General features: G+C 42.3%; 1 protein-coding gene across 3 annotated transcripts; it reads right to left on the minus strand.

Moving 5' to 3' along the window:
- Nucleotides 1-13,327: 13,327 nt before the first annotated feature.
- Nucleotides 13,328-58,065, minus strand: C23H12orf75 (chromosome 23 C12orf75 homolog). 3 transcript variants are annotated; one of them, XM_020908724.2, is made up of 6 exons: nucleotides 57,746-58,058; nucleotides 41,064-41,088; nucleotides 21,325-21,360; nucleotides 20,424-20,503; nucleotides 19,401-19,438; nucleotides 13,328-14,192 (listed from the first exon to the last, which is right to left on the minus strand). In XM_020908724.2, exons 1-5 carry the CDS (start codon nucleotides 57,789-57,791, stop codon nucleotides 19,434-19,436), a joined length of 192 nt encoding a protein of 63 aa, XP_020764383.1. In that variant the 5' UTR covers nucleotides 57,792-58,058; the 3' UTR covers nucleotides 13,328-14,192; nucleotides 19,401-19,433. The 3 variants fall into 3 exon arrangements, with proteins under 3 accessions (XP_020764383.1, XP_070310116.1, XP_070310117.1); XM_070454015.1 differs by lacking the exon at nucleotides 13,328-14,192 and adding an exon at nucleotides 14,199-15,986 and having other exon boundaries at nucleotides 57,746-58,061; XM_070454016.1 differs by lacking the exons at nucleotides 13,328-14,192; nucleotides 19,401-19,438 and adding an exon at nucleotides 19,892-19,904 and having other exon boundaries at nucleotides 57,746-58,065.
- Nucleotides 58,066-64,896: the final 6,831 nt, after the last annotated feature.

Below are 64,896 nucleotides of genomic sequence, written 5' to 3' on the forward strand. Positions count from 1 at the left end.
GTCATCTGCATATCTGAGGTTATTGATATTTCTCCCGGCAATCTTGATTCCAGCTTGTGCTTCCTCCAGCCCAGCGTTTCCCATGTTGCATCTAGTTGTATAAAAGGCTAAGCTTTATTAATGCTTTGCACGTTGTACCTCATCACTTCCCAGCTCATGCTTCTAGTCCCTGGAGAGAACTCCCTGTCCTTGGCTTCGACAAGATGCCCCATTATCCCTCCAAATAAATTCATTTGTACAACTGGCTTAAGTTGGTTTCTGCAGGTGGTAACCATTCGAGAGGCTGACGGCCTCCTAACTGAGCCTTCCTTCTCACAGTGAGAAATTTATATGTCCTTCCGTTTAAAAAGTAAAAATTAAAAAAAAAAAAACCTCTCCTCTCTGTCACACTGCCTCCTTCCCAATTCCATCTGGCTTCTCGCCTCCACCTGGAAGCATGCTGTTTGAAGTCAATTGGTTCCTTCTGCCGTTTCCGTCTTTCTGGGCCTCCCAGGGGACGTGATCAGTGCGAGCAGGAGCTGTCCTCTGAGGGCCACGAGGCGGTCTGCAAAGCCAGCTAAGAACGCACGTATTTGAAAACCAGACATCAAAGTATTTGGATGGGGTCCAGGGTTTCCTGCCTCTCCACGACCTCTTCCCAAAGAGAATCAAACTCTTAAGGAGAAGGGGGAAATCACCTCATCTAGACCTCTAATTCCCCAAACTGCTATTGGATTCCTTCCTACAGAAGGGGACTCCTGGCACCCAAAGCCGGGGCTCTGGGTCAACCTAGAGGGATCAGGTGGGGAGGGAGGTGGGATAGGGATTCAGGATGGGGGGGATACATGTACACCTATGGCCAATTCATGTTGATGTGTGGCAAAAACCATCACAATATTGTAATTATCCTCCAATTAAAATAAATACTTTTTTTAAAAAAGAAAGAAAGAAAGGTGCTCCTGAGAAGCTGACTTACTAAAATATTTTTCTGAAAATTGGTGAGATGGAGGGCAGCCCTAAAGCTAGACAAAGGGTACTAATGCCTGAGGCTTTCTCTCCTTGAGGTTTCCTCTTTCATTGTTCAGTTTTGCTTTTCAAATAGAAGCAATAGCTCCCATCTCCTGGGCATTTGCATGTGTAAGACTCACATAATTATATTCTTGAACTCTCTCCAAGGCCCCATAAGGTAGGTTCTCTCATTTCCACCCCCCTCAAGGGATTGCAATAGTCATAGATTCTTTTTTTTAATTAATTAATTAATTTTTAATTGGAGGATAATTGCTTTAAAATGCTGTATCAACTTTTGCCATATACCAACATAGGTTCTCTTATTATCCCCATTTTACATATGAGAAAACTGAGGCTCAAGGAGGTAAAATCAATTGCCCAAGTCAACACATTTAGAAAGTAACTGAGCACAGATTTGAACCCAGGATTAGTCTGACTCAACTCTGTGCTCTCAACCACTACTCCAAGAATCCTGAGCCAGAATGTCTGACAGTGCCAGGCGGGAGCAGAGAGGATGCTGTGGACCAGGGATGAGACATAGAGAGTGGCAGGCAGAATGTGGAGCCAGAGGGCCCCCATCAGAAGAAGACACCGCTTGGCAGTAACAGCCAGTCCTAGCCCTGTGGGAAAGTGGCCAGTGTGACCAGATTTTCCATTTTCTGAAAGACGCTTGAAATCTGGATTTTATATGAAATCTCCCAACTTTTATGGGAACTGATTCAAATATCTTTAGAAAAACATGATGCAGTCTGAAAATTGGCATCTACGCTGTCAGGCAGGAACTCTTATCCCCTACTCTTCATGTTTCCTGTTGGGGGAAGTTTAGCAAGACTACCCCCAACACCCGCCTCATTCTTCCCCTCTGATTGGTGAGTTTCCAGGAAGGAACTGGGCTTGCTCACCTAGTCTCCATCCTCCAAGGAGCCAGCCTGATCTGTGGAAAATCTTCAAAGAAAGGCTGGGGGGGAAAGTCCGTCTATTCAAGGATTTGTTGTTTAGTCACTAAGTCACATCCGACTCTTTTGTGACCCCATGGGGCACTCAGAAAGTGAGCAGAAAGCCATGTTCTCCAAACTGCTTTCGTGGTGTTTTCCTTTCCTGTGTCTGCCATAATGAAGTACCACAGACTGGTACTTACAACAACAGAAATGTACTCTCTCAGAGTCCTGGAGGCCAGAAGTCCAAAATCAAGCTGTCAGCAGGGCCTTACTTCCTCTGAAGTTTTCAGGGAAGGCTCTTTTCTTGCCCCTTCCAGCTTCTGGTGCCTCCTGGCAATCCTTGGGCTTCCATGACTCACGACTGCATCACTTCCATCTCTGCCTCTGTCTTCACATGACATGCTCCCTCTTCCTGCATCTGTTTTACCTTCTTATAAGGCATGAGACATACTGGATTTAGGGTTCATTTAATCTGGCATGGCCTCATCTAGACTAATTACACCTGCAAAAACCCTATTTCCAAGTCAGGTCACATTCTGAGGTGGAGTGAGCATGAATTTTGGAAGAGGATGTTACTCAACAGAATTTTTATTATTATTTATTTATTTGGCTACACCAGGTCTTAGTTGCAGCATGTGAGATCACTGATCTTTGTTGCAGCATGCAGGATCTTTGGTTGAGGCAAGCAAATTCAGTTGCAGCACATGGGATCCAGCTCCCTTACCAGGGATTGAACCCGGGGTGCCCACATTGACAGCACAACATCTTAGCCACTGGACCATCAGTGAAATCCCCAGAATTTTTTTAAGAGTGATATTTTCATCTCCATCTGTCTGATTCCTCTGTTTATCTCTACACTGGTTCCTGTTGGGAGAGTTTATCTCCTAGAAGTTCAACAGTTAATGCTGCCTGTTTGCAACCTCTAAATCTACTGGAATGAGATCATTTCTCTCCTGCATACTTTTTTCTTCTTCCCTGGCATTTCCTCTTCTCTCTCCTTTTGCTTTTTAACTACTCTTTGGTAAGTTAAGCCTCTGACAAATGTTGCCATGCTATCGTGGGAAGGCTTTGAGATTCTACAAACCTGGACTCAAGTCCCACCTTGGCATCGACCAGCCCTTAGGGCCTGACTCCTCACAGATGTGCAGTTAATGTGTGAATGGAATGCGCCACCAGAGAGGCTCAGACCGAGGCAAGTGCATGGCTCTGCTGTATCTCGGCTTCCCCATCAGAAACGCAGAAGTGATCATAAACATCACAGAGAAACCCTGTGTTCCAGGAAAGAGACACTTCACCATGAAATAAATGGTTCTGCCAGAGAAGAATCAAGGAAACAGCAACGTTCTTTGGTGAAGTTTTCTGAGAGTAAAGAGAGCTCATAGTACTCACCATAATAAGTCAAGCGGCCCTAGAGACCTTCCAGGCTGAGTCTAACACCAGGAGCCACTCCTGGAGCCCACGGCAGAGTCTCTCTCTCTCTCTCCTTTTCCATTGCACAGTTGGCAGGGCAGGAGTATGTCAGAACTTTCCTGATGTGATGGGGAGGAGGGAATCCAAAGGTTTGAGGAGATAGGAATGCTGGTGTGAATTTCTCAAGTGTGAGCTGCTCCCCACCACAGAGGAGACCCCCTTCCCCAAGGCACTGAGCAAATTGAGAAACACATAGTGAAGGGAGTGTCCAGGGGGGTCATTCTCGGTAATGTTGTGACAGTGGGAGATGCTGCCCTTGAGATGGGTCTCTGTTTCCTTGTGGGGGGCGGGGGGAGTGAGACCCCAGAGAAGCAGAGGTCAGGAACTCAACCACCCAATCAAGAAGGAGGGAATATCTGTATACAGTGAGGGCCTTCATGGTGGGGGGTGGGGGGCTCCAAAATCACTGCAGATGGTGACTGCGGCCATGAAATTAAAAGATCTTGCTCCTTAGAACAAAAGTTATGACCGACATAGATAGCATGTTAAAAAACAGAGACATTATTCTGCCAACAAAGGTCTGTCTAGTCAAGGCTATGGTTTTTCCAGTGGTCGTGTATGGATGTGAGAGTTGGACTATAAAGAAAACTGAGTGCCGAAGAAGTGATGCTTTTCAACTGTGGTGTTGGATAAGACTTGAGAGTCCTTTGGACAGCAAGGAGATCCAACCAGTCCATCCTAAAAAAAATGAGTCCTGAATATTCACTGGAAGGACTGATGCTGAAGCTGAAGCTCCAGTACTTTGGCCACTTGATGTGAAGAGCTGACTCACTGGAAAAGACCCTGATGCTGGGAAAGATTAAACACAGGAGAAGGGGGCGACAGAGGATGAGATGGTTGGATGGCATCACCGATTCGACGGACATGAGTTTGAGCAAGCTCTGGGAGTTGGTGAAGGACAGGGAAGCCTGGCGTGCTGCAGTTCTCGGGGTCACAAGGAGTCGGACACGACTGAGCAACTGCAGTGACTGACAGCTGATCCACGCTGACATGCGGCAGAAACTAACACAACCCTGTAAAGCATGTGCGCAGGCGTGCTCAGTCGCTCAGTCGTGTCTGACTCTGCAACCCCACGGACTGTAGCCAGCCAGGCTCCTCTGGAAAACACTTTAAAAAATTAACTTGCACAGATCACCAGCCTGGTGCACTGGGAAGACCCAGAGGGATTGGGTGGAGAGGGAGGTGGGAGGGGGGACCGGGATGGGGAATACATGTAAATCCATGGCTGATTCATTTCAATGTATGACAAAAACTACTGTAATGATGTAAAGTAATTAGCCTCCAACTAATAAAAATAAATGGAAAAAAAAAATTAACTTGCTATTAGAAGTTAATTCCACAAGAGGGCAGTAAATGCATGCATTACATAGGCATGCCCCTAGCCAATGGAGTTTGTCTTTTTTTTTCCCCAAAATGTTAAACACTCAAAGTTATTACAGACTTTATGCAGATTGTTAAGAAGTCAACTCAAACTAGTTTCCTATTACCTTAAAGTACAGAAGATTTCTGTGAGAGTTAAATATAATACAGTCAAGTGTCTGGTAAAACTCAAGATCTGGTAAACTGATGAAAGGACTTCCTTCATCAACACTCAATAAACCAGTTTTACTCACTCCTGTGAGCCTAACACTGCACTAATGCTCAGGGTCAGGGTGTATCAGGCTTGAAGGTCACTGAACAATGAGAGACAAGGACCCACTCCATCACTGCACCGCACCCCACTCACCTTTATTCTGTGTGTATACATATACACCCTTACACACATATACAAAAATATCTGGGATAATTCTGCATGTAAATTTAGATTTGCTTTCTGAAACATACTGTGCACATTTCCCCATTAAATTACATATTCATCAAAAGCATAATTTTTCTGACTATATAATATTCCCATATAGTTGACTCATAAAACATTCCTTTATTGTTGAATGCAGCAAAGGAAACAATCAAGTGAAGAGAAACACAAAAAGTGTTCAACATGACTAATCATCAGGAAAATGCAAATCAAAAAACCGCAGTGAAGTGTCACCTCACACCTATTAGAATGGCCATCATCAAAAAGACAAGCAGTTAAGTGCTGAGAGGATGAGGGGAAAAGGAGACACTTGTATTCTGTTGAGGGGAATGTAAATTGGCGCAGCTACTATGGAAAACAGTATGGAGGTTCCTCAAAAAGTTAGAAATAGAACTGCCACGTGCTAGTTGCCCAGTTGTGTCTGACTCTCTACGACCCCGTGGACTGTAGCCCGCCAGGCTCCTCTGTCCATCAGGATTCTCCAGGCAAGAATACTGGAGTGGGTAGCCATGCTCTCCTCCAGGGGATCTTCCCGACCCAGGAATCGAACCCAGGTCTCCCGCGTCGTGAGCGGATACTTTACTGTCTGAACCACCAGAAGTGCCATAGGCACGAGCATTTCCCCTTCTCAGTATGTAGCTGAAGGAAATGAAATCGCTGTCTCGAGAAAGATGTGGGGAAGAGGAAACCCTTTTACTCTGCTGGTGGGAATGGAAATTGGTGCAGCGACTATGGAAAACAGCATGGAAGTTCCGCAAAGAAAGATAGAACTACCATGGGATTCAGCAATCCTCCTTCTGGGTATATTGCTGAAGGAAGTAAAATCACTATCTCAAAGAGATATCTGCCCCCCACCCCACCATGCTCCCTGCAGTATTACTGACACTGGTCAAGACATGCAAGCAATCTTGGTTTCTGCTGATGTCTGTACAAATAGATAAAGAAAATGTGGTGTGTGTGTGTATATATATGCACAATGGAAGATTAATCAACCATAAAAGAAGGAAATCCTGTCATTTGAAAAATCATGGATGAACCTGGAGGACATTATTCCAAGTAAAATAAGACAAACTAAGAGAAATATTGTCTGATCACACTTGTGAGTAAGAATTTTTTATAAAGAAATGAATTCATAGAAACAGAGAGTAGAATAGTGGGTACCAGGGTTTGGGAGAGTGAGAGAAATGAGGACATGCTGGTCAGAGGGTAAAAAGTTGCAGTTATGTGGGATGAACAAGTCTAAAGAGCCAAGGCTCAGCATGATGGCTATAGTTAATAATACTGTATTGAATAACCAAAATATGCTAAGAAAGTAGATCTCAACTGAACTCATCACAGACACATATGGGAAATAATGTGTTGGTTTGACTCTAGTAATCATTTCACTATGTATATCAAGTCATGTTGAACACAATAAATATATACAGTTTTTATTTTAAAATACATGTTAAAGAATTATAAGTCTATAATGGTCCTGGTCTTTCTCCAAAATACCCCTCCCCAGCGACCTTCTAACCTCTCCAGCAACCCTCCCATTTGCCATATCCTTTTCCAACCACACTGAATATTTCACTCTTCTTTAAATATTCTAGACATACTTTTGCATGAGGCATTTTAGCTTGCCACTTCTTAAAATGTTCTGCTGGAACCCACATGGGTAGCTACTTCTCCTTCAGTTCTTTGCCTTCAAATGTCTTTTTAGTGAGTAATTCCCTGATCTTCCTATTCAAGATTAAAATTGCAAACCCACCTTCCCAACTAGCTCTCTATTCCCTCTTTTCTGGCTTAGTTTTCCCCATAGAACTTATTACTGTAACTACATATATAATATTTATTCACTTAGTGCATCTCCCCACTGTAAAACATAAACCTGATATCAAGGACTTTTGTCTGATTGGCTCACTGTTGCATCTCCAATGCCTAGAACAATGCCAGGCCTCCAGCTAGTGATTGCTCTTATCAAAAGGGCAGTGGGACTTCCCTGGTGGTACAGTGGTTAAGAATCTGCCTTCCAATGCAGGGGTTTGATCCCTGGTCAGGAAACTAAGATCCCACATGCTGTGGGGCAACAAAGCCCAAGCTCCACAACTAGAGAAAGCCCACACACTACAAGTCCCAGCATGGCCAGAAAAAAATTAATAAAAATTACAGAAATTCTAAAAAATAAAAATGTCCTAATGAATTAGATGAGATAGAGGTATCTTGGTAGCTCAGACAGTAAAGAGTCTGCCTGCAAATGTGGGAGACCCATGTTCTATCTCTGGATGGGGAAGATGCCCTCGAGAAGGAAATGGCAACCCACTCCAGTGTTCTTGCCTGGAAAATCCCATGGATGGAGGAGCCTGGCGGGCTACAGTCCATGGGGTCACAAAGAGTCAGACACAACTGAGTGGCTAACACTTTCACACTTTGAATAGGGACTTCCCTGGCAGTCCAGTGGTTATGAATCCATCTTCCAATTCAGGGGACACAGGTTCAATCCCCGGATGGGAAACTAAGATCCCACATGCCTTGGAGCAACTAAACCTGCTTGCTACAACTACAGAGTCCATGTGCTGTAACAAAAGATCCTGCTGGTCACAGTGAAGATCCCCAGTGTCACAACTAAGACCCAACACAGCCAAATACATTAATTTTTAAACATACACATCCACAGGATGAGTAAAAAGATAAAGTTTGCTACATTTTTTTAAAATAAATGCCAGACCTAGAGTAGACTTTCAGGAAATAATTGTTGGATGAATGAATCAGTGAATTAATGAATCCTTCTAATAACAATCTTAGAAGAAAACTAGAATAGGTTTTGTCCTATTTACTGAAATATTTCAAGGCACAGAAACAGCCAAACGCTTTACCAAAGGCCTTAAATCTGTCCCAAAGATACTACTGCTCTAGAGAAAACACACCCTGTCTGAGAGTCACAAATTCTCTTGCTTTCATATCAATACAAAGTCATTTTTTTCATATAGGTCCCTTAGACTCAATTCTAAGAAGAATGGAAAAGAAAATACAAGATGCCTGCTTTCTAGGGAGTCTGCAGCACTTTAACATTAAATATTTATGGAATAAGCAAAATAGATAAAAGATAAATTATTATGTAACATGTAGTTACAGACTCTGTTGTTGTTGTTAAGTTGCTAAGTTGTATTTGACACTTTGCAACCTCATGGACTGCAGCATGCCAGGTTTCCCTGTCCTTCACTATCTGCCAGAGTTTGCTCAAACTCATGTCCATCGAGTCGGTGATGCCACCTAACCATCTCATCCTCTGGTGTTACAGACTCTACTGGTGGCGAAAGAAGTTTGTCTTCATTTAATGAATCGCTTTAGTGGAAAGAGAAGGGGAGAGGGATGTGAAGTTACAGGATGGCCTCAATATTATCAAAAACCCAATTCCTAAGCAGCTGGTTACACTTGGTGCTGGGGGAGGGGTGGCCCTGCCCCCTGGAATGTTTCTGACCTTCCTAGTAGAAGGTCTTGGTTGGAACATACACTTTCGTTTCTTTTCCTTAGCTCTCTGTGTCAGTTTTTGTGCATTAAACAGCCAACCACCCCTCCTAGTCTTGAAGGAATGTCTTGTGTAGGAGATGGATGTTGTTTGTTTGTTTAACAAAGCTTTCCACAAATTGCACTGTGTCTAAGAACTCCAAGTCTTTTGTATCATCCATTAAATGGGAAAGGCCCATCATCACAAACTGGAACTGCAAGTATTAGTCATGCCTCTTATAAAGAGACTCACAAATCAGGGGTTGGAAGAGAACGACAAACGAAGCCTTCTGATGGCCCTTAGGTGACAGTGATTGGGGGGACCCAGCAGGTAAACCCCACAATTGCTTCCCCCGACAGTGGCTTCCCACAATCTTCAGGAGAAGCTTCACCTCACCCCATGAAGCTGTCGCCCTGCCCATCTCTTCCCCCCAATTCCCACCACCCCCACCAGCCAGGATGAACTCCCAGAAGTTCCCAAGACACGCTGGGGGTCTTCAGGGCTCTGGGTTTGGGGTTCTCTGCCCTTACTGGTCTTCTGCCCGTATTTGGCTGCCTGGTGCTCCCCCTTCTGGCTCAGCCGGGAACTGCACTCTGGGAAGTCTATGCTAAGCCAGAAGTCTGACGGTGCGCCTGCACTGTGTCAGGCTCCCCTGGGCGTTGCTTTGCGCTTGTTACAGGTTACCCAGCGCCCCCTCCCCCGCTACTCTAAAGAGCCCCGAATGCAGGGGTTTGGTCTTCCAGCAGTCTCCTCAGTGACTAGTGTCCCTGCGGGGCACAGCAAGAACTCAATTGGTGATGATCGATAAAACAACTAAGAATCAGAGTGGGGCATCAGAAACCAATCTATGGGAAAGCGCATCATTTTGTCCAGCTTGGAGTTATCATGTTCAGTAAGTAAAAGCAAGCTAAGAAAATGTAAACTATCTTCCTGACAATGAGTTCCTTACATAACTTTTCACTCCTGAAATCCTTCATAACTTTCGGCACAGATATGATAAGACTACATAAAGCTCCCATTTGCAAAATAGAACCTTCTTCTCTTCCTCTTCAAGCTCTCCCCAACAGGAAAGCCCAGTGAGATAACCTCCCAATTATACTAACTTGTGCTGTGCTAAGTCGCTTCAGTCGTGTCCGACTCTTTGTGACCCTATGGACTGTAGCCCACCAGGCTCCTCTGTCCATGGTGATTCTCCAGGCAAGTACTAACTTAGTCTCTTCTATCATTGTGTTCCTCTCCCTAGAGCCTCCTCCAGATCACTTCTGAGAATTCAGTTCAAGGCAGCTACTCTGTCATATAACCCCAGAAGTTAGTTGTACTTGCCAAAACCATATATCTACATTCCAGAGATTGAAACAGTTCTTCCAAAACTAACATCAAGCAGTCTCCTAAAACCAAGTCTAGAAATAAATGTTTCCTAGCATAGAAGGTTTCTTAAGAAATCTTTTCCAATCAAAATAATTTTATTAGTCAGAAATTCTCTGAAACTCATCTCTCCAGTATATGTTACATTTCAGTAAGTCTTACAAAAAACCAGAATACATTGTTGGAAAAGTTTTTAACTCTCAAATTTTGGGCACAGTCCTGAATATTCATTGGAAGGACTGATGCTAAAGCTGAAACCCCAATACTTTGGCCACCTGATGCAAAGAACTGACTCATTGGAAAAGACCCTGATGCTGGGAATGATTGAAGGTGGGAGGAGAAGGGGAAGACAGAGGATGAGATGGTTGGAAGGCATCACCGACTCAATGGATATGAGTTTGAGTAGGCTCCAGGAGTTGGTGATGGACAGGGAAGCCTGGCATACTGCAGTCCACGGGGTTGCAAAGAGTCAGACACAACTGAGCAACTGAACTGAACTGAACTGAAAGGTTTCTCCAATCTCTCACTTTAGAAAGCTCTTAAAAAGCTCTTAACATTAGTAATTACTCTTCTCTAAGACTTTCACTCAAGATCCTTGCAATACTTAATAAAAATGGTAATCATTAGACTTAAGACACAGGTAAGTGGGTGGTGTTATTAACGTGTAAGAATCACAAGGTTCTAAATTTAAATAATGTCTAGTTGAAGGAAAATGACAAGATTTGTCATAATATGGAAAATACTGTTCATTTATAATAAAATTTGATGGAGTTTTAGGAATGTGTTTAAACTAACTTTTGAATTGGATTTTTGTTCTTGCTTGCTAATAAAAGTCAACCTAAGAAGAACAAAGGATGGGGTTTTTCAAGAACTAACATGAAAAAACAACCAATGAGCAAAACTTGAACAACGTGAGCAATAAAATAAGTATCATTATAGTGCTAGACTATAACCTAAAGAAGAAAGTAGTATCCATGAGTCCTATGGATATAAATAAATGATTGAATAAAACATAAATGGGGATGCTCAGTCGCTTCCAACTCTTTGTGACCCCATGGACTGTAGCATGCCACGCGCTTCTGTCCTTGGGATTTCCCAGCAAGGATACTGGAGTGGATTGCCATTTCCTCCTCCGGGGGATCTTCCTGACCCAGGGATCAAACCCGAGTCTCCTGCCTCTCCTGCATTGCAGATGGATTCTTTAACCACTGAGGCACCTGGGAAGGCAAATGTGGGAGAAGAGACAAGTCTTCTTCAGAGAAGGATTCCAAGTAACACATGTGAAGGGACAAGGGAAGTAAAACATGAGCACTGGAACGCCACAGTATATGCTGCCAGCAAGATCCAGGGATGAATGCTAAAATTAGTGGGCAAACCTTTAAAAACGGGACATGTTCAGAGCCTCAAAGTGTCTCCCCTAAAATACTTAATAATTACTGTGGTTTTTCCCTTTTCTTTCCCCTTTGATTTATAATTGAAGTATACTCGACCTCTTTTGTAAACTCTGGTGCACAACATAATGACTTGATATGTCTATACATTTCAAAATGATCACCATGTAAGTCTAGTTACCATCTATCCATACAAAGATGCTACGTTATTATGGACTACATTCCCCACACTGTACATTTTATCCCCATGACTCATTTATTTTGTAACTGGAAGTTTATATCTCTTGATCTCCTTCACCTATTCATTCCGCCCCCCCACCACCCCCGGCAAACAGCTGTTTGCATGACTGTTTCTGTTAGTCATTCATTTGGTTTTTTAGATTCCACATATAAGTGAAATCATCAGTATTTGTTTTCCTCTGTCTGACTTATTTCACTTAACATAAATAAGTTCATCCATGTTGTCACAAATGGCAAGATTTCATTTTTTTATGGCAAGTAATACATAATGCTTCTTAAAAATTCCTTGACACTCTTTACTCCAGGAGGTTGAGCTTAATTCCCCTCTCCTTTGAGTGTTGTCAAACTTCCCTGGCGGCTCAGACCATAAAGCGTCTGCCTACAATGTGGGAGACCCGGGTTTGATCCCTGGGTCAGGAAGATCCTCTGGAGAAGGAAATGGCAAGCCACTCCAGCGTTCTTGCCTGGAAAATCCCATGGACGGAGGAGGCTGGTAGTCTACAGCTCGTGAGGTCGCAGAGAGTCAGACACGACTGAATGACTGAACTTTCACTTTCTTCTATTGAGTGTGGTCTAAACATCTGACTCACTTATAAGGAACAGAGGATGGAAACAGAACACAAGACACCTCACAGAGGAGGAACCTGACAGATGCTGCTATCCAGGTGATCATAGTTAATATCACCAATAACAAATTATGTTGGAATCATAAGATATTATGATATGATGTGATGAAGGGGGCTCTTCCCCTTAAACTTATAACCCTCATCTATAAGAAAACATCAGAGAAATCCATACTGAGGAAAAATACTATAAAATACATAGGTTTCAAAAGTCTCAAGTCATGAAAAATAAGGAAATTATGAGAAAACACCAGGAAGAGGAGACTCAGGATGACAAATACAACAGAATGCAGTAGAATTTCGGGACGTCCCTGGTGGTCTGGTGGCTAAGACTCCATGCTTCCAATGCAGGGGGCCTGGGTTCCATTCCTGGTCAGGGAACTAGATCCCACATGCTACAACCTAGACCTGGTGTGACCAAACAAAAAATTAAAAAAAAAAAAAAAGAATGCAGTGGAATTTCAGGTTGGATCCTGATCAGAAAAAGGATGCTAACAGAACAGCTAATGGAATCCAATGAGAGCCTGTAGTTTAGTTTATAGCATTACACCGATGTTTAATTTCTCAGTTTTGACAAATACACTATATTTATGTAAGATGTTAACATTAAGGAGAGCTGGAGAGCAGCATTTAAGAACTCTCTGTCCCATCCTTACACTCCTCTTTAAATATAAATTTATTTCAAAAGTAAAAGTTTTCAAAAGTTACTCTATCTGTTATCTCTATGGGATAAACATGACATTTCACCTAAATGCCATTAAGGATATATGGATATGGGACAGGAGTACATGTATCATAGTATTTCTCAGTGATTCTAATCTCCGGTTTGTTTGTTTTTTTCAAATCCATTTGAAGTCCCTATGATAGTTGTATGGAATACATAATGATTTTCTTCCTATGAAAGACTTTGTTCTTTTCATAGCAATCCATTTATACATTATTATTTTTATACTGATGTATTGACATATCACAACATGTGACTTTCACAACATGTGAAAGTGTTCTTCCGAAAAATAATGAAGAAATCCAGGTAAAGAGGGATAAAAATGTTTTAATTGTTCAAATACAATTGAGTGATTTACACTGCAGTACAAGGTCGTTATCAAATTAAGAACTTTCCAAATATCCCACTAACCCTCAGTGACAAGTCCTTGAAAATAGTACAGAATTAACATGATAAGATGCTATGATCACACACAGGTAGAATGGGAGACCTGATGGCTATGAAGTACTTGTAGTTACATAAGCCTTTAACTAAAGCAAAGAGGAAGTTAATCAAAATGTACGTACAGCATGCAATGCAAACCTCAGCAGCTGAAGTATTGCCATGTAATGCGTTGTTCCCAATAAAGAAACTCCTTTGACATTTAAATAAAGCTGAAAACCAATAGTAAAAAAGGGAAAGAGATAGCAGGAAGTATCAATTTAATCAATCTTACAGCTAAAAATCAACATGAAGTAGAAATAGTGAAAAATAACACACAAATATATTACTTTGGGTAACTCGTTGATAGTGCCTTATTATTTTAAGTTATAAATAGATGAAGTGTTTTGATTTATAAAAACTATCAAAAAAGCATCAGTGAAAAGACATGATCTTCATGAGCTGTGGGGATGTTCAGGTGAGACCCCAGCGGGGACATAGGACTGGCTGGGCAAGAAGCCTTCATAAGTCTGCCTTCTGCAGGCGGATCACAGAAAGCTCCATATCCAAGCATGTTGTTTAACCAATTCCTCTCTAGTACCACAACATTCAGTATGTACCCATGGTTTTAACTATCAACCAAGAATTTCAGGGGAGGCATGGAGACTGTTTAGAATTTCCTTGGAAATGTCTGTGCACGTTACAAAATCCCATGAAGAAGGAAAAATTTCATCCAGATCTTGATGAACAGGCTATGAGGGTGACAAAAAAGGGGAAAGAGTTATTAGGAAGTACGAAAGGCAACACTTGGATAAAATACATCAGCGTGAATCCTGCAAATTTTTTACTGATTTTCTTTTCAGTAAAACACACATTCAACATCCGTTTAACATCGATTTGAGAATGAAAATGCTGCAAGCGCTGGGTGAAGCACTGATGACATTTACATAAAGAGACAAAGGTGGATGGAGAAAGAGACTCTCAACTTATAATTAAACTATGGGTTGGTCAAAAAGTTCGTTTGAGTTTTTCCACAACATCTTATGAATTGAACTTTTTTGGCCAACCCAATGCACCAATGGGATGTTGCCCAAATCGAGCTACCCATCAACAGCACACAGATACAGATTGTTCAGCCACAACCCCACTCCTTCCCTGCTCAGTCAGACCTTCCTGGGAGGAGGCGAGCCATCCACATGATCTCCCTGGGGATCTGATGTAGCAAGCCCATCCACGGGCAGTTGAGAAGTATTACTGCACTGGCAGCACTCCATACATCTCAACAGGCAAAACTTCCACCCTTGGGTCATCTGTAGAAGAAACTACACATCTGGAGACATAGCCAATTTTAAGAGGTTCTGAAAGCGAAAGTGTCAGTCGCTCAGTTGTGTCCAAATCTGTTTTCAACCCCATTGACTGTAGCCCGCCAGGCTCCTGTGCTCTTGAAATTCTCTACGGAAGAATACTGGAGTGGGTTGGGTTGCCAGTTCCTTCTCCAGGGGATCTTCCCAACCGAGGGATTAAACCTGGGTCTCCTGCATTGCAGGCAAATTCATTACCATTTGAGCCAATAGCTTCAAAAAGTAACCAATTCAACCGTGAACTTGGGTCACTAAGATTTTACACATCTGTTGTTCAGTCACTCAGTTGTGTCCGTCTTTGGTGGTCACATGGTCTGCAGCACACCAGGCTTCCCTGTCCTTCACCATCTCCCAGAGCTTGCTCAAACTCACGGCCATTGAGTCGGTGATGCCATTCATCCATCTCATCCTCTGTCATCCCCTTCTCCTGCCTTCAATTTTTCCCAGCATCAGTCTTTTCCAATGAGTCAGCTCTTAACATCAGGTGGCCAAAGTATTGGAGTTTCAGCTTCAGCATTAGTCCTTCTAGTGAATAGTCAGGACTGATTTCATTTAGGATGGCCTGGTATGACTTCCTTGCAGTCCAAGGAACTCTAAAGAGTCTTCTCCAAAACCATAGTTCAAAAGCACCAATTCTTTGGTGCTCAGCTTTTTTTATAGTCCAAATCTCACATCCATACGTGACTACTGGCAAAACCATAGCTTTGATTATATGAACCTTTGTCAGCAAAATAATGTCTCTGCTTTTTAATATGCTGCCTAGTTTGGTCACAGCTTTTCTTCCAAAAGCACCTTTTAATTTTGTGGCTGCAGTCACCATCTGCAGTGATTTTGGACCCCCCAAAATAAAGCCTGTCACTGTTTCCATTGTTTCCCTATCTATTTGCCATGAAGTGATGAGACTGGATGCCATGATCGTTGTTTTTTGAACGCTGTTTTAAGCCAGCTTTTTCACTCTCCTCTTTCACTTTCATCAAGAGGTTCTTTAGTTCCTCTTCACTTTCTGCCATAAGGGTGGTGTCATCTGCATATCTGAGGTTATTGATATTTCTCCTGGCAATCTTGATTCCAGTGTGTGCTTCATCCAGCTCAGCGTTTCTCATGATGTACTCTGCATAGTAATGCTCAAAATTCTCCAAGCCAGGCTTCAACAGTATGTGAACTGTGAACTTCCAGATGTTCAAGCTGGTTTTAGAAAAGGCAGAGGAACCAGAGATCAAATTGCCAATATCCGCTGGATCATCAAAAATGCAAGAGAGGTCCAGAAAACATCTATTTCTGCTTTATTGACTATGCCAAAGCCTTTGACTATGTGGATCACAATAAACTGTGGAAAATTCTGAAAGAGATGGAAATACCAGACCATCTGACCTGTCTCCTGAGAAATCGGTATGCAGGTCAGAAAGCAACAGTTAGAACTGGACGTGGAACAACAGACTGGTTTCAAATAGGGAAAGGAGTACATCAAGGCTGTATATTGTCACCCTGCTTATTTAACTTACATGCAGAGTACATCATGAGAAATGCTGAGCTAGATGAAGCACAGGCTGGAATCAAGATTGCCGGGAGAAATATCAATCACCTCAGATATGCAGATGACACCACCCTTATGGCAGAAAGCAAAGAACTAAAGAGCCTCTTGATGAAAGTGAAAGAGGAGAGTGAAAAAGTTGGCTTAAAGCTCAACATTCAGAAAACTAAGATCATGGCATCCGGTCCCATCACTTCTTGGCAAATAGATGGAAAAACAGTAGGAAACAGTGAAAGACTTAATTTTGGGGGGCTCCTTACTCCTTGGAAGAAAAGTTATGACCAACCTAGACAGCATATTAAAAAGCATAGACATTTCTTTGCCAACAAAGGTCCGTCTAGTCAAGGCTATCGTTTTTCCAGTGGTCATGTATGGATGTGAGAGTTGGACTATAAAGAAAGCTTAGCACCAAAGAATTGATGTTTTTAAACTGTGGTGTTGGAGAAGACTCTTGAAAGTCCCTTGGACTGCAAGGCGATCCAACCAGTCCATCCTAAAGGAAATCAGTCCAGAATATTCATTGGAGGGACTGATACTGAAGCTGAAACTCCAATACTTTGGCCACCTGATGTGAAGAACTGGCTCATTTGAAAAGCCTCTGATGCTGGGAAAGATTGAAGGCAGGAGGAGAAGAGGACCACAGAGGATGAGATGGTTGGATGGCATCACCAACTCAATGGACATGAGTTTGAGTAAACTCTGGGAGTTGGTGAGGGACAGGGAGTCCTGGCGTGCTGCAGTCAAGGGGTTGCAAAGAGTCGGACACGACTGAGCAACTGAACTGAACTCTGTACAGACATTAAATAAGCAGGATGATAGTATACAGCCTGACGTACTCCTTTCCCAATTTGGAACCAGTTCTTTGTTCCATGTCTGGTTCTAACTGTTGCTTCTTGATCTGCATACAGGTTTCTCAGAGGCAGGTAAGGTGGTCTATTGACCACTTTTAAGAATTTTCCACATTTGTTGTGATCCACACAGTCAAAGGCTAAAGTGTAGTGAAGGAAGCAGAAGTAGATGTTTTTCTGGAATTCTCTTGCTTTTTCTGTGATCCAATGGATGTTGGCATTTTGATCTCTGGTTTAGGTCAAAAAACACAAGAATCTCCAATCTCTTCCATAAAATGTCTCTTGTCATCAGCATTCCTGCCCAATAATTTAAGCTCAGATGCCATATGTTCCGACACCTAACAGATAAGTACCACTTAGGATGCTTAACTATTGAGTAAATGGACAGCCTTTCAATGTAGAAAACTTCTCAGATAATTCAAAAGAGGCAAATTGATTGTTCAGCAGTAGAGCTAAAGAATGGGGAAAGATGAGAAGAGAGAGGGATGGTAATAAGATAGTGTCTGTTTTCATACTGACAGCCATGAGCAGTAGGGAAATATTCGAGCTCACCATCTAACATTATGTGGGTTGATTCACCAGCAGTGTGGTTCCACTATTATCAGGAAATTTCAGATCCATATACAAAGGTTCCACAACCATCCTGTCTAACTCTCTCATGTGAAAATTGAAATTGGGTGAAGCTGGGAGAAAGTGAGGGATTCATCTAAGCTCCTGCGTTAAGACAGACCTGCCAAGTCTCCTGATCTCTGTCTACACAGCACTGCTTCCCACTCTGTTCAGATGCTTTCTGAAATATACCCTGTTTTTGGAGGGTAAACACTAATGTACGCTTATTTTCAACTAGATTATCTTTTCCATTTGATTCAGATAATAAAAAAAATACAGTCACATCAGAAAAAAACAGCAGGGAACTTAGAAATCCACATGAGATTTAGAACTCTTAAAAATACTAGAAATAGAAAATCTCCAGCAACTTAAAGAGAAACTCAACACCCGAACATGGATATGAGCACTAGGGAACAATGCTCCATAATGTTGTAGCCTTGATGAGAAAGTCTTTGAAGTGGCTGCCTAATACTGTTGTATTTCTTATCCCAAAGAAACCAGTTAAAGGTTCCATGTCCCTTTCCTCCAACTGGATGGTTTGTCTCCATTTGTGAGTTTATCTTGCAGCCCATATCATCCCAGACACCAGTACCCATACTGGTTCTGAGCAAGAAGTCGGTTCAACATCAAATCAGTCTTGCTTCTGGTCTACCAATGGCTGGATTCTGGTTACAAAAAAGGATGATGGTACAATGATGATGATGACGGTGATGATGACAATGACAACTACAGCAGAAGGTATCATTGACTTCATATTTAATCCTAACAAGACCCCGTCAAGATAAATATCAGAGGAAGTAACTTGCCAGGCTAGTAACAGAAAGAGCCTGAACTCAAAACCAAGGTTGTCTGACTCCCAAAAGAGAACGGGCTATCTCAAGAGACAAAGCATTCCGGATCATTGGATGTTTGGCAAGACGGAAAGACAGGCAAGATCTAAGCATTGCATGCATTGAGGACCAGGTGAACTGAAACTCTTTGGCTCCAGGGTTGCTCAGTATCTTTTAGAGTGTCTGGTACCCAGAGGGTAGCTAGTGAAAGCAATTTTTCTTGTATCTTTGTTCCTGTTCATGGTATCAATATAATTCTAACTCCACACTCTTCACCGGGTCAACAGTGCTTCATTTTTTAAACTTGGTCTATAATTTTACTATTCCTTCCTGCAAAACTGCATCTTTGCACATTTACGACTACCTATCTCTACTGGAGTTTTGGTACTGATAAATCTTCTATCAACTACCCCTGGCTATTGCCAAACATTTCATATGGATCCAAATCTAACTCTCAGCCTCTCTAGTCTTTCCTTATCTATCATTTTCAAGGTCATAGCCCCTCAAAGATTTTGGCAATGAAGAATGAAACCTCAGTAAGTCTAAGCAAACACATAACTTGTTCTTACTTAATGAATTAAGTTGCAGTTGAAAAAAACTAAGTTAACTGCAGAGAAAATCAATCTAATCATTAAAGACTTCTTTACAATAAAACATACTAGATTCCACAGATTTAACTGAAAGATGAGATCCCTCCTAATCTTATACAGAGCATTATTAATATCTATAGTTCATTGATCAAGGTTAAATATACAGAATTATTTAGAAAAATGTACAGTACCTCTTGATTATTGAGTCATGATATTATTTTCTTCTAATCTTAAAAAAGAAAATTAAAAACAGTTAAATATTCAGTTATAAAAACATATTCCAGTTTCCCATAGAACTACAAATAGCTAGGATATATACATATTTGCTAGTCTAAATCATCAAGTAGATAAAAAGCAATGAGGAACAAATAACCATGGTATGTTAAAAATAATATAATATTTTTATTATATTTGTGTACAAATTAAATTACATGTTACATCTATATAATTATATGTGTACATAGCAATAGTTCTTTAAAAAATCACATATCAGACAACTGTATAGTGATCAGTAAATCAGCGTTCTTTACAAGCCACATTAAAACTTCACTTAAGCAAGAAGCTATCTACAAGGATGCAATCATACCTATTATCAAAAGGACTTCATTAGCCCCACAATTACTTACTACTAAAACTCAGAAAAAGAAGCCTCTACTTCATTTCATTATACAAAAGGCAGTTAATTTTCTTCTAATCACCAGGCTACTTACCAGTTACATTTATAATAAATAACAAGAATTTACCTTTATATTCCACAAAAATTCCATAAATATACTGAAACATTTGCTTTCACACTGATCATTACTGAAATTAATATGAAATTTAAAATATCCATGGATCAACCACAGACAGAAGCTAACTGTTGTTCTGGAATTAGTCTCATCACGTGGGTGGCAGTTTCAACAAATGATTACAATGAGTACATATGGGTTTTTGCTGTTACTGTTGTTGTTTGTTTCTGTTTCAGGCCATGCCTGGTGGCGTGTGGGATCTTAGTTCCATAACTAGGGATTGAACCCATGCCCTCTGCAGTAGAAGTTTGAAGTCTCCACCCTGAACTGCTAAGGAAGTCCCAAATATGGTTCTTATACATGGTTCACTGAAACTCAGTAATATTTAGGGTGAGCCAGGCAAGTGGAAATATCAGTTTCACATTTGTTTTCACAAAGCAAAAAAGCATGGAGAAACAGTAAATATCACAGAGTTTTACTTACTTTTCTGCACAGTCTTTGTCTGACTGGACACCATATTGACAGCCTCAGATGGCAGACCAACATACACTCCTCCATAGTTCCTAGATGAAAAAGAAGCAGAGACAGAAAAATCAGACCAAACTACATGGTTACTATATATTTGCAGAAAGTGATGGTATCAGGGGAACTATCAAACAATCATAGAATTATTAAACTAATGCACGACTTTTCAAAAGTAGAATCCAGAATACTATTGTCCTTGGAAGATCACTGTTTTTCTATGTTTAAAGAAAAGCTACACATAAAAAAAAGAAAGTTGTAGAGTAGTTTTTAGATATTTTACTTGCAATGAGAAAGGCGTTGGGAATTTTTTAGAATTCAGTGGAGCAATAAATATCAGTAGCGTGACATGTTACAGTTAATCAGTCAACATTTATCAAGAATTTGACTAATAGTAGGTCACCTGGTAGCAGGTGCTATGAACACACAAAAACACTTTACATGTAGGTAGATATAAAGTGAGGAGAAAGAGAGAGGTAAGGAGTAATGAGAGTGAAGTGCAGCTAATCACAGGATGGAGGATGGAGAAGGCAGAGGAAATGAAGAGATGTCCTCCAATTTGAAAGAACAGCTCCTCCAAAGTCCACAAGTGGAAACTCGCACAGGCTGTGTGCACAGGGCAAACCACGCTCGTTTGGAAGAAGCAAAGATAAAGAAGAACTCTGGGCAAGATCTTTATCACACTGCATGCTCCCACCTGTGTTCTCTGTGCCAGAAGTTTTCCTGGAGGAATCTGTATTATTGGCAATGTGCTACCCAGGGGTCAATTAAATTTGTGAGTTAAATTAATCTGTGATAAATTAAATCCATGAGGTGTGGCCAAAATTATTCAAATTAAAGGCAGCTTCAACACCAAACATACCTCCTCTTGTCATCTTCTGTTATCGACTCTTCTGTTCTAAGAGATCAAAAACATTTGATATGAGCCATTTGGTTACACAGAGACTTCATTTTTGGTTCTGAGCAAAAGGGGATTGACGAGTTAAAGGCAGTTTTGTTTCTTTCAAGTTCTTCCATCCAGTATTTCAGTCTCTTACCTCTACAGAGAAAGGAAGTGGAGATTTGGAATTTATCTGCTGAGCACTGGCCATACACACAGAAAATACTCCCATAGAGGGCAAAAACCACCCTGTGATCTAATTTGTCCAAATTGAGCCCATAATCTGAATTCACCAGCTAATGATCAACCTCATTTACCTCTTGATAAAGTTGGATCATTTTTTAATTCAAAGGTGTCAAAGTCACACTGTAGTAGACCCAGTGCTATGCTTATTGAAGTTGTATAACACTTTTAGGTGCTATTTACAACTTTTAATTAAAATGGATTTATAACCCATCAGTACAGATACTAGGAAAATGATGGTGACAAAGTTATTCAAGATTATCAGAACCATTTACTCTGGTTCTGAATGGCCAGCGTTATCGTGAAATTGTTTTTGAAGCTGTAACTGGCAGATGTGGACATACAGAATGCCTCATTTTTTGCTACAGATATTCTTTTCCTATCCAGTGACATATCTCTGTATTTTAAGTCTTTCCCCTTTTGTGTGATTCAGCTCAAGGATATATTCAATGTTTTAAAATATATTTCACTTCCCCAAATGTAAGAAAATAGTGAATTATTTTTAATCCATTACCTCATAAATTATTCAATACCCTAAAACCCAACTTGCATTCTCTGTATAAAATTAATCAATATCTTATGCATCTAATTTTCAGGAAATGATAATGTAGCTGCCATATTTATTGGGTAATAAGTTAAGCTTCAGATATATTACTAAATGTTTAAAAATACCATTTATAAAGACTTATCAGATGGCCATTTTTTAAACCTTCAATTAAGTTATAATGCCTGCCTTTATCTACATGCTCCCTTCATTCCACAAATGATTATTCTATGATACAAAGACTGGAGACTAAAGATTACACAGGTAAAAACAGCATTATTAACGAGTCCTTCCCATGTGTCAGATTCCACATGCCAGACATTCCACATGCACCAATGCGATTTCTCCCAACAGTTCTGAGGAAATAGCTTCAGAGAGCCAGGTAATGAACAAATATGCAAGTCCAACAAGTGAGACCAACATTGAAACCCCACCCATCTGACACCAAAACCACATTCCATATTCCAATTCACCGCTCTGCCTCTCAAATAGGAAGACGTTAAAGTGAAAAACACTTCCTGTGACAAACCCTCGTGGTGGCTTCCCCTGGAGCGGGCGCTGCCTCCACACCACTCTTGGCAAAAGCTTTGAGCCTCATCCCTGTCTCACAACCTGCCTGTGTAACTGCCCCAGGCATTTGTTCCTGCGAGTCTACTATTTCCTTTAATCCTCGTCACAATCCTGAAAAACGGGGATTTGTTGCTGCTGTTGTTGTTTAGTCGATCAGTCATTTTCAACTCTTTGCGACCCCATGGACAGTAGCCCACCAGGCTCCTCTGTCCACAGGATCTCCCAGGCAAGGACCCAAGAGTGGATTGCCATTTCCTTCTCCAGGGAATCTTCCCGACCCTGGGATCGAACTCACCTTTCCTGCATTGGCAGGCAGATTCTTTACTATTGAGCCACCCAGGAGGCCCAAAATGAGCATTAGTCACATTTAAAAATGAAAAACTGAGACTCTGAAAGGTGGAGTACTGCACCCCAGGTTACACAGCCAAGTTTAGAGCCAGAATTCAACCCAAAGGCTGCTGAACAATAGAAACTAATACAATACTGCAAAGCAACCATGTTCTTCTGTTGTTGTTGTTGTTAAGTCACCCAGTCGTGTCTGACTCTTTGCAACTCCATGGACTGCACCACGCCAGACCTCCCTGTCCCTCACCATCTCCCAAAGTTTGCCCAAGTTCGTGTCCATTGCTTCAGTGATGCCATCTAGTCATCTCATCCTCTGATGCCCTCTTCTCCTTCTGTCCTCAATCTTTCCCAGCATCAGAGACTTTTCCAAAGAGTCAGCTATTTGCATCAGATGACCAAAATACTGGGATTTCAGCTCTAGCATCAATCCTTCCAACAAGTATTCAGGGCTGATTTCCCTTAAGATTCACTGGGTTGATACTCCAATAAAAATTTGTATGTGTGTGTGTGATTTTTGTGTGTGTGTGATTCCAGCTCCTGCTTCATAAACTGTGAGCCCATGCTAATTTGTATCAGAGAAACACCTCTATCTCCCAAGCTGGATCTCTCTGGTTTTATCATCCCATTTATAAGAGGGAACCAAGGCGGCAGAGAGGTCTTAGTCAATGTTTCATTTGCATTAGACGGAAGCCTCTATGCTGTCAGGGGCAAGCAATCTTTTACAATTTGTTAAATGGCTACATAGTTATGTGTTGAAGTTTTCTTGGTAGAAAACCTCTCCAGATCAGCAGTTATATTAGACTGTATTCATCTGAACAACCAGGTCCAAATCAAAGTTAAATCAAAAAATAGTGGCTGATATAAACCAAATCTCCTTGCGGACAGAGAGGGCTAAGCCACTCTGGCTGCCTGAGAGCCAAGTGCTACCCTGTCCTGTTCAAGAGGACTGCAGCCCCTCAGCTATGGTGATGTGGTCCTGCCCTGACTACGCTGGCTGTTGCCTTCAGAAAAAGAAATGGTTCATCAAGCAGCAATAAACATTCCTGGGAAGAGGAAGATCTAGAGACGTTAAGCATCTAAAAAAAATACCCCTTTGGTGTGAAGACCAGCTTCTTTCGAAAGAGCCTTTCTTGTTGATGAAAAGTGGACATTATCTCAGGGCAGTTCAAAACAACTGGGGTGATAAATTTATCTGATGGCTAAGCAACTTAGCAAGAAACTTCAGCCTTCAGAATTCTAAGACCTGGGAAGACTCACAAGTCTGGGATAACGCCTCGGCTGTCCGAACACCTGTGCTGCCCCGCCCGTGCACCATCTTAAAGAATCACTGTACCTGTTTCCCCTCACAGAGTGTGTTTTGAAAGATCCTGTTGTTAACCGGCCTCAGTAACTCACTTACTGACAATTTTCCTAGACATACAAGTGCCGAAGACATACAAAGCCTCTGAAGCATGGGATGATTCCCACAGGGAATGTGTAGAATGTGAATCAAAGGCAAATAAACCTTATGTTTTGCTAACCTACAGCCTGTGCAGCCTCATTGTAGGCACACGCAATGCAGATTTCAGTTTCTAAAGTGATGAAAATAGCCTGTGGTCGGACCAGGGCACCCCCTTACCACGGAGCCCTTGAAGGAGGGCTGATCTTCAAGGAGGACTTGACCATTTTTCTTTCCTGGTCACTATAGCTATATAGTGCACTATATAGGGCAACAGCAGCGACTATTGTGCAGCTGTGATTGCTGACGGATCACAAGATCTGTTCCCAAAAGCAGGGAAGGATGTGGGGGGGAGAGCAGGACAGAAAGCCATGCAAACCCTGGCTTGGCGAGAAAGCAGCCACTGACAGAGCCTAGAAAGCCCTTGGTCGTGGCCATCATGGCTCTATTTTCTGCCAGCATAAAGACAGAGAAGGAGATGACTTCACCCTGGAGTCTTTGTTTAGAAAAGAGAGACTGAAGATTGAATCAGTCCATGCTGGGAACGACAAAGTAAAAAGGAAGCCAATTCACAGGAGATGAGCTGGAAGAGGCCAAACCGCTCTGCCTTTCCTGACAGTACTGCTCAGGAGTTCGCTGGTCCAAACAGCTCCACACATTTGGCCCATAATCCTGCTACCTTAGACAAGGAGCAAGTCAACATACATCGACCAGCAGAAATCTCCCAGGGAGTAATGGAAATAAAAACAAAAATAAACAAGTGGGACCTAATTAAACTTAAAAGCTTTTGCACAGCAAAGGAAACTACAAACAAGGTGAACAGACAACCCTCAGAATGGGAGAAAATAGTAGCAAAGGAAACAACTGACAAAGAATTAATTTCCAAAATATACAAGCAGCTCATACAAATCAATACCACAGAAACAAACAACCCAATCAAAAAGTGGTAGAAAGACCTAAATGGATATTTCTCCAAAGAAGATATACAGATGGCTAACAAACACATGAAAAGATGCTCAATATTGCTCATTATTAGAGAAATGCAAATCAAAATTACGATGAGACACCACCTCACACCGGTCAGAATGGCCATCATCAAAAAGTCTACAGCCAATAAATGCTGGAGAGGGTGTGGAGAAAAGGGAGCCCTCCTGCATTGCTGGTGGGAATGTAAACTGATACAGCCACTATGGAAGACTGTTTGGAGATTCCTTTAAAAAACTAGGAATAAATCCACCACATGACCCAGCAATCCCACTACTACCCTAAAGAAACCAAAACTGAAAAAGACACATGTACCCCAGTGTTCATTGCAGCGCTATTTACAATAGCTAGAACAAGGAAGCAAACTAAATGTCCATTAAGATGAATGGATAAAGAAGCTGTGGTACATATATTCAATGGAATATTACTCAGTCATAAAAAGGAACACATTTGAGTCAGTTCTAACGAGGTGGACGAACCTAGAGCCTATTATACAGAGTGAAATAAGTCAGAAAGAGAAATATAAATATCGTATACTAATGCATATATACAGAATCTAGAAAGATGGCATTGATGAATTTATCTGCAGGGCAGCAATGGAGAAACACATAGAGAACAGACCTATGGACGTGGAGGGGGGGGAAGGAGGGAGAAAGTGAGATGTGTAGAGAGATCAACATGAAAATTTACAACACCACATGTGAAACAGACAGCCAATGGGAATCTGCTATATGACTCAGCGAACTCAAACAGGAGCTATGTAACAGTCTGGAAGGGTGGGATGGGGAGGGAGATGGGAGGGAGCCTCAGGAGGGAGGGGACATGGGTGTACTGTGAATCAGCTGATTCTTGTTGATGTCTAACAGAAAACAACAAAATTCTGTAAAGCAAAATTATCCTTCAATTAAAAAATAAACTAATTAAAAAAAGAAAAAGAAACTGGAAGTTTCAGGGTAGTGGTCCACTTCTAAATAAGAGTTCTGAGACATAGTTCAGGAGTCAAGGCCCAGGTGCCTACAAGCAGAGACACTGAAGACGGGAAATGTGAATGAAGGCCTTCAGATCCCCCTGAATTTACCGCAAAGGGGAAGAAACCTTGAGAATAAGGCTTCTACCAAGAGAACCAAAACACACGGGTATAGGAGGGAAGGGACCACGAACCGTAAACCAAACTGCCTAAAAACAAAAAGGGAAAGGCAGCTTTCACCAATGTCCCTCCCTTTTTCTCCTGCCCCAGCCCCAGTTTCACCACGATGGAGGCTGACGTCAATAAGAGGGAAGGAAAACCTGCACAAATTATTAACACCAAACAGTCGACAGCTGGAACAACTGTGTGGCCTATCCAGACAAAATCTGCTCGTGCAGGGAAGCTGTGCGGGAACCCCCCTCCCCACACACTGCAGTGCGGGGCCAAGGACTCGGAGCAACAGCCTCCTTTGCCACCTGGCTCCCCATTCGGTTCCACCAAAGGGGATGCCCTAGAGACATAAAATGCAGGAAAGGGCAAAGGACTGCCCTTTCCAGCTCCGCGTGCTGCTCCTGCCTGCAGCAGCCCAGGCGCTGGCGGATGGGACCAGCCTTCTTAACACTCTTTTTCTGGTCATCACCGCTCAAGCGGGCAGGCTGTGGATACTATGTGGCCTCCAGCTGTGGTTCCCGCTGGATTACAATATTCAGATGTGACACTGGCCTGGCAGCGCCCTCTCCCCAGAAGTTAGCATCCCAGGCCCAGAGAACCCCCCTCCTCTTCCAGCTCTAGGATTCTGGCAACCACTTCCTGATATGATGCTCCCTATTATCTCTGTCTTCCTTTCTCACATCCTCAATCCTCCATGACCTGCTTAATCAATTCCTAAAGGTAAATTCTCTCTGCTAACATAGCTAATGTGGTTTCCTTTACCCTGAGTTGACACTAACTGATACATTACTTGGTAGCAAGACTGAGGTTTATCTTGCACCCCCTGGACTGAATATGTCTCACTGAAGTATTTAAAGGATGTGTTATTTCCTGTTTATCAGGTCTAATCTCTATAACATCATCAATGTACTGGACCAGTATGATGTGCTATAAGGTGTCAATAACATCAAGATATTGCAGAATAAAGAATGAGCAGCAAGACTACAATGGTATACTGTTGACCTTACCAGGTAAAAGCAAACTGCTTCTGTAATCCCTGCAAACTGGTTCAGAGATAAAGCATTTGACAAACGTTGCATAACAGAAGCTAGGGGCTATGTTGATTGTTTTCAGTAAAGATACCATACATTGAACAGCAGCTGAAGTTGGAATCATCATTTCATTAAACTTACAAGAATCCAAAGTCACTCTCTAAAATAAATCTGCCTTCTGCACAGGCCAAACAGACAAGTTAAATGGAGATATGAGAAGTGTCTTCATGTTTTCATTTTTCCACATCTTTGGTAGGGGCACTAATTCCTGCAACTCCAGGAATTCAGTGTTCCTGTTTGTATATTATTCTGGTACAGAAGGGAAGTTCCATGGGCTTCTATTTGATCCTTCCTACCATGACAGCCAATGTGGGAATTCTTTCAGTTTCCAAATACATCTACTCTGATTATGAACTCACAAACTAAGGAAATGACCAGAGCCCGGGATCTGCAGACTATTAGACTCACCACAGTTTTCAGGTTAGCCAAAATTCCATTGTTTCCCTGACCACTATAAGCCCACACATGGACTGATGGCCCAGAGTGGCATTTTGCATCCTCAAGGATTAATATCAACCAGAGCCAGTGCCTAGAAATCTCAAGAAGGTCCAGGTACCTCCTTCTGTTCTGGGCACAGTTGCTCTAATGAATGAACACAACTCTGAGAAGACATGAAAGAATCTCTACCATGAATGTATGTAGCCATGTTTAAAATTCCCTCTAGGAAATGTGGCCTTGATCACTTTGAATCTGACTTGAGTCTAGAAACTGGGTTAAGAAGCCATGCCTTTCCATTGTGATGATCTCAGTTCAAGTTTCTGGCTCACACACCAGAAGTCTTCCTCTTACAAAACATAAAGGGAGAAAAGGAACCTTAAGGCTATGCTTCTCATTTATCCCCAGGGAGAGTGTAATCAACCAGCTATTCTCAAAATTCCTTCCAAGATGAAACAATGTGCCTCTTCATCCTACTGCCCATGATGGTGAGTATGCCTATCTTGTCTTGGGTGATTGAGTTCTTCATTTTTTTTTCATTGGAGTATAGTTGCTTTGGGGCTTCCCAGGTGGCTCAGGGGTAAAGAATCTGCCTGCCAATGCAGGAGTCACAAGAGACGTGGATTTGATCCCTGGGTTGGAAAGATCCCCTGGGAGAGGAAATGGTAACCCAATCCAGTATTCTTGCCTGGGAAATCCCATGGACAGAGAAGCCTGGTGGGCTACAAACAGTCGGACACAACTGAGCGACTGCGTATGCATGCACACATAGTTTCTTTACAATGCTGTGCTAGTTTCTGCTGTATGCTACTGTGAATCAGCTGTGAGTACACATATATCCCCTCCCTCTTGACTGGGTGGTTGAGTTCCTGACCTCTGCTTCTCTGGGATCCCGTCCCCTCAAGGAAACAAAGAACCCATCTCAAGGGCAGCATCTCCCACTGTCACAGCCACGTTACAGAGAATGACCCCCCTGGATACTCCCTTCACTATGTGTTTCTCAATTTGCGCAGTGCCTTGGGGAAGGGGGTCTCCTCTGCAGTGGGGAGCAGCTCACACTTGAAAAATCCACACCAGCATTCCTATCTCTGCAAACCTTTGTATTCCCTCCTCCCCATCAAACCAGTAAAGTTCTGACATACTCCTCCCCTGGTGAGAGTGTAAACTCCTTCAGTTAAAGTTCATCAACCAAGTTGACTAAACTGTTAAGAGTCCCAGCCATGCAACTGAATTATTAAGTCTAGAATCTGTTAAATAATAAATTCAGTCTCCTTATACACGCCTTCCTCCTTGGTCTCACACCCTTAGAAGCCATTTCCACACATGTTCCAGAGGATTATAGTAAAAGAAACTTACAAAATCCTGCAATTACTTAGCAGTATAAGCTCTTTCCTCCCAGGCCAGACTTTGTGCTTGTCCGTGGGAGCACCCTGAGACCTGATCTACTTTGGGGCCCAATAACAATAAGGGTTGGTTGCAGTAGGTCCTGAGGAAGACAACCACCCCCTAACAAGGCAACCACCCTGGCGAGGGGACCCAACTCCACGCCTCCTACCTAGCTGGTCTACCCCATTCTCAAAGGCCCTGCTAGGAAAACAGAAAGTTTCTGGCTGGCAAAGATTGGGAGAGCAAGTCAGTTCTTCATTAGCTCCACCTTAATTCTAATATACGCCAGTCTACTGCTCGAGAGAGAGAAAATGGGAAATAGAAGAGGCTACAACAGCTGTCTCTAATCTAACCAGGGACTAAATGCCCACAGACTACTCCCGGAAATGTGGAACTGAATCTAAAACAGCTAACAGAAAGCCCTGTCAACTAACACAGTTCTAAGGCCTTAATATCACGACAAATGCAGCAAGCTGCGAAAGTCACACACCCACCCCCGATTTCTGACCGCCACAGCCAAGTGAAGAAGAGGGGTGAGTATGGAAAAGCAGGTGGGCTGGCGTTTTTATTCAGTGGTGTAGGCAACCACGTATTTGAATAATTTTAAGGGTCTGGAAAGGCCATGATTTAAATATAGTTTGATTTTACCTAGTGACAAAAGTTACAAATTCAAATTCTCTATTATTGATCAGGTGTGCCTCAGTGTCAACGACAGGAAAGTCATGTGAGAAAGCGGGCCAGGCCCTGAGGAAGGGGCTGGAACTAAGAGCTGGGGTTGCACTGTATATTTTACAGTCGTGCCCAGGATGCATATTCAAAGAAGACATACTTCCTGGGTCCAAAGAGTAAAGGAACAAAATAGTACTAAAGGACTTAGATTAATTGTAGCAAGTAGTTTCCTCCATTTTAAAATCCCCAGGAACCAATACTCTACAGAGTAAACTTATGTGATAAACTTGCTTTTTCCAGAAGCATGACTAAAAGCCTATTGGTATATTGCTTTCTCTGGTTTCAAGACAGTGTCTTATTTCTGAGCATATACAGTATTTGAAGTGGGCTGCCCTAGTAGCTCAGGTGGTAAAGAATCTGCCAGTAATGCAGGATACCTGGGTTCGATCACTGAGTTGGGAAGATCCCCTGGAAAAGGGAAGGGCTACTCACTCCAGTAATCTTGCCTGGAGAATCCCATGGACAGAGCCTTGACGAGCTACAGTCCGTGGAGTGGCAAAGATTTGGACATGACTGAGCGACTAACACACACACCCAGCATTTGAAAAGTTGTGGAAAGTGACATCATATTTGAGAAAAAAATGTAGCAGCACAGTATTACTTAAACAAAAGGTCACATCCCATCTTAAGGGGAAAAAAAACTTTTAAACTATAAGAAACACTTCCTAAGAACCATGGAACACATATTAATCATTTTGGACTAGGTTTATAAAAATACCCTGGGCATTTAATTATCATTGGGTCTCTTTTTGTTTGCAGAGACTTAGTTTCTTTTATCAAAGGACAGGCGTTCAAGGAGAAAGAAAAGGTTAAAGGCACCCACTGAGTTTCACCATAAGCTCCTGCAGTTAGGTCACCTGCGCCCAAGCTCTGACTCAGATTCTCAGCCACTGCATCAATAAAAATGTTTGGAGAGTCAAGCACGATTGAGGGTAGACCACTATTCTGTCATCTCCCCTACTTTGGGGATTGCTGAAAAGCTAAATTCACAGTTGATAGTTTAAAAATGACACATCCCTGCAGAGTGGTACAGTGTTTAGTGATTTCTGTCTCACCAAAGTTGCCCCGATTTGACGCCATGTGAGAAAAAGAAAAAAAAAAAAAGCAACCGTTAGTTTCAAAACTACTTTCTTACATCTAAGTTTCCACCAAATACTTCTAGCCCACTTCCAGTGAAACCAGCATGGTTCTTTCCTAACCCTTCTCAGATTGACTGTCTATACTGATCCAGATTTGCTAGTCAATGCACACCCGTCTGCTTCCTACTAGCTTTGCACACCTTCTCGAAATGAACCAGAGACACTGACTTTCTCTCTAACTGTACATAAGCTCGGACTGCTTTTAAGTCAAGGTTCCAGAAAGTGAGCTGCCTTCCAACCAGCTCCATGTCTGTGGTTGCTCTTCGGGGCTGGCTGGTTTTCCTCTGCCTGTTCTTTCTTCATTAAAGTATTTTGTGCATTGTTGTTTAGTCACTAAGTCATGTCTGACTATTTGCGACCCCGTGGACTGTAGCCCACCAGGCTCCTCTGTCCATGGGATTTCTCAGGCAAGAATACTGGAGTGGGTTGCCATTCCTTCCTTCAGGGGAATCTTCCCCACGTCCCAACCCAGGGATGTTCGAACCTGCATCTTCTGCGTTGACAGGCAGATTCTTTACCACTGAGCCTCCAGGGAAGCCCATTTTGTGCATACACCTATATAAAACTACATAGCCACACCAAACACCTAAACCCTTTCATCAGTTTATACCACCATGTGAAGTCACTCTTGTATGACTCTTTTTGACCCCATGAACTGCAGCCTGCCAGGCTCCTCCATCCATGGGATTTTCCAGGCAGGAATACTGGAAGGGGTTGCCATTTCCTTCTCCAGGGGATTGAACCCAAGTCGCCCACACTGCAAGCAGACTCTTTACTGTCTGAGGCACCAGAGAAGCCCCTTCTTATTCCACTATGATGTCCATTTATCAACAATCACGTAGAGACCTTATTTTGACTTACTACAGCAAAATACAAACCACTACTTTTTTTCTTTCTCAGTAGCACTTGGTAATAAAAATACTTTTGTCACTATATTTGCTTAGTTTCTGGGTTGCATAAAATAGCTGTCCTGAGGGACCAAGAGAAGGGTTTCAGAGGTAAAATAATGAACCCACGGCATGGATACATTAGGCGCATTCGCCAGAACAAACACAGATGATAAATATCAGGCAGCCGTCAGCCACTCCAATTAATATCTCCTCAAGCATGGTGGCTACAGTTGCCGTAAAATTCAGAAAGTTCTCATTTGCCAAGCTTTCCAGAACAACATAGTTCCGTGGCAAAGAAATTATTTATTTTTCATTTATGCATCAAGTGTTCTAAATAGAGCGTTATTCTTATTAACGATGATCTAAGAAGTAGAAAACAGTCTGCAGTCTTTTCTTTTTCCCTATTTGCAGTGTAACAAAACAGGCCAAGCTTGTGATCTTTAAACAGTACAATTTCAGTGTGAAAACCTCCAGGGATCATTTGTGTAGTTCCAAGGATCTAGTTTTAGTGACCATTCATGATCGACTTTTGGAATAAGCTTACTAACTGACACTGTTGCCTTCTACCCACTCTACAGTCCTCCAAATAAAGTGCAATCCTTTAATTTTCTTTGTAAGAGGTTTTTACGATGACTCCTACTTTTCAGGGAAATTCAAATCAATTCCACCAAGCATTCAATTACATATGATTTTGGACAGAATTAATGTTTTATCACTGACTGTTTGGGCCTATGTGTAATCTCATGATTACATGAATATGTCTTCACAATCTCAAAACTCCTTAGGACAGTAGTTAGCTTTCAGTCTCTCTCCTGGGTCGGACCCCTTAGCCAGTGTTGGTCCCTTTCTTTCTTCCAGAATGCATAATATTACAGGAGAACTTCAGTAATATTCACTCTTCGAATGGGGTTTAATGGGTCAAAAATTAAATTGCAATTTCCCTACCCCTCTCCTGCTCTCCTTCTAAGAAGCACACAGTGTTGGATTATTTCAATATTGGCTGTAGAAGTATCCTTTGCTGCAAGGCAGGCAGGAATGTTCTCTCCTCCTTAAGGAACCTTGTTTTCCCCTGATGTATCACTTTTCTCAAAACCTAGGGAATAAGCAGCTAGTTTTCCCTTGTCCCAGTGTCTCCAAACAGAAGATGGAGCCAGAATACTTCCAACTTCCCCAAAGCACTCTTTCAGCTGAGATCAATTTTATTTTCACTCCAAAATTCTCCTCTTGGCACCAGAACCTTGCCATAACAGACCCCGGATGCACTGAAGGTTTTGGCCTGGACTCAAAGGTTTTCTTTCTCACCATCATTATCTTGGACAATTTTAAATCCCATGAAAACCATTCAGTCGACCTCTTGCTTCACATTTTGCTAACTTCCTCTAGCCCAGAAATTTTTACTGCTCTTCTAATAACTTACTCCCATGGGTGCTCCATGGAGCTTAGTTCCTGCAACTATTTCACCTCTCATATTTTAGAGCAGACAACTCCACTCCCTGGGGGGAAAACAATCTTCCTTTGATCTCCCATTCCCCCCCCCCCCCACCACCAATCCCAAAGAAGCCTCCAGGCCACCCACCCTCTCGGCTCCACCCTTTCTCAGCCCCTCCCCCCCTCTCTAGCAAGTGCCTTGCAGTCAAACGTTTCGGCAACACTTGCCGGTCACCAATCCCTCTCTATCCCTGAATGCACACGCCCGGTTGCTTCTCTGCCTGTTCCTACTCCACAGAGTCCTACCGAGGAAAATCTAATCACGTGTTGACGGACAACCGATGGGAATGTGAGATTTCTAACCACAGCAGAGGCCCTTGATGCACTTTTCCCATCAGTGATTCATGATAGAGGCACTGCCAAATCTTTTCAACAACCCTTAAACCACCTAGTAATTCTAGCTACAATTTATGAGGGAGGGGACAACACATAATACCAAGTATTATGCTAGGATACTAAGTATACTGTCAATAACCATCGTCACCCTTAAGAGGTTACTTAACTTCTCTGTGTCCCATCTCCCCATTTGTAAAATGAAAAAGCAGTACTGTCTTCATCACACTATCGGGGGTAGTGAGTGAGATGATGTACTTCAAGCACTAGAATTCACTCTACGGTATGCAGTTCTCAATAAAGATAAGCTATTAAAATGATTTTGATATTTAATTTTGAGAATGATGATGATAATGATAAAGGTGGCTACTCTGAACAGTTAATATTATCCCAATGTTATGATGGCACTAGTACTAACAAATCCACCTGCCAATGCGGGATACACAGTTTCAATCCCTGGGTCGGGAAGATCCCCTGGAGAAGGAAATGACAACCTGCTCCAGTATTCTTGCCTGGAAAATTCCATGGACAAAGGAGCCAGTCGATGGGGTCGCCAAGAGTCAGACACACCTGAGCACGCACGCACAGTAAAGGGTGGACAGAAGTTTAAACTCAGGTCTCTCTGCTTCCAAAATGCAGGTTTTTTCCAATGCTAAATATGCTCCTACCCCCAGAAAATGGGTAACATTTTTGAGCAGTAAGTAAGCTACCTCACCCTCAGAAAACAGCCTTGCATGCCACTTCACAGAGGAGAAACAAGGTTCTTTAAGTAACAGAGGGCTCAGCTGACACAGATATATTAGACATGGGAAATTTATAAAAGATTCCAAGGAAACTCAAGACCAGAGATATGTAATTTCAGCTTTTTAAAAAGGCAGAGGTTTGATGCGTTTTATGGTAACTTATTCCAAGATATTTTTCTCTATAGCTCTTACCTTCCTTAACAATGAAACTGCTTTGTCAGAAAAATCTTAATGAAATATCACTTTACAAGTTTTAAGTGAAAGAAGTATTTGAAAAACCTTGTTTAAATTGAGAGGCTATTATCTTTTATTTTCAAAGGCAAACATTAAATTTGATTCAACTTGTTTAATACTGTTTCTTATCCAAAATATATTTGTAAAACATATATATATATATATATATATATATACACACACACACACTGGAAATTAAGGGGTGGGATGAATTAAGAGACTGAGATCGACATATATACACTACCATGTATAAAACAGATAACTTGCTTGCTTGCTAAGTCACTTCAGTCGTGTCCAACTCTGTGCGACCCCATAGACGGCAGCCCACCAGGCTCCCCCGTCCCTGGGATTCTCAAGGCAAGAACACTGGAGTGGGTTGCCATTTCCCTCTCCAATGTGTGAAAGTGAAAAGTGAAAGTGAAGTCGCTCAGTTGTGTCTGACTCGTAGCAACCCGATGGACTGCAGCCCACCAGGCTCCTCCGTCCATGGGTTTTTCCAGGCAAGAGTACTGGAATGGGGTACCATTGCCTTCTCCGAAAATGGATAACTACCAAGAACCTATTCTATAGCACAGAGAACTCGACTTAGTGCACTGTGGTAACCTAAATGGGAAGGAAATCCTAAAAAGAGGGGATATATGTATGCATATGGCTGATTCACTTTGCTATACAGCAGGAAGAGACAGAGCAGTATAAAGCAACTATACTCCAACAAAAATTATAGCAAAAGATTATTTTGAAATAATATGAAAGCTGACCTACATGGAGCACCTGCTTTTTTTCTGCCTGCCCCGTTATAATTCTCTCCCATTTGGGTAACAGCATCCCAACTTTTCTTCGGTGTGGGAACCACGGCTCTCCCACTATTTAAGGTTAGGAGAGGCTAACGACACTGATTGGCTCCAGCAGCCGGCACGTGACTCAGGCCTGGCCAATGAGAAACCCACGCCCCCCTGGCCCACTGACTGGTTCAGAGAGGGGCACCTGACCCCATGTCCTCGCAGGGAGAGCCTAGCGCTATGACCTGATCAAACTTCAGGGAAAGACAAGCTCTTTTTTCATGGGAATTAAGCCAATGAGATAAAAACTGGCCATATCCATCACCGCTGAGGAAAAGCTGCCTCAGAATGGAGCCAAACACAGGAAAGCAAAGATGAAAGAGTTTCTTCCTGTCATTCGATCACCTGGATCAAGCTGTGACTAAGGCTGAACCCCTGGAGCTTTTCCGTTACACGTGCCAATAAATTCCTTTATGTTTGTTTGTTTAGGCCAGTTTAAGCTGGGCTTCTGCCATTTCCAACCAAAAATATCCCAACACAACCTATCTGTGCCAAATAGCTAAGATAATTCGCTGAAATAAAATAAAAGCAGGGTTGATTTTGCAGGTTTGAAAACAGTCGAATGTCATCAAGTTGAATTCACTTCTATTTTGTTCTGCATGTGAGTGTTCTGTGGTTTAATTTTGACAAGAGGGAGTGAGAAAAACAAAGTCTCACTCCCTGATATACATGTAGGTCTGTCTTATGATGATTAAATTTCTAAATCTTCACTCATGCTTTCTTCCTTATCTCAAGTTGGTAAGGTGAACCTTCTATGTTTTTAATCCTTCTTGCATGTTCTAGAATCTACATCCATCAATTATTCTCTCCCTCACACAGATAACCCCTCCCCAAACCACTCTCAGCTTTTCTCACTCTACTGGTTCCTATACTTTCACCTATCGGTGCACCCTCTGTCTCTTCTGTAAAAATAAATAGAGAAATAAAATCAGACTTCAGTATATAAAATCACCCATACACATAATCAGGCAGAAATAATCACAAAGAAATGGAAGAAAATAATGTAAAATATGAATGCTGATTGTCTCTTATCTCTCATGGTAGGATAATAGCTGATTTTCTTTTCTTTTTTCTTTTTTAAAATGCTTTTCTGTGGTTTACAAATCTCCTTAGTGTTTATTTTATAACAGAAATATATTTCTTAAAATATGTTTCCTCTTTAAGCTACCACATTTTTCCATCCCTTACTGCCTAATATTGTAAAACAAAAGACCAGGCATCACTTCCTCACTCCTAGTTCACTGCCACTCTGACTCTACTGGTAGTCACTCCACTCAACTGAAACCACATCCCCCAGTGACCAGCGTAGCCATCACGTTGCATCCAATGGCTTCTCTTCTCTCTTTAGCTCATGTGACCTCTTCGGGTCATCAGCCATTCCTTCCCTTGGCCCGAGTTTGAAACCGCAGAGCTATCATTTCACCCCAGGTTTTCCTTACCTTTTCTTCCCTATTCAGTCGTTCAGCAGGTCTTATCAATGACATTTCCAGCTGCGCCCTGAATGCACCGTCACCTGTGCTCCTGTCTGCTGCCTGACCCTCTCGTGGCCCCAGCCCCCCACTGCTGTGCCCCCAGCCCTCCCCCATCTCACACAGCCCACCGCCCTGGGAGTCATCACCCTAACGCCCAAACACAGTCATGGAAGTCCCCACCTTAAAATTCTGAACGGCTCTCGAATGCATATAAAAATCAAGTGCCATGACCAGGCTGCCACCAAAGGCCTTCCACGGGCTGGTTCCGGCCTGCCAGCCTCATCCTCCACTTGTCTGAGCCTGCGCCACGGGCTCCAGGAACACTGGCTGACTTTCCAGAAGAGCATGAGGCTCTCTGGCGCCCCTGCCCTGCCACTCTTCCCCTCCTCACACGGACTCCTGTTCACCCTTCCGGACCCAGACTAGCATTACATTTTGATTATTTTAATAATTAGCACTTATTACACTGTAGTTTGGTCCCCAGTAGGTACTGACCTGCTCTGGGACAAAAATATCATTTTATTTATCATATCCTGGTTTCTTGCCTATAGAAAGCAGGCAAATAATAGTAAATGTGAGATACTGTAAAAATCCTAAACCATCCCTAGAGCATTGATTATATATTAAAGGAGCAATTATAATGATTCTGACTTATAAAAACAATCACAACCCCCCCTCAAAAGACTTTTATATGGTCTCTATAATATACTGGGTGCCCTATTTGAAGTTCTGTACTCTCAGCATCCATGACAAGGGTCTGGCCACTTCTTTTAATTTGGGATCAGTCTCTTTAGATGACAAACAAAAACAAAAAATTTAAATTTTCATAATAAAAGTTTAAATTGTCTTAATTTCTTGGTTTCCCCCGTCATTCATGACACCCTCTAATGTTACAGTCAAGATTTATAAATCTACAGCTTCTGCTTTAAAAAAAAATGGTTTGAATATACCTTTTGTGCAAAGAAAAAAATACTATACCTTCTTTAACTTTTTCCAATTAAATCTACCAATTTATTTTTAAAGGGTCATTTATTGAATAAAATTATATCTTTTTAGTTACAGAACGTATGAGGTACACAAAGTCACAGGACATTTAAATCTAGTGAATTCAAGACTTTAAAAAGTAGTTAAGGGACTTTCCTGGTGGCTCAGTGGTAAAGAATCTGTCTGCCAATGCAGGAGACACGTGTTTGATCCCTGATCTGGGAAGATCCCACATGCCACAGGACAACTAAGCCCGTGGACCACAACTATTCAGCCTGAGCTCTAGAGCCTGGGAGCTGCAACTACTGAGCCCATGTGTTGCAAGTACCGAAGCCCACATGCCCTAGAGCCTGTACTCTGCAACTAGAGAAGCCACCACAAAGAGAAGCCCGCACCGCGACTAGAGAGTAGGCCCCGCTTGCCACATCTGGAGAAAAGCCGGAGCATCAACCAAGACCTGGCACAGTCAAAAATGAAAGATAAATAAACGATTTAAAAGTAGTTATAGTTAAATGGCATCTCATGTCCTGGAGAAGTTAACGTTGACAAGAACATCCACAAAGCCATCACTAAATCTTCTTAGAACTTTCCATACCTTTAAAAGAAAGAAGTCACAACATCAATCTCTCCTTAAAGAAAAATGATGAGATTCATTAGTTACACACTAGCTATGTCCCCAACATGATACTATGAACGAGAGGGGACTTCTCTCAATTCCCAATGGAAAAAAATCCAAACTGCTATAAGAGTTCAGAAGAGGGAGATACCACAACTAACAGAGAGATCAGGGATGTTCTTCTCATAAAGGATAAGATATAAGCCAAGAAGAATAGACAGGATTTTTATAGACAGAATTCGCCATTCCAGGCAGAGGGAAGAGCAAAAACAAAAATCAAGGAGCCAAGACGGAAATCAGGAAGCCAGTCTGAGACCCTGAGCGCGGTCTCAGAGCGCCCAGCTCCCCGCTGGGTCCTTGACCTTGTCACTCCCTGACTGCAGGGCTTCCTTCTCCTAAAGGCTGAAACCTAAAGGGCCTTTTCCTTTTTGCAAAGGATTCTGGACTCAATCCCATGGGCAATGGAGACTAATCTAAAACTGGGAGCAGAGATCCTAAAAGGGCAGGGAATTAACCTGGCAACAACGTGCAGAAAAGAAAGGGAGAGACTGAAGGAGAGATGGAGGCACTTCCATAGCAGGGACATGTAAGGATGCTGAACGCACCGTTGCTAGATGCTTTGGTAATAAACCCAACCACTGCAACCAGGAGACTGAAGTGTTCTACACTGCTTCCTTTGTACCTCAAGTTCCATATAAAAAGCTTATTTAATCCCCCCAAAACTTTACAACCCTAATCTAATCTTCTCTGGATTTCTTTTTGGTAATATATATACATATATATATATATATATATATATATGTATATATATAAATGCCTGACACTGCTTGTGACAAAAGCTTTCAAGTCCCACTGATCCTTTTGCCCCACAACTGTGCAAGCCTAAAAAAAAACCTGTGAACTCCTTCAAGGGTGCTAAGAGGGAGGAGACAGCCAGGCACTCCTCTGCCCACCGCCCCCACCCACCCCCAGCACCACTCATAACAAGAAACAAAGCCACTTACCCCCTCCTTCATGCTACCTGAATGGACCAGTTTAGACCGCCTTGCGCTCTCTAGAAAGCCCCGTTACGTGAGTAACACACCTTCTCCTGCCCTCTTGGTCTGTGTGTGTGGCACCAGCAGTCGTGACCTCCAAACCGACTGCAGTGGCTTGGACAGAGGCTGATCCCACAACCCATGGAGTGACCACAAACACTCTTTTCTACTTTTGTCCTTGGGGGGCTCTTCAGCCCCACCTTCTCCCTTCCCTACTCCACCCTCACTACCCAGCTCCCTAAATGACACTTTTTTTCCCAGAATATTTGCATTTATCTCTTTTTTAATTGAAGTATAGTTGATTTACAATGTTGTGTTAGTTTCTGGTGTATAATACAGCAAAGTGATTCAGTTATGTGTATATACTCAGTCATATATATATATATATTCTTTTTCATATTCTTTTCTGTTATGGTTTATTACAGAATATTGAATATAGTTCCCAGTGCCACAAACACTCTTAAATAGTGAACTACTGCAGTGTCCTGTCTATACCTAGATTAAAGGTAGGAAGATGCAAAGAAGATGCATGATGGAAACCCTCAAACGGTCCTGTGGTCTAAAATTCAACTCAATACTGATGACCTTGAATGGACATATACATTCATTCAAATGTCTATTTATTCAACTTCAAAGCAATTTAGTGTCTTTGGTAAATGCTTGGCTCCCACCCCTCCCAAAGGCTAAACTCTAAGATGCTGCATAGTCATAGAAACTAGGTGCTTAATTCTGCCGTAATCACAGGCTTGCGATTAGAAGAAATCTCTACACAAGCTAGGATGGAAACACAATTAAACATTTCCCTTGCATAAAGTTCTAGGTTAAAGTGCTAGGGCAACTGAAAAGCTAAAATAAAAAGCCACAAATAATCCCTTTATTCAAACAGCACTTTAGTTACAAATCAAATGAGAGCCTTGATTTGTGTTCAGTACAGAAAGTACTTCCATGTCTTTTCAGCCAAACCTACATATCTAAAGGTCATAACCATGAAAACAGTGTCTTCCTCAGAAACATTTTAGAAAATCATAATATTAAGTACTTACACGTCTTTAGCTGCTCCTCCAGGGCCTGGGAAAAAATAGAAAAAGATATTTTCTCATTATCTTGGTAATACTGTACGAAAATCTTAAGCCCAATATTCAGCTAAAATAACTTTTTCAAGAGATGAGTTGAGAATATGATTTTTTGAAAGATCATCTCACAAAAGAAGAAAAAGGAGAACAGGAAAATCATAAAAAGCCAAATCTTAGGTTTAGAATTTATTCTCTCCATTTTTAACAATTCCTATAAATTATAAAGTGCTGATTCTGAAAGGAATTTTACAAGACAGCTCAATCTAATCTGCTAATTTTACAGATACAGTAACAAATTTGAGAAATATTTTCTTTTCTAAGCCACATGACTTCTAAGCTGGTACCTACATGGAACTATTATGTTACACTATGCACTAATCAAAAAGTAAAGCAAAGTCACATGACAAAAATGGAGATGACATCTAAATGAACTGGGAAGTCTCAAAGATGCCAGCCAGCTCCAAAAGGAGTAACATTCATTTCCAACTCTTATCCTATTTGCTATTGAACCCTCTCATTTCTGCTTCCCACCCACATGCCAAAAACAACCTATCTCTTTTGGACCCCAGTCCTCTCACTTATCACAGTTTCTCTGCCCACAACACAGTTCCATCTGCACTTCTGCCCCCTAATATCCTTACCTAAACAAATAGAACTTAGTTCCAACTTTGAAAGCTACATGGAATTAAGTATCATTTAACCTCTTATAACTTCACTTCCCTCATGTCAAATGAGGAAAGTAAGAATATCTTTCTCAAAAGTTACCGTGAAGTTCTTTAAAATCTATATACCTCTATCAAAATACCAATGACATTTTTCAAGAAAATAAAACAAATAATACTAAAATGTCTATGGAACCACAACAGACCCCAAATTGCCAAAGCATCTTGAGAAAGAACAAATCTGGAGGCATCATGCTCCTGATTTCAAACTACGTGACAAAGCTACAGTAATCAAAACAGTATGTTTCAGCAAAAAACAGACACACAGATCAATGCAGCAGAATAGAGAACCCAGAAATAAACCCATGCATACATGCTCACTTAATTTACAACAAATGAGGCAAGAATATGAAACGTGGAAAGAATACTCTTTCCAATAAACTGTCTTGGGAAAACTGGACAGTCGTATGCAAAAAAAATGAAACTAAACAACTATCTTACATCATACACAAAAATTAACTCAAAATGAATTAAAGTCTTAAATGTAAGATCTGATACCATAAAACTCTGAGAGGAAAATATAGGCAGTAAGTTACCTGACACTGATCTTAGAAATTAATGTTTGGATCTGATTCAAAAAGCAAAGGCAACAAAAGCAAAAATAAACAAGTGGGACCTCATCAAATTTTCAAAATTCCTGCACAGAAAAGGAAACTACCAACAAAATGAAAAGGCAACCTACTAAATGGAAGAAAATACTTCTAAATTACATATCTGATATAAGAGGTTAATATTATAAACATATAAAGAACTTATAAAACTCAATAGCAAGAGAGAGAGAGAGGTTGAGAGAGAGAAAGAGAGAAACCAGCTTGATTTTAAAATGGGCAAATAATCTGAACAGACATTTTTCCAAAGAAGACATACAGATAGCCAATCGGTACATGAAAAGATGCTCAACATTACTAATCATCAGAGAAATGCAAATCAAAACCATGAGATATCACCTCATACCTGTTAGAATGTTTATCATCAAAAAGACAACAAATAACAGGTGCTGGCAAGTGACGTGGAAAAAGGAGGACACCAGTGCACACTCTTGATGGGAATGTAAACTGGTGCAGCCACTACAGAAAACAGTACAGAAGTTCCTCAAAAAAATTAAAAATAGAACTACCATATGATCCAGCAATTCCACTCCTGGGCATTTATCCAAAGAAAACAAAAACACTAATTCGAAAAGATATATACATCCCTATGTTCATCACAGCTTTTTTCACAATAGCCAAGATTGGAAACAACTTAACTCCAGTGATGGATGAATGGATAAAGAAGATGTGAGATACAGATACAGGAGGGTAGAATAATAGAATAGAATTCTACTCAGTGGGCTTCCCAGATGGTGTTAGTGGTAAAGAACCCACCGTTCAATGCAGGAGACGTTAAGAGACCCAGGTTCAATCCCTGGATTGGGAAGATCCCCTGGAGGAGGGTATGGCAACCCACTCTAGTATTCTTACCTGGAGAATCCCATGGATGGGTTACAGTCTATGGGGTCGCAAAGAGCTGAACGTGACAAGTGACTTAGCATGCACTCACGCACATAAAGAAAAAAGAAAGAAATTCTGCCATTTGCAACAACATGGATGGACCTTGAGAGAATTATGCTAAGCAAGATAAATCAGAGAAAGAAAAATACCATGTGATTTCTCTTATATGTGGAATCTCAAAAACAAAACAAGTGGAAAAAAAAAAATCATAGATACAGAGAAAGGAATGGTGGTTGCCACAGGGTAGGCAAGTCGGGGAATGGGCAAAACAAGTGAAGCAAGTCAAGACATACAAACTTCCAGTTCTAAAATAAATAAGCCATGGGGATGTCATGTACAGCACACCGACTACAGTCGATAATACTATACAGCGTACTTGAAAGTTGCCAAGACAATAAATCCTAAAAGTTAACTACGTATGGTGACAGATGGTAACTAGACTTATTGTGGTGATTTCACTACATATATAAACATGGAATCGTCTCATTGTATACCTGAAACCAATATAATGTTATATGTCAACTGCACCTCAGTAAGAAAAAAAAAAAATTAATACATTTTAAAAATTGAGACTTCCTTGGTCCAGTAGTTCAGACTCCACGGTCCCACTGCAGAGGACACAGGCTGATCCCTGGCTGGTGAACTAAGATCCCACATGCCATAGGGCATTGCCAAAAAAAATTTTTTTTAATTATAAAAAGATGTAAACAGAACCAAGTCTGGCACATAAAAATAGCTCACTGTTATTGGTGGTGGTGGTTTAGTCACTAAGTCGTGTCCGACTCTTGCGACCCTGTGGACTGTAGCCTGCCACGCGCCTCTGTCCATGAGATTTTCCAGGTAAGAATACTGGAGTGGGTTGTCATTTCCTTCTCCAGAGGATCTTCCCAACCCAGGGATCGAACCTGGATCTCCTGCACTGCATCACTGTTATTAGCAGTCACATTTTCCTTAGTATCTCAATTTCCCTATCTATGAAGTGGGAGTTAACTCCTGCACAAGTCACAGAGGTGTGAAGACAAAGGAAAACGTGCTACAAAATAAAAACAAATCTGCAGGAAGAGTTATTGCCAAAATTGTTAAGAACTTCACCCGAGAGATATTAATCTAGGACCTATAGTACTGCAAATTCGAAGAAAAGAATAAAGATGATCAAGACTATGTCTCAGGCTTCCCTGATGGTTCAGTGGTAAAGAATCTGCTTGCCAGCACAGTAGACGTGAGTTCAACCCCTGACCTGGGAAGATCCCACATGCCATGGAACACGTGAGCCTGTGGATCACAACTGCTGAGGCTCTGCGACAGAGCCCTGGAGCCACAGCTACTGAGAACCAGGGGCCCCAGAGCCCTTGCTCCACAAGAAGAGAAGGCGCTGCAAGGAGCAGCCTGTGCACCACAGCGAGAGAGAAGCCCTGCTCGCCACAGCTAGAGAACAGGCCCGAGCGGCACTGAAGACCCAGCACAGCCAAAAAATAAATTATTTCAAAATGAATTTTAAAAGGACTATGTCTCAAATAAATTCTTGAAAGGCTTTGACCAAACCTGAACTTTGTAACAAACTTAAGAGTGTTTACTCAGGGGAGAGTAATATTTCTGTTTCACAACTCTCACTAAGAGTACATAAATAAAAATGGCTTTGGAATCTGAGATCATAAAACCAAAAAAAATCCTAAATTTTTAAAAAATCTTAAACATAATAACAGTGGAGAGTCCGACAGGAAAAAATAAACAAAAGATGAGTGCCACCAAAAACCCATAAAAATGGACATTTTCTTTCAGAATCAAAACAAGCATGAGAATCTGGGAGAAAGTCTAAAAAGAAAATAAATATCCTCGTTTTCTTAGTTTCATTTTCATGGAAAAAGATGGGGAATGATTGGGGGTTGCAGCACTCAGGGGAGGAGAGAGCAGAAGGCACCAGAACGGATTCTGGGACGTCACACAGAAAGAAGACGGCGGCCGTGATGTGAGGGCCACGGGCGCTGAGCTGTTGGAGGTGAAGGGAGGGCAGAGCGGACAGAAGCCACCCCGCTGCCTCTGAGGGGCGGCGGCGGGGTGGTAGGGAAACAGCAGCAAGGAACTGGAAAAATTCCTGCTCCAGTATTTTATTTGACAGCCCCTAGATCCCTCTGCTTCGGCTTCTAATCCTGGGCCGACAAAGGCACCAGGGAAAGACAAACCACAATAAGTGTGTGTGTGTGAAATTCACTTCAAAACAGTCACGCATCGTCTCCTCAGTACCTGTTTTCATCAGTCACCAGAAACCCTGCATCCGCTTCACCTTGACTCCGGGCACCCCCACGGCCTCTTTCCTGCTGGGTTCACCATCTAACTTCCCAGCAGGCCCAAGGCAGGTGCCAGGTGTGACCTTCCAGAAGGAAATCAGCAGGCCATTTCTTCTGTTCGCAAATGTACCTCTCTTAAAGGGCACCATCTATTTAACAACTGCAGTGCGGACGGAGGCCAAGAAGTCAGAAACACTGACTTGATGTATATACATCAAGCCTATAGGTATGATTATAATGCACATTCAACTTTCTAAAAGGGAAGACAGCGTACATCTCCACAGGAGCAGGGGATTGATGATAAGCTTATAACCAGGAAAGGGAGAACATGACTCCCTGACATACAACTCCTCAGAGAAAAAGAAAAACAAAATCTGTAATTGTTGAAACTCCCAGCAAAAATACCAGAATTTCTAGGTATATAAAATATGAAATGGCTTTGTTCTGCAAAAGTATAAAATCATAAAATTACTAGAAAGAGAAGAAAAATTCTGATTACCCTCAGGGCAACATTTTAATCATACTTCATCTATATATTGATTACAGTTAACCAGATGGAGAGTTCTTCTCTAGATAATTTATGCAAAAGATAGTTTGACTAGAACAATTCAAATAGTGGCAAAATCCCATTTGCTTTAAGCTATGTTTATGATTCATGAGATTCATCATTTATTAAACAAATATTTATAGTGGTGTAGCTACTTCTTTCAAGGTCCCTGGGGTAGAATATTTTTCCCTGTTACTACCACTTCATTTTTTGCCAAAATGCCTCTCTACTGTTTAAACATAGCTATGGTACATTAATACAAGGGAAGGTAGGTAACCATGTTTCTTGTGGGATAGAAGCAACACAAAATATATAGACCTAAATTAGGATTTTCGTGAATCAAAAGATTTAATGACTATTTTCCAAAATTATATTATTGATCATTATAATTTCAAATATCTTCCTAAATAATGGAAGTGGGAGGGGAAGGTCTGCTCTCAGAAAAGTATCATATTCAGTTCCAGTGACAAAAAATGTAAGTGGTTATGGTATGTAAAGAACACTTGCTTCTGAATCCAACTGTTAAACACTGAGAAGACTGTTGTTCACAATATTGCCTCATTTCACCATGATTGTGTATACATATATATTTTTTTGGTGGGAAGCTCCTGCACTGTAGGGCATGAAGGATTCCCCAGCCACAGATCAACCCCACACCCCCTGCAGTGCAAGCATGGACTCAACCACTGGACTGCCACCGAAGTCTATACCTTTTACTTTCGTCAAAAGATTTTAAAATTGTATGCATGAGTCCCAAAGTCAAGAGTCTTAGTCACTTAAAAATGCACAGCAAATGCAATTTATTCAAACATTTTTTAAAAATTAATCTGATATTGAGGAATCATAGAAAGATATTTGGTCTTCATTCCCTCTTCCTGGCACAGAGCTTTTAAAACCCTTGGAACTTTCTGAGATAAGGGTGATAGGAGCCTGTTTCTTCCAGTGAGGTGACTCTTGGCAGGACCCCAGGTAGCTTCAGGATGGGAGCTGGTCACCAGAAAAGCCAAGGCTTGATTAGAAGCTTGGAACTTTCGACCCCACTCCCTGTCCTCTTGGAAAAAGAGAGGGGCTGGAGATCAAGTTAATCGCCAATGACCAATGATTTGACCAATCAGGCCTACGTAATGAAACGTCCACGCTGCTGCTGCTAAGCCACTTCAGTCGTGTCCGACTCTGTGTGACCCCATAGACAGCAGACCACTAGGCTCCTCTGTCCCTTGGATTCTCCATGCAAGAAATAAAACCACTAAAAGGACAGGGTTCAGAAAGTTTCTGAGTTGAACATCCATGTGCCAGGAGGGGGCGTGCCCTAACTCTATGGGGACAGAGACCCCTATGCCTGAGTCTCTTAACATGACCTCTTTCCCTCTCCATCTGGCTGTTCATTTGTGTCCTTTATATAGAGTCATACTAACAAACGGTCAGATCTCAGGACGGGGGGATGTGAGAACCCCCAAATTTGCTGTCAAGTCAGACAGCAGTGCAAGTAAGCTGGGGACCCAATACTTGCTACTGGTGTCTGAAGTGAGACCATCTCGAGAGACTCAGCCCTCAAACCTACGGTGATAGACACTAACTCCACATATGAGCATCAGAATTGAACTGGATGGTGTCAGAGAACTGGAGAGGCAGATGGCATCTGGGAAGGAAAAACCTCTCAGATAACCTTCACATTTTATAGAAATTGGGCACCCCCATAAATAACTGAGGCTCTCAACAGCCTTGAGATGCTGTATGAATCACACCAAGATTGAAAGGTGCTGAATCTGCTTCAGTGGATGATTATTCACACTACAGGTACTGTTTGTAAACTCTTCCTGTTCTGATTTTATCCCATTCCAGGAACAAGTACAAAAAAGTCTTCTGTGTTAGTTCCGCAGGAATGCTGTAACAAATCACCACAAGCTAAATGCCTTAAGACAACAGAGACACGTGCTCTTGGAGTTCTGGAGGCCAGAAGTACAAAATCAAGGTGTCAGGAGGTCCCGACGCCCCGCAGAGGCTGCGGGAAGAACACAGGCCAGGCCTCTTAGCATCAGGGGACAGTGGGTCCTCCTTGGCACTCTGCGGCTGGTGGCCAGACAGTGCCTTCTCTGTTCTACCCCTGTCCTCACGTCACCTCCTCTCCGTATCTGTCTTCTCCTTGTCTGCCTCTTCCAAAGACGCTTCATCATCCAGGATTTAGAGCCTATCCAGATAATCTAAGACGGTGTCTTCATCTCAAAATCCTTAATTATACCAGCAAAGACTCTTTTCCCGAACAAGACAATATTCCAAATTAGGATAAGAACGTATCTTTTTTAGAGGTCACCATTCAACCCAATACACTTCTCATCCCTGTGCTCCTCCACCTCTCCAAAAGCAGAAATTCCCTTTTGAAAAGAAATACATAGCAAAATTAATATCAAAGAAAAATTAAATTTAATATGACATGCCACATATTCTGCAAACACAAACAAAATTTTACTCCTAGTGCATGATAAAGCCAGCTGCAATATACATCAGTTCAATGATAATAAGCAGATATTTGTAACATCTTGGTTCCTATAGACAGATGTTTCTTGGCAATCTAATAAATCTTATAAGTTTAAAAGACTGCCCTGTACTGCCCAATACATTTTCAATATGGTTCAGAGTCATATATTTATTTTTATGAGTTTCCATACACATGCCAAATTTTAACAAAAAGAAAATATTTATCTCTTTTAAAAGAAAGGTCACAGACATATGTACATTTGAAAAAACTCTATTAATGCCTTTTTCATCCCTGTTCTCTATGCACTTCATAGCACTGATGTAATATACCAGAACTGTTCACAAACAAATGAATCGCTAAATTACATAGTAAATCATATCTCTTTGTTCAGACTGAGTAGTTATAACTTAAACACATACACCAGAAAATAAAATTATGCACATGAAGAATTTCTAAAAGGCACTAAAGATGCACAAATCATTCTTCTTTTAATCAGAAATATAAATGATTATGGCTCTTATGGGAACTAATAAAAATATGCAGGAACGTTTTACTCTTTATTTGTTTTATGAAAGAAAAACGTCTCTCTGAGAATTGTATAAACATAACTGTAGAAAAAAAAACAAAGCTCCCTTTAATTTTGACAGCTTGCTATGTCTCCTCTGACCCATAATAGTTCTAAAACTATGTCATCAGCTCAATTTGGCCAAGAGAAGTAGAACAACAGCTCTTTAGTTCATCTACAGCAATGTCTATTTTTCAATAAGCCAATAAGAGACACAGAATCATACGTTATTTCTTCAATAGTGGAGAAAAAATTTCAGATCAGTGTATCCTAAAAATGTAAATTTTTTAAAGTATAGTTGACTTATGATGCTATGTTAGTTTGAGGTACAACATAAGATTCAACATTTTTATAGATTATGCACCAAAGTTATTAAAACATTATTGACTATTCTCCTTATGCTGACTTACATTCATAAGACTTACTTATTCTATAATTGGTAGCTTATACCTCTTAATAATGGAGCTTTCCCTGTGGCTCAGCGATTAAGAATCTGTCTGCAATGCAAAAGCTGTAGGAGACACAGATTCAATCCCTGGGTCAGGAAGATCCCCCGGAGGAGAACATGGCAACCCATTCCAGTATTCTTGCCTGGAGGATTCCATGGACAAAGGAGCCTGGCGGGCTATAGTCTATAGGTTCGCAAAGAGTTGGACATGACTGAAGCGACTTGGCGCACACACACCTCTTAATACCTTCACCTATTTCACCCATAAGCCCCCCTCACTACCTGGCAACCACTGGTTTTCTCTCTGTACCTGTGAGTCTGTTTTTGTTTCATTATAGTGATTTGTTTGTGTCATTTTTTAGATTCCACATATAAGTGAAAACATACAATATTTGTCTTTTTCTGTCTGACTTATTTCACTTAGCTTAATATCCTCTAGGTCCAGCCCATGTTGTCGCAAATAAAATTATGTTAATGAACGTGGATGTTCTTAAGAGAAAATCTCTTTGCTTACAGGTTGCCCTTGCCGAATATTTCGCTTTCAGTAGACAAAAATTAATAAACACAGCTATGTAAGTACAGACATAAGGCAACGCATTGACATTTAGCTGCTATAATTTAAGCTATGTCTCTGTTGAGCTATAAGTGGCTCATGGCAGAATTGATTAACTCTCTTGGGTCACCTTCATGAACCAGCCACGTGGTTGCAACATTGATCCTGGGGGGCTGGAACAAGTGAATTTCCTAATCCTTTTGCTCCAGGGATAACTGTCTGCACAGAGGTGTTTCCACACATCTTGTCATTCACATCACATCAAATGCAGTCCATCCAGGAAGATAATGGGTCACCTGCATCCTCCTACCTTCCCTTTAGAGGAAGTAGCAGCTCCTTCCAGCCTCCTGCTTCTGTGCTAAGTTGCTTCAGTTGTGTCTGACTCTGCAACCCCATGGACTGGAGCCTACTAGGCTCCTATGTCCACGGGATTCTCCAGGCAAGAATACTGGAGTGGGTTGCCATGCCTGCTTACAGGGGATCTTCCCAACCCAGGAATCGAACCCAGGTCTCCCGCACTGTGGGCAGGTTCTTTCCCACTAGCGCCACCTGTCTCCTGGGCTTTAACAGTTTGGGTTCATTTTCATTTCTCCCTCCCGCCACCTCCCTCGGGCTTCCCTGGTAGCTCAGACGGTAAAGCATCTGCCTGCAATGCGGGAGACCTGGGTTTGACCCCTGGGTTGGGAAGATCCCCTGGGGAAGGAAATGGCAACCACTCCAGTACTCTTGCCTGGAAAATTCCATGGACGGAGGAGCATGATAGGCTACAGCCCAAGGGGTCACAGAGTCAGACACAACTGAGCAGCTTCACTTCCATTTCCTACCTCCCTCACATGTAGCCGGTCCTCAGCCTAACTGGCTTGCAGGGGTCCTTGATGTCAATGCCTCCACCATTCACCAACAACCTTCTCACTTACGGACTCCTGACAACAGCCTGAAATCACATCACTCTACTGCTGGCTCCGTCCTTCTATACCAGGTATGACAGTCTTTCCCCGTATTAATAATAGCACCCTTAGACAATAAGGCACTGCTCTAAGCACGTTATATATATTAACTCATTTAATCTTGAGTAGGTTCTATAACTACTCTTCCATTCTACAGCTGAGGAAACCAAGATAGAGACAGTTTCAGCAAGTTGTCCAGGCTATGCAGCTGATAAATGATGCGAGCAGGATTTGAACTGGGGTCTTTTGGCTCCAGAGCCTCCTCTCAGTTCTGAGGCCTTCAAGCCTCTCTGTCCTCCCCAGCTCCCATCCTGATGGTTCTTACTTCCAACACTCTGCAACCAATGTGAGCTACTGCCCTGAAATGCACCGAGCCCGTTTCTGTCCCTGCGTTTTCTTACTGCTCTAAAAGTGCCCTCCCTTCCATTCTCTGCTTATCCAAATCCTACCTATTCTTCAAAGTCAAATCAAGTCCCGCCTCTTCCAAGCAGGCTTCCCTGGTTGCTTAAGGTTTTATTTCATTGCTCTAGTGCTGTATCAGTCACCTAGTGCCTATACAAGTTAGGACTTAATTTTATATCTTTTTTGTTTCCCCAATATACTTATCTATTCAACAAAAAAAATTTTAACACCCAAAAAATTTCACTGAAAGACTGAATATTGGTCTTGAGGCCGAGTGTCTAGCTGTGAACAAGATGTACAAGACTTTCATGAAGCTTATCTTTGGGAAAGGGGAACAAAAATGGCAATAAATGAACAAAATATCAGCTCTCCAGGAAAGAGTATTTGAAAGAGCCACATAACAAGAATGAGTGGAGCATGTTTAAAGAATAGAAAGACAGATTGGGGGGGAGGGGCCCTAAGTGAGCTGGGGGGGAAGTAGCACATAAGATATTAATGACTTCTTTGATGATATCAGCAAAATTTTATATTATTACCACTACACAGCCTGGACTAATGCTGAGCACAGTGGCTGAATTTCAGAACTACCAAACCATTCCAGTGGTCATGTATGGATATGAGAGTTGGACTATGAAGAAAGCTGAGCTCTGAAGAATTGATGCTTTTGAACTGTGGTGTTGGAGAAGATTCTTGAGAGTCCCTAGGACTACAAGGAGATCAAACCAGTCCCTCCTAAAGGAAATCAGTCCTGAATATTCATTGGAAGGACTGATGCTGAAGCTGAAGCTACAATACTTTGGCCACCTGATGAGAAGAACTGATTCACTGGAAAAGACCCTGATGCTGGGAAAGATTGAAGGCAGGAGGAAAAAAGGACGACAGAGGATTAGATGGTTGGAAGGTATCACCAACTCAATGGACATAAGTTTGAAACTCCGGGGATTGGTGATGGACAGGGAAGCCTGGCGTGCTGCAATTCATAGGGTCACAAAGAGTTGGACACGACTGAGCGATTGAACTGAACTGACTGAAACCATCTACAGATGTAGATGAAGGCTGGACTACATAGCTACAGCAATGGAAGAGAATGTGATTATGTATCTAACAGAGGATAAGGTGATAACTAACCTAATTAACTGGACCCAAAAGAATTATAGGAACTCCCTGGGTACAATGATAAAATAGAATAAAATTCTTCTTCCCCACATCCTTAGACTATTAGTATATAAATAACAGAAGAACCACTATAGAAAGAGTCTAGTAATAAACTAAGTTATGGTCAGATAGCTGCCACTTACACATCTCTGGTAGAAAAAGCAACTCAACAATTCAATCAACTACCAGGAACCGAATACTTCTGAAATGACTCTGCTGCTGCAAATATTTTTCACAGCCTGAAAAATAGTCTACACTGAAACAGGCTCTTGTACACATTTGGAACCATCCAAACTTTGAAGAGATTTTTCTGGTTCACATAAAATAGGATTTCCTGGTTTACATTACAGACTCAGGCAACAATCTACATGCATGACTATACACAGGAAATGACTGACCTGCTATGGTTCATCAGCTCAAATGCAGGGGTGTTCATGTCTCCGCCTAATTAAGGAATATATTCAAGGAGAAACAAGGGAATAGAGAATCTGGCTGCTGAGCGAGAGAGTGGTGGAGACTGGAGAGCAAAGAAAAACACAGAGAAGGCAACAGTTCCCTGCCCTGTAGCAAATGAAACCCTTTCAAAATTGACTTTTTATCTATCAAAGTAAGATAGATACTATACGATATCACTCTGGAATCTAAAATATGACACAAATGAACGTATCTACGGAACAGAAACAGACTCACAGACATAGAGAACAGACCTGTGGTTGCCAGAAGGGGAGAGGGGATGAGGGAGAGATGGATTGCGGGTCTAGGGTTAGCAGATGCAAACTATTACACATAGCATGGGAAAAGAGCAAGATCTGACTACATAGCACAGGGAACTATATTCAACATCCTAAGATAAACCATAGTGGAAAAGAATATTTTAAAAACTATATATAACAAGCTCTTTGCTATATAGCAGAAATTAACACAACGCTGTAAATCAACAATACTTCAATTTTTAAAAGATGGGCTCTTAAACCCAGACATTCCTCTAAAGTTCAGAGTCTAGACTCTACACTATGCAGGGAAAGTGTACTGAATTGTCACTGAATGGAAAATACAAGTCCTGTATAGTTCTAGGTTGGGAAAAATCAAATTCCTATATTGAGACAGTGATGGTCCTAAAACATCAGAATGGGAACCACACTCATGTAATCAAAGTGGTTCTCGTGACCCCTTCTACCCTGATAGCATGGATACTTCGACTCCTTCCTGAAGACTTCTCTGAATGAACTATCATTTATTCCACATCTCTTGGGCATTTGGATGCTCAGTGTATATTTGACTACACTTTGCTTTGCAGGTGTTCTCAAATGGTGAATCTTCCTACCTCAACAACCAGTTTCTCAAGAGGGGGAAAGCTTGATTTCATTCTACAGTCATCCCTTGCTGGCTGCCCCTACCCTTGCCCTAAAATTGCCTAACAAAGTACAAAACTTTGCACACAGAGGTGGACCGTGTACTAGCTTACACTTCGAAATCTACTGTAAAGGAAATCTACCCTAAATTATCTAGGGCCTGTATGAGCTGATTCCTTCTGGCTATTTGATCACTGCACTGCATTTCAGTTTCTCCATGTATTGGACATACAGAATCAAATTTACTGAAGCACACTACTAAATATCCATTTGTCATATAAACCAATTTCACCAGACAAAACCCAAGAAAAGCTGTTGTCCAGATAGCCCAGGGAAAAGAAACAATTATCTGGTTTTACCTGAATTACTTAGGGAGTAAGACAGGGCTTACAATGCGATTTCACATTGGGGGTCCTTATTATAAAGTGCTAATGTATCCTCTGAAAGCAGATTTGCTGTGTTCTTACAGAAAAATATTCGGGGAACACCATTTCACCTTCAACGTGGTATTACTCCACTTCTATATAGTAATTACAGTAGGGTGCTATCCCGTTGCTCAAAAAAATAAAAATGAAATGCCCACAGTGACAGCCAGCACAGTGCCAATGTCAAGCTTGAGCTTTACTCTCCACATTCAAGTTCAGCACCTGCCCACCATCTTTCTTTTTTTTTTTTTTTTTTTTTTGCTAAAAAGCTTAAAAATGACTATTGAAGTGTAAGACTCCTGGGACATTTCAGAAGTTTTGCACTGTAATTACTGGAGGGTGGAGACAACACCAATTTAATGCATTTCATTTTACTTGGGTTCAGTGACATGCATTTGCAGCTTGGGCAATAGCATATTTAATGCTGATGCCAAAGTTCACAATTGAAAGAAACCTTTGCCCTGTGGTTTAGTTCTCTTACCCTTCCATCTCTCCTCTTGATGCATTCATTTCCTTTCTGAACCTAAGGTGCCATCACCAGCTGACAGAAAATTTCAAAATAACAATGGCCAACGCCGGAGGCTAGGCACCCGGACTCACCAGCAGAGAAATGTTTGGGGGATGACTTCTCAGAGACAAGGGCAGAGTCATCAAAGAGGTGATGCAATAACTTCCAACTCATAATGTTTTCTTCTCCTTCGTGTTTTACAGTCTGCCCTCGCTATTTTCCTCTTCTCTGAACATACAGTAATTTTTAGCAAAGAGCAAGCTTGAGGAGAGAACAGCACGCTCTTACAGGAGCCGTCCTGCGTGAACAAAAGTGAGGCTACTCATCAAGAAGACGTGTGCTCGGAGCGGTTTTTTTCAATATAACTGTATCTTCCTTTACATAAAAAGGAATGTGCTCATTGGGGGAATAAAGGTCAACCAAATATTTGTAAAGAGAATCATGTTTTCTCTATTTCTTACATCACTATTGCAGAGCTCACTTAGCATCGTCCTGGTTTAGCAATGGAAAACCTCCCTCTATCTCCAAACCTGACAAGCAGTTCATTAATAAACAAAAACATAAATGAAGTAAGCTGGTAGTGGTGGTTTAGTCACTAAGTCGCGTCCAACTCTTGGGACCCCATGGGCTGTAGCCTGCCAGGCTTCTCTGTCCACGGGATTTTCCAGTCAAGAATACTGGAGTGGGTTGTCATTTCCTTCTCCAGAGGATCTTCCCCACCCAAGGATCGAACCCAGATCTCTTGCATTACAAGCAGAATCTTTACCTACTGAGCTACCAGGGAAACCCTCCTCATTAGAATAGTGGTGAGTATCCCTGCCTGTCACGCAGAAGACTAGGGTTCGATTCCCTGACAGGGAGGCAACATGCCCTGAAGTCAGCTAGCTCTACTTTAAAGCAAATGGGTTACAAATCCTTCCTACAATTTCTTTTCTTTGTTTCTTTTTATGATAACATGGAAAACGTACCAAACCAAAGGTAATGGTTTTTAACCTTTTTAAAAGTAAGGCGCACATGCAGTGGAAGGCATGGGGCCACAGTGCATGTTAGGTTGAAAGATATACATTTGACCTTTGAATAACATGGAGGTTAGGGGCGCCAACCCTCCACAGAGTGGAAAAATCTGAGTATAATTAATGGTCAGGCCTCCATATCCACAGTCCCACACCCTTGGATTCAACTGACTGAAGAGCATGTCATACTACAGCATTTACTATTGAAAAAAATCTATGTATAAGTGGACCCACACAGTTTAACCTCAGTTGTTAAAGAGTAAACTGTAATTCCTGGTGCAGGATGCGGTCTTGACATGGTTCCAGGTTTCCACACAGAGCTCTCTGGCCACTCTCAAGTGAGACTCCTGTCCTTATGTTAAGGCACTAACTAAGCTAACTACCTTTGATGCTGTTACAAGAATTGAAAGGGTTTGTTCCCCAGGAGTTCTCTGCCTGTCACAAGATTGGGAATTTAATTTGAGATGGTAAAGATGACCCGTAAGAGAGAAACTTTTCAGTGAATCATTACCTGGCTTCATTCACAGCTTTGGGACGAGAATCCCACATATTTTAGTGCCGTCTCCTAAAATATTTCGTATGTGTGGTCACTGACAGCCAGAGAGGAACAACAAACTTCGCCAATTAAATGAGCAGATTCCCATATCTGATCCCATACGTGAACAACAAAAATAAACTTTAAAATAAATAAACTGGAAAGGCTTGAATTTTAAACTACATCTTCCAGGAGGTCTGGATCAAGGGAAGTGACAGGCCCAAGGTCACAAAGTCATTGACCAGGCATCGGCTCCCGCCTTGGAAGCACTGCAGCATCAGAGCGCTGCTCCCATTTGCTGGTTGGGATGGGATGTGGCGTCTGATTGATCTCAATTGGAGGAGATATGAGTTCTTCATCCAAAAGACACCAAAATAGGTCAGCAGATATTGTATTACTCAAAACAGACCCAGACTCTTAAATCAGTAGACACTAGCTGAGTCAAAGAGGACCGTTGAGTTTTGGAATAAGTCACTTGATACAACGCCTGGCTGACTGGGGGGAATCTAGACGACTTCCCCGGCCAATCAACACAATGAAGAAGTGTAAAAAGAAGTTTCAATGTTTTTTTTAATGAAAAATATATGAACAGATCACTGCTAATATTAAAGCTCTGCCACACATATTCTAAAGCATCCTCGATACTGCAGCTTCTCAGAGGAATCTTAACAGCCCAGCCAGTCTTAAACATCAAGACAGACTCAGATGAATTTTTAGTGCCCTGTTTGCAGTTCTCAACCCACTAGCACCTTCCCTTCCCCTAAAGAAAGTCCTGACTCTTTCTGCTGCACTTTTCCAGGTGCAGACTCTGGGTTGCGAGGGGCTGGGGCCCGAGGCCTGCGGAAGCGAGTGCGAGGAAGGAGAGAGCAGACGCCGGCCACGACCAGGAAACCTCCCTCCTAGGAGAGCGCCGGGACTACCCGCTGCAGGGGAGCCCCGCCAGCAGGGCTCCCCGCGCTCCCTGCGCAGGATCGCCCTGCAGGTTCTCCTCATCCAGGCGTGACCGCCCCCGCACAGGGAGGGGAAATGTCCTAAACCGGACGGTCGGCTCCCGCCCCGAAATCGGGGACGAGGAGAGGGGGCTGCACGCCCTCCCTGCCCCGGGTCCCCGCACCCGTCCTTCTCGCCGCCTCTCTCCTGGCCTCTCCCGCAGAGGTGGTCAGCCCTGCAGAGCTCCCCACCGCCCCCGAGTCGCGCTCCCCGCGCCCCCAGCCGCCCGCCGCGCTCACCTTGGCCCGCGCCCGCGCTGGTGGCGGTGGAGTTCCCGCAGCCCATCGCGCCGCCGGCCGGGGAAGCCACGCTCCGGAGCTGGCAGCCGCAGATCCTGGGGGCGGAGACGAAGGCGGAGGGCGGCGCGCCCCGAGCCGGAGGCCGGCGGGGGACTTACGGGTCCGAGGGGCTCGCGGGGACCACCCCCTCTAGCTACCCAGGAGCGCAAACCTGGGCGTTGCAGGCCTGGGCCAGCTGGGGCGGAAACTGCCGGGCAATCCTTGCCCCCGCCCCGCCCGGCTCTGGGACCCCGCCGGACCCACCCGTCACCTCGGCAACCGCGGCGCCGGCCAATCTTCAGCCTCCTGAGGGCTCCCCGGCCGGACATTGGTCGTCGTTAAGAGGGGGCGGGAGTTTAAAGTGGGTTTGGGGGTGAGGGCGGGGCTGAGGGGTGTGGCCGGCGCGAGCTGGAGGGTGAGGCAGGGCTGTGGAGGATGCTCACCTGGCGGCCCTTCACATCCTCTTTGCCTTTTCTTCTCTTTCCCCACTTCCCCTCCCGACTTCAGAATGTGTGTGTTTTGGGGGGAGGGGGCGGGAGACGGGAGGGGGTCGGTGGAGGAAGTGGCGGGGAACACCTGTTTTGAGCAAATGGGCGCTCCCCTCCCCCAAATATATTATATTTCTATGAACGGAAATCCTTCTGCTTTAACAGAAAGCCAGTACAACTCTGCTCCCCCATCCACACTAGCCAGTAACAGGAACATAAAGTCTTCCCTATGATGGTCTTATTAACCTACTAGACTTTAAGTATCTGCTGCAATTTTGAAAAACCTGGATCCAGAACCTTGATGCAAGAGATAAACGGGCCTCAAGCTGAGCAGCTGACATCTGTCCCCTGTGGGCAGATGCTCCAAGATGAAGATAATGACAGGAGCCCAGTCCTGCTTGGATAGAAAATAAAGAGACTACATACATATTTCTCATTCTTGAGATCAAGGAGATCCCCAAACTGCACCTACACAGAAAGGTTCCTCAGAAGTCAGAGAAGGGAGGAGTTGCTGGACTATAATATACTCCATCAGCTTCCCAGAACCCTTGCACTGGACTCCATCTTGGAAAAAGATGCTTGCATACAAGACAGGCAGGGCCCTAAATTATACCAAATATGCATTCAGAGCCAGGCAAAGCAAGGTGATTGACCAGAGGAAACTCACAAGAACTGCCCCAAATAAGTGACCAAAGCTACCGCAAAGGCTTCCATGGTAGCTCAGACAGTAAAGAATCCGCCTGCAATGCAGGAGACCTGGGTTCAATCCCTGGGTCAGGAAGATCCCCTGGAAAAAGGAATGGCAACCCACTCCAGTAGTCTTGCCTGAAGAATCCCATGGACAGAGGAGCCTGGCGGGCTACAGTTCATGGGGTCTCAAAGGGCTAGACATGATTGAGCCAGTAAGCGTGCCCACAAGGGCACACGGCTCTCTCTGAGCCCACCTGTGTATATCTACCCACAATATACTTTTTTCCTCCTAAAAAATCACTGGTTTTGCTACTTCCAACTTTTTGTTGAAATTCAGAAGAACCAGGACCTAGCCACTGGTCCTCTTGGTCTCGTGACTAAGATTCTGCACTCTCACTGCCTCCATCTGGCTTCAATCTCTAGTCAAAGAACTGAGATCCTATTTCAAGCTATCGCAAGCCCAGGCCACCCCAGATCAACTTGAACACTGATTTAATGACAGAATTGTGAATTTATGTGGCATCTTTCAGCTTAGTAGTTGGGAAAGTATTACTGGAGTCAGGCTTTTGTTCACTCACTAAGTCATGTTCAACTCAACCCCATGGACTGCAGCACACCAGGCTCCTCTGTCCTCCACTATCTCCTAGAGTCAGCTCAAATTCATGTTCTAACCATCTCATCCTCTGTCGCCCTCTTCTGCTTTTGCTCCAATACTTTGGCCACCTGACTCATTGGAAAAGACTCTGATGCTGGCAAGGATTGAAGGCAAAAGAAACCAGACTATCTGAGTTAAAATCCTTGCTCTGCCACTTAGTAGCTGTGTGACTTCAGCAAAATTACTTAACCCACAACTTATCGGTTGTTTTACCAGTAAAACAGCAATAATTATTCAGACACATGTGAAGCACATAACATAGTAACTGACCCTAAATAAATGACAGGTCTTCTTTTTCTTAAATCTATTATAAGTGAGTGCTAATTCCCTGAATAAGGACATCTGATTTATCAAAATGTCTTCCTGGCTCATAGGACAGACTCAATAAATGTTATGTGAGATGAATTCAAGCCAGGAATTAAATCTCCATTTTAAATCCATTTAATATTTATAGAGAATCTAACCTGTGCCAAGTCCCTTGTTAAAATTAAGGTCGAGGGTTACAAACATATGGGAGAAAGTTTAACCAGGCAGATAGATTATAAGCAACATAATTACAAAATATCAGGGATGCTAACAGAGGAATACAGGAAACCCAGAGGGTGCCGGGATACTGGTAAAAGACCTTCCTAAAAACCATACAGTTGTGTTTTGAGGAAACCTTGAAGTCAAACCAGGGCCCTAGTGGATGGTTGTACATGATCTTTGAAACAATAGTGAAGACTGGGTAGTGCTATCGTTCAGGTTACAAAAGATACACCATGCCCCCTTTAAAATTAGGTATACTTGGGCTCATGCTGAGATGATAATAAACTCTTGAGCAAATGGTGCATTTTTGAGTTGTTTGGCATTTAGAAGCACTGCTCTTCTAACTTGGCCTGCACCATCTTGATTCAGTGGTTACTTCCATACAAATACAGAACTGATGTGGAAGAAAGGTGGGAGATTATCAAATAGCCAAAAGAAACACTTTTACTGATTTCTTCACCATATGATGCTGGAGCCCTAGAACACTCATCAGAAAGAGGAAAACAGACCCTGACATCCAGTAAATGATCTGACATTCACAGCTAGGTCTTCACATCCTCTGATTAAAGACAGTTGCATAGAAACCAATATCAGTGATGCTTGCTCGATAACTATGAGGAAGTAAGACCAAAAAGACCACTCAGTAATCTTGTCTAAATATAACAAAAACAAATTCACTGGCAAACCACAAAAACACCACCCAAATCTGACTAATACAAATGACTGTTACTTTTTGTTAAATTATTATTACCAGTTATAGTTTTAGCACCATTCTAGTCTTCTTGCCTTGTAGGTGACATTCATTAAGAATATCCCATCATAGACTTGTCCATACTTCCTGACAATATCCAATCCAGGAAAAAATCCTGCTTCCTTAAACCCCAACCAAAATCCCCTAACTTGAACCCAGATCTTTTAAATCTTTTTCTAACACTCTGTTCCGCTTGATGTGCATTCTCTGTCACTGTGATGAATGATAAACTCAACTTGTTCAACTGCCAGGATGTTCCTAGTGGTCTTTGGCTGGAGGACATAGGCCCTTGTTAATCATATGTGCTCTGCCTTATAAGGTTATAGAGTATGCTGTCTATTCTTTCAGCAAACACTACTGAGTGTCTCATTAGTGCCAGCCACTCTTCTAAATGCTTGAGATACAACAGTGAACAAGATACAGAGGAAGAAATCTAATTAAAGGAGGCAGATCAAAATCAAATAAAAGGCAATTTCAGATGCTCTGAGTGCAGTGGGGAAAAATCAAGCAGGAAACTGAAATAGACGCCTGAGGGGAGGGCTGTGGTAGGTGCATGGTTGAGGAAGGCCCCTCGTTGTTGTGGTTGTCATCTAGTAGCTCAACCATGTCTGACTCTTTTCCAGCCCCATCGACTGTAGCCTGCCAGGCTCCTCTGTCAATGATTTCCCAGGCAAGACTGCTGGAGCGGGGTTGCCATTTCCTTCTCTAGGGGATCTTCCCAACCCAGGGATCGAACCCACATCTTCTGCATTGGCAGGTGGATTCTTTAGCACTGAGCTACCAGGGAAGCCCAAAGCCCTCTGAAGAAAGGCTATTTTAGCTGAGGTCTGATTGATGAGAAGAAATCAGATGTGTGAGGATAAAGGAAAGAACATCCCAGGCAGAGGGAATGAGATGTGCAAGAGTCCTGGGGCAAGAACAAGCTAGTATGCCTCATAAACAACAACGACGAAAGGCCAGGACAGCTAAGCTAGAGCTGAGATGGAGGTAGTCAGCTGAAGAGGTAGGCCACATCATACTGGGTAGGCGGGCTTAGGAAGAAGTTATGATTTCATTCGAAGGGCAATGGAAAATCGCTTGGTGATACAATACATGAAAATTTCCTAACAAAATATCAGGCATACAGTAAGTGCCCCATAAAAGTCAGTCCTCTCCCTAACGTGAAGTGAAAGAGTAAGTCTAGTGTCTCCTTTATCCTTTTTAGGAATTTATTTTATTTCTTGGACAATGGCTAACCACATTTGGATATTTGCAAAAAGCAATGAGTCAAAAGAAAATCATTAATGCATGCCTCATTTCCTGACTGGTCAATTTTAGCTTCTTTCTCTGTGCCAGTTTTAAATCACACCATTTAGCTGTTGTTTTCATTCTTTAAACAAGAACTGATGTGGTGAGAAGAAGAGAAAAAAGGTGTGTGACTGAAATGGATCTGACAAGAAAGAGAAAACAAGGCGAAGACAGGGTGCAGTCAGCCTCGGTTTTCATGATTTGTCGTCCATAAAGAGTTGGACACCTGAGTTTCCTTTATTTTTGCTTTCTTTCTTTTTCCCTATTGACCAACTGCAAGATGGCGGCCTCAGCTCTGAGTAGCTCAGGCACACACAGAAATACTCGGCAACAAAGAGGGGCTTTGTCGTACCCCCCCCCCCCCCTCCTCGGCAAAGAGGGCTTTCCCCTCTTTGCATCCCTTTTTAAAGCCAGGAGGTACCCAGAGCACTTTCACTCCCATTTCACTGGCCAGGATCAGTCACACGCCCGTTTCCTGATCCAACCCCTAAGAAGATAAATAGGACATTAATCACGGGCTCTGGTAAGTCACAGTTGTGACAGAAAGTGCAGGATAGACACCTGAACACAACTGGGCTCTGATGGAAAAAAAGGGAGGGACAATTAACAGCTGCTTAATCAATAGTTGTCATAGATGGTACAAATGTGATACAGTATCTGGTTGTCTTCTGGATTAGATGTCCTACCCCCTTGAAGATGGGATTAGACATATGATTAGCTTTGGCCAATGAAATGTGAGTACAAGTCATACAAAATATGACCTAGAGACTCTATGAATTCTGGTCTCCTGGGAGTTAGGAGTGCAAGAGATTTATTGCAGGAAACACCTGAAAGATATAGGGAAGAAGGATCAGAAGTAGGCAGGGAAAGCCTTTCAGGCTGCATTCTCAGCTCTGTCATCCGTGGGGAGAATAAGATGAGAGGTCTCTAATGAGGACTGGGCAGGAAGAAGCTCTGACTGGTGCAGCTCTGAGAAGGTCTTAGCCAAGGCAACAGAACTTCAAGTGCAGACTGGCTGCGAGGGTAGGCCCGTGCTGGGCAGAGACGGCCAAGCCCTAGGATCCCAGCTGGGCTGGAAGCTGTCCAGAGAGATCTTGACCTCAGCTTGACCACAGCAGCAGATCTCGAAGATGGCAAGAGCTGGAGACTGTCAACCAACTTTAACCCTCATAGCAAGTTCTCTCTTGAATGGAAATCTGAGTAGCCCATCTCCAAGCCAGCCGCACATGAAGAAACTCTTGATTGCAAGTCTAGATTCTCCAGCTGTGAGGACCCTAGAGGTACATGTAGAGGATATCATCCTCCATCAGCCTCGATCTCTAAATCACTGCGTCAGGCAGGTCCCCACCCACAAGCACAGTGGACCTACAGCATGAGCAAGAAAGAAACTTCTGTTATGTTTAAGTCACTGAGATGTTAGGGTTATCATCACATACCAATAGGTATGTCATACCATACCATATCATATCAAAACAGAGCGTAGCATTTTATAACGTATCATAACACAGATACAGCAACCAAACCTGTGTTTGGTACAATATATGTTTTCAAATGTATGGGCATAAAATTGACCACAGTATTCTTCATGTGATTTTGATCTCTTTTATGTCTGTGGATGTGCTCCCTCTTACTGTCTCACTTTTGCTGTTTATTTGCACTTTTTCTTTCTTTCTTGATTGGTCTTGCTATAGATTTGTGCATTTTATTGGAGTTTTAGAGTCCATTGTTCATTTTTTACCACCTCTTTTTTTTGTTTTTTTTTTCAATTTATATCTAGCCTTTATTATTTTTTTCTTTCTAATCTCTTTTCAGTTTGCTTTGCTATTTTTACAACTTCTTGAGTTAGTCATTGTTTTTCCAGCACTTCAATCAGTCTTTGGACCTAAGCAGGGACTCAGGAATACATGTAAACATTCATCCACGCCACTGTGATGTTGACCTAGAGAAGGAGACAGTTTGGGAAAAAAAAAAAAAAGCAATAACAGCAAAAATCCACAAATAAATGCCCTCAAATCACTAATTGGGGTAAGTGCCAGGAAGAGATTCAGTCATGCAACAGGCTGAGATTAAATATACAAGTGGAGGAGCTTCATAGACGCTGATGGTGACATTTAAGGTAACCCCTGAGGATAGGATTGGGCTTCCCTGACAGTTCAGTTGGTAAAGAATCTGCCTGCAATGCAGGAGACCCTGGTTCAATTCCTGGATTGGGAAGATCCCCTGGAGAATGGATAGGCTACCCACTCCAGTATTCTTGGGCTTCCCTTGTGACTCAGCTGGTTAAGAATCCATCCACAACCAGGGAGAGGTTACCCAGCCACTCCAGCATTCTGGCCTAGGAAGGAGCTAGACTTTTAAAACTTCTTGGCTTTGTGTTTTAATCGGCTATGACCTCCTCAGGACTCCAAAACTCAGGACTTAGAATCAAGGAGCAGGTGGGACACCACTAGAAAATGTGTGAGAAAAATGTATTGAGCCAATTTCCTGGGATTTCAGAGTAAGAAAGGATCCCAGGAAATATGGTCCAATGTTTTGCCATCAAGTATCTCAGGGTGGGTGTCCCCATTTTATAGCTCACACGATGTGTCTGCTTCCTTTTCTCCAAGTGATGCCTAATTACTTGGCTGTTTTTAAAGGAAGAGGGTGGGGCATAGAGCAAAAACGGTCACGTGACTTCAATCTCCTTGTAAATATCGCTTTCCCTCACCAAGTA

This window comes from Odocoileus virginianus, chromosome 23 (assembly GCF_023699985.2).
Source record: "Odocoileus virginianus isolate 20LAN1187 ecotype Illinois chromosome 23, Ovbor_1.2, whole genome shotgun sequence".
In the NCBI taxonomy this organism is placed as follows: domain Eukaryota; kingdom Metazoa; phylum Chordata; class Mammalia; order Artiodactyla; family Cervidae; genus Odocoileus; species Odocoileus virginianus.

What these genes read in the sequence shown, in the direction of transcription:
- C23H12orf75 (XM_020908724.2), bottom strand. Translation starts at nt 57,791, where the DNA reads ATGGGCTGCGGGAACTCCACCGCCACCAGCGCGGGCGCGGGCCAAG. An exon ending in CAGCGCGGGCGCGGGCCAAG is followed by an intron (nt 41,089 to 57,745) that starts GTGAGCGCGGCG and finishes ATTTTTTCCCAG; the next exon opens with GCCCTGGAGGAGCAGCTAAA. An exon ending in ACAGAAGATGACAAGAGGAG is followed by an intron (nt 20,504 to 21,324) that starts GTATGTTTGGTG and finishes TTTTTCATCTAG; the next exon opens with GAACTATGGAGGAGTGTATG.